Here is a 72,089-nt window from a genome sequence, read left to right on the forward strand (position 1 = left end):
AAGGGAGCGAAAAAGGGAAAAAGCCACAAGATTCATTATTCAATATGGATAAATACATTGTATTTCTGAGAGTGCGAGAATAAAGAATATCTCGATGTTCTCAAGGGCACTCGAGTAGTGGAAAAGCATACGATAGAAGATTGCATGAAGGTGTTCAACTAAAATGAGTGGCATTTTCATAGAAGAAGAGATGTTCAAAAGTTACCCAAGTTTTTCATTAAAGATAAGAGTTATTGTGACATCTTCTTATGTCTTCCAAAGAAGATCATCGAAAGTGCTATGACTCAAAATGATGTTCACCAAAATTGAGTAAAAGATGATTATGAACTTGTTATCTTGAACTTGAATGTTTTCATTATGTGTATCATGGAACTTGTTTTTGATTTGTAGGTAACATGGACTTGTTAAATATCCTCTAATTTATAGGTGTAATTTTTATCATGAACTTGTTAAATATCTTTTCTAGTTGTTATGGGAATGCTTTTGATTTTTAGGTCTTTTTGGCATGAATTTGTTAATAAGTATCCTTTTTGGCTTGTAATATACTCTATAATGCTATTGAGGAACTTGCAAATTTTTCCAAACTTTCAGATTCTTTTTCTAACATTAAATCAACATAGGCAATGGCTTTTTAACAAGACCCAATGATTTTTCATCCAAAAGACCTAAACAAACAATTTCATGATTTTCCACAAAACCTATGGTCTAGCTCATGCAGAAGCTACAATAATCATTCCACATTTGCATTGATATTTCATCTCTTTTTACAAGCACCCGCATTTTGCTCAAAGTTCATGGTGTCAACATCCTCCTCGCATGACTCATCTCCATTAGGGAACAATAGTTTCTTAGCTTCACGCTATCAAAATCCTCAACAAGATTTGTACCATTATGTATATTACTGATGAAGTTATGCAACATACAAGCAAAGATTCTACTATGTCAGTTTGAGAGTCGATTGGATGAAAGTTGCTACTTTCGGAAATCTCATCTTCAAAATGTCGATAATGAGTTCAACATGATTCCTTAATGAAGCATGTCGTAAATTAAACAGTTCTTTATAATTGCTCTGCCTAAATTGAGCTCAACCTTGCTCCCGCAAAAGTGGTAACGTGACACCTCCATATATGAAGCAATAAAATTTGGGGTATTACCATATCCTGCATCTACAAGATAATATTTACCCCTTCGGACTTCAAAACCTTGTTCAATCAAACATTGAGAATCCCAAAGATCGAAGGCGTAACCTTCCCAACCACTCAGTATATATACTGAAAACGAAGATCAAAATCACATGCGACCATAACATTATGCTATAGTGTTTGATTCCTGTTTCTGTAAGGATCTTGTTTATCCAAAGAAATCGTGATAGGAATATGTGTTCCATCAATAGCACCAACACAATTCTAAAAATAAATAAACATATAAACATTTTACAAAATCTACAAAAATCATAATATTTAGCTTTGCCTACCTTGAAAAATATGGGAAAAATTTTCTCTATTCGAATAACCAGTGATGTCATTGTCGATGGAGGTTCTATGTATTTACGAGCAAGTCGACAAATGCTTTTTAAGCTACTTTTACTAAAATAACGACTAACCGTTTCTGCAGAATGTTGAAAACACTCTTTCACATCATGGTTAATTACTAGCATTATGAGCAAGAGTGTACATAAACATTACTAGTTGTTCCTCGACTGTTGTCCGTTTTGAGTTGTAGAGAAGAGATTTTTCTCTTAAACAATCAACCGCGTTTGAAATATATATAAGGCTCCATACAAAAATTCTCTTTTTGCAATGTCTGCTCACGCACCTTCAAGAATTTCTCGTACATATGTAGACACTCGTAAAAATGGATGTGGATGTTCTACACTTCTAGAAGTCATCGGACATTCTTCTCGAATCAATAGCCGAGCATTAATATATCATCTTCATCTCCAAAGATTTAAGGAATCCATGGTGAAACAATGGTTAGAACTATGAAGTTTTTAACTTTAAAAGAGTATGTCTATAATGCAAATGAATCATGTTGTGTATAAATAGAGAGAAATGATAACATCTATATTTACAACGACTATATTCTAACAGCTATTTTTCAAATTTTAATTACCAACGGTTATAATCTAACGGCTATTTTTTTATGTAATAATTATTTATTATGCAAAACAAACACTTTCAGTAAGAAAAAATATGTAATAATTTATGTAATATTTTTTTATTTTGTTACCCAAACACCCATCCTGTAAGAATAAAATATGCTATAATTTTTGTAATAATCACTTGTCATTCCTCCATAATAAAATTATGCCATTTTTTTTTTATTTTGCACCCAAACGGGCCCTTAATCAGTTATTTATCATGAAGTTTGAGTTTATTAAAGCAAATATTTATTTATTCGTGTATATATATATATATATATTTGAAAATGTGGATAAACCACTTTAATTAAATAACAAGAGCTTACAGAAAACTCCCACTCCCCAGCAGAGAGAAAAACAAAAGAAACAATAGAAAACTACAAAAAGAAACCACAAGCAGTGGAACAACAACACTCAACCAGCAACAACACAAGGGACAACACAGAGAAACAAAAAGGTGAGAAAAATATAGGCTTCCTCAACTAGGGATGGTAATTTGTACTTTACCCGACGAGTATACCCGTACCCGTACCCGGTCAAAGAGGATAATACCCTCTTTGACCGGGTATGGGTACGGGTAGGGTATTACATGTTGTTATTTTTTGAGCGGGTATGGATCGGGTAAGGGTATGCCCCTACCCTACCCATACCCATACTCATACCCTTACCCTTACCGATTGAAGAGGGTACGGGTTCATACACATACCCTCATATACCCTCATATATATATATATATATAATTTTTTATTAAACTAAACATTTACCCACAATTTATCTAAAATATATTTTCATTTTATGGTGATTAATTTGAAAATAATACTTCAAATTTTTTCTTAATATATTATTTTAAATTTATTCAATTTTTATATTTATATTTGATAATTTATGAGAATTACTTATAATATTTTTTATATTTAAAATCTCACTAAACATTTATAAAATTTGAAGCTATATAAAATATAAATAGTAGATATATGAAAAAAATTTAAAACAAAAGCTAAAATAATTAAACGTAAATAAAAAAAAAGGTAGAGTTACCATTGAGTCTTAAATAGACGTCATTTTTATGTGATTATATAATTTAAGATAAACAAATATATATCAACTTGTAATTTTGAATTTATGGACATGTGTTTAAAGATTATATTGTAATGTATAATTAATTTATTATTATTATTATTTAAATTTATATTTAAATTTAATTCGATAATTTGAACAATAGATAAGGGTACGGGTATGGGGTAGGGTTTACGGATGCGGGTATGAGTTTTGGCATACCCTACCCATACCCTACACATTGCCATCCCCATCCTCAACCCTCCAGACCCACCATTGCCAAGTAGCCTGTGTTCAGCTCCTGAACCACCTCCGAAGGTGGAGCGCCACCAGAGTCCTCCACACGAGGGTCTAAAAACTCCAGACTACGCCGGATGGCAGAAATTGAGTTTTCCAGCTTCATTCTAGACTCCTCGGCAACTGTAGAGAACTAGGATAATAGCATGAGATCAATTTTCAACATAAGAGCATGTGTAGGTAAGATATTAGCATTAAACATGCAATCATTCATAGCAAGCCAAATATTCCATATAATCGATTTCACCACTAAGTCCCCCTATATCCCTACAGGCCGGTTTCACTGACGATCTCCAGTCACCCCAAACCGAATGCAAAGACATAAGCGGATTTGGTAAGTAGAGAAGTCTCACAAAGTAATCACACACCTGTCTCATAAAAGAACATTGTAAGAAAAGATTATCTACTGATTCAATCGCAGAATGGCACAAGACACAGGTAGCAGTTGGAAGCCGATTACATCTTCTACTTTTTTGGTTTTCAAGAGTAAGGATCTTATTTTTTCCAAGCGAGCCAGTTGAAAATATTTATTTTCTTTGGGCACAAGTTCCGCTAGAAGAACCTCGCAATTGGGCAACGCAACCCACCATCAATTAGGAAATTATAAAATGATTTAACAGAGAAAGTATCGTTCCCTGTAATCCTCCACCATTTCTTATCCTCTAATTTCCCAACAAGCGCCCGTAGTCACACTCTGTAAGTCGAGACATCCACATCTTCTGAGAATGGGGCCTGAGCTAACAGAAAACTCAGATCGCGAGTTGTGCCATTAGGTGATTGAGTCCTTCTAAATTCCTCAGGGCAAAGGAACATAGGTGCTCGTCCGTTTAGACAGCGGTTTTCCCAAAAGAGTGTCTCCATCCCCGAGTTAATCCCTTATTAAGACACAACCTCTTAGAGCCAGAAGACAACTCAGTACCCCTCTCCAGAAGAAAGAAATCCTACCCGCGTGCCTAGGAAACATGTTCCAACGAGACACCCCATAATTAAATTGTATAGCATCCGCGCCACACCAAGAAGGTTCCGTCATAAATTTCCACTACCACTTTCCCAATAATGCATGGTTGAAGTTATACAGTTCTAAAATTCACTAGCCCCTTGGTCCCGAGAATGACAGAGGTTCTTCCAACCGACCAATCTATTACTCGGATGGTTAATGTCCGGCCCTGACCACAAGAAGTCTCTTCTAATCCAGTTGATCTCCTTGATGACCCAACAAGGTAACCTAAACAAGGGCATCCAATATGTTGGAAGCGCAAAGAGGACAGAGTTCACCAGCGTGAGCAGACCACCTAATGATAAGTGTTGTTTACTTGGCCCCTCCCACTTTCCACGAGGACAACCTCCTTCTAATCTTTAAGATGAGCCCCTCCCACTTTCCATGAGGACAACCTCCTTCTAATCTTTAAGATGAGCCCCTCCCAGTCTTGTTTACTTGCCCTTCTCCCAGAGATCGGAATACCTAGATATGTGACTGGGAGTATGCCCCTCTCACAGCTTAACATTTTTGTAGCATCCAGATCGAGGAGCACACCCAATGTAGAAGAGTATAAGCACGTTTTTGAGAAGTTAGTTGCTAACCCAGTTATCCCTTCAAAACATATACAAAATAAGCTTTACGATCCTCAAATCTTTGAGTCCTCCCGTGGTTATAACCAGCAGATTATAAGCATAGTAAAGATTACATTTGCTTCCAAGCCCCCTCTAAAGACACACCAACCAAGACCTTAGACCGCAGCGCATGGGAGAATATTATACATAAAACATCCGTTACCAGCACAAACAATATAATGATAACAGATCCCCTTAACATAGCCCACTTTGATATTGCACGTAACCATTTGGCGAGCCATTTATCATAATGGAAGCCTTAGAAGAAAACAATATACACTTGATCCACCCAATCCAACGATCCCCGAAGCCCCTGGCTTTCAGCATGTCAAAGAGAAAGTCCCAATCTACACGATCAAAAGCCTTGGAGAAATCAACTTTCAAAATGTGCCATGGTAACCGGCATTTGTGGATAATGAAAATCAGTTCCTCAGCAGTTGTTATAATATCCAGTATGCAGCATCCTTTTAGGAAAGCAGATTGTTTATTGTCCATAAGAGAGTTCATCACCTTGCTCAGACGCCATGCCAACAGTTTAGAAATAATTTTTAAGAAAGAATTTATCAAACTGATGTGTCTATAATCCCCCGGGGACTCAGGCGTTTCCATTTTAGGAATAAGAGCAATGTTATCCCAGTTATTCTTCTCTAAGTTGGCTTTTTGCCAGAAGAAATTCTCATAGAGCCAAAGTAGGTCAGAATTAATCATATCCCAGAACTGTGTAAAGAATTGTATTGGAAATCCATCCGGTCCCGGGGCTTTTTCACCCCCAAGTCAAAAACTTCTCTTTTAAGTTTCTCTAATGAGAAAGGACATTCCAGAATAGTCAGATCAATTGGAGCCTTGTTTTGAAAGAGCTTCTGAAAGTCAACCCGGAGTCTGGTGGGGAGCTTATAACCAAACTGCCGATTAAAATGGGCGGTGAAAACTCTGCCAATTTCATGAGAATCCACAATCGTGGCATTCTCCTGATTAAGACATGGAATGAAATTGCGATTCTTACAGTCATTGGCAGCAGCATGAAAGAATTTTGTGTTTTCATCCCCATCTTTTAACCAATGTATCTTAGACCTTTGCTTCCAATAGACCTCTTCTTGCTTATGAATTTCCTTTAACTTTTCTAGTAAATCCTGCTCTCCCCGAGCCTCCACAAAGGTTGGACATCTAGACTCCTTAGCAATGTCTAGGGCCTTATCATCCTGCAGCAAGGCTAGTTTTTTAAGTTTAATAGACCCGAAGTTAAACTTAGCCCACTGACGCAGGTGTGCCCAAACCTTAACAATCTTTTTGGAGAAGATAAAGGTGCCACACCTAATAAGTGTTAGCTTGTCCACCACTAGTGCACAAGCTCCTAAAACCCCTCTACAGTGGACCACGCCAGTTCATAGCGGAAAGGTCTTGGTCCAGAAGAATGGTTACTAACTTCAAGATGAATCGGCACATGATCAGACCCGAGTCTAGGCAGACTCATCTGAATCACTCTATGAAAGTGGTCCAACCAATCATTCTATGAAAGTGGTCCAACCAATCATTATTAATCAGGAAACGGTTTAGTTTGACCCAAATCGGATTTTCTTGCCCATTAGTCCATGTAAATCTTCTACCCACCAAAGGTGGCTCCTGTAAACCCAAATCATGCATAAAGGCATTGGCAATTTGCACATTAGACCAATCAGAAATAAGCAGCAGTTTAGAACTCGTACCTTTAGCACAGTTACCCCCATCCATTTTCTTTTTGGTCTACTTGGGTGGCTCTACCAGGTACCCTGCCTCCTAATTGAACCGCGATGATTTTTTTTTCCGTTTACTTTTTTTTGGTTCCTAGTGCTTGCCCAGATGCCAAAGACTCATTTCCTCCATGAAGATCTGGCATAAGCTCTCTGAGATTCTTCTCCAATTATAACATCGACTCATCTAATTCAATGTCAATGTTAGGCGACAAAACATCTATCGATCTGGCATTGGTTCCTTCCCCCTCATTCATCACATCAACACCATTGTTACCACCTGCATCGGAAAGGACAATTCTCGAAACTAAGGCCTAAACCCCCGCCAAGAATTGCCACTTAAAACCATCTGGGGGTGCCAAGACAGGTATAGCAGACATATCTCTGAAATTCAACCCCTCAAATCTTGAGGATGCAGACCTCAAATCCCCCTCATGATGTCCCAAAGACAATTTAGAGCCCGAAGTCTCCATTACTGAATCCACAAATGGCTCATGACCAACATCCAGGGCAATTGGATCTTCAATGCACACTCCCCTCTTACAGGGCACCTTAACATGTGCTATCAGCTCCTCTTTCAAGACCCTAGGAGAAAACAAAGTTATTTCATAATCATGTTCCAGTAGGACAGTTGATCTCTCACTAATCCCCATAGCTGTAACCTTAACATGATCCCTTATCTCCTTAATGTGTGCCTCTCCAACCTCGGACAACACCCGCTTGCCATGTGTCCCATCCTTAACCTGGTCCAGTGCTTTTAGTGGATGAGCACGCCAATACTCGACATGTCGCTCCTTTGTACCCTGCGACATCAACCACCTTGCACGATCCGACAGTCTTCGCTCGGGTGACCGAGCCATCTCACGATCCTCAGTCCACCCCTGAGTACTGAATGGACCACCGGTCCAATGTACTAGTTCCCACTTGGTGAGGGAGTCACACATCAGCGCCACCGTAGGAGCTAGGCTAGACCACCGCCGATAGCTCCTTGAAAACCAAGTTAGTCGCTCCTCTCTTCAGCACCACCTCCAAGCTATCCTTCTCGGTGAGCCTCACCGGGGTACCTCTATCTCGCCTTGCACCGGGGTGGGAGCAAGGATCCATCACCATCTTAGCTTTAGAACTAGATGCTACCTCCGGAGCCTGCAAGTTCTCCTTCTCCAACAACACCTTCACCACAAACCCCTCTCCATCATCATCATCCTTCTTCTCCGCTAGAGCATATCGGCCCAGCTCACGATGATAAACCGGGAAAACCCCTTAATCCCTTGTAAATAGAATCTGGTACTTGCCCATCCCCAAGTTGAAGTCTAACTCCAATAGCAACGAAACTCCAACTCAATGTCTAACTAATGCTAAAATGAACTGCTTACAAGGTAGCTCCGCCTGTGACAACGTGACCAGCTCTCCCACCAAAAGGAGAACCTCCGAGATGATGGACTAACACCAGGCGTGCAAAAGGTAAGTTCCCATCTCCCCCAATTCCGCCAACCATGGAGAAAGTTTTTTTAGCACACAAGGACCATCCTTGGTCAACGTCTTGAAGGAGACCATCTTGTAAATTTCCTTAACCTCCTCCCTACTCGTCATCGGCAATAGATAGGTGCAATCATTCAGAGGTGTGATGGGCCCAACAAGATCTCTGTTGATGATTGAAGGAATGTCAACGAGTAAATCGGATTCGTTGGCAAACCTTTCTTCAAGAGATAACACAACCACCTTTGCTAGCTCTTCTCTCAATAACATGATTGTTTTCCTACGGAGAGTGCTGCCGCTTAGCACCTGACAGCTTAACTTGGTTTGAAGAGTTGCCGAAGAAGAAGAACTTGCCACCTGAGCATAAGATAAAACCATCTTTCTCTGCCATGAACCCCCTGTCGTTGAAGCACCAGACTGTTGAGATGAGGAAGCCTCATCGCCACCTCAACCATTGTTGCTGGAATCTCCCCAAAAAGGCTTCGCAGGAGACTCATCCCACCCTATTTAAATTAAATAATTATATATATATATATTTTTAATGTATCAGATTACCTTAAACCCAAAAAAATTAAAATAAACAATAAAAAACCATAAAAATGAGACAAGCCATAGCTCGGATCCGGGTGCACCCCAAACAGACCCGACCCGCTAAGAAAAAGACACGCGTCATCACTCCATTCGTTTTTCTTTACGCACCGTGTTTGGTAAGCACAGGCAATCCACTTCTATTTCGTTCCTCCGCCCAAAACTTTTCTTGCGAAAGGGGTCGCTTCTTCGATTCATAGATCATTTCAAAACCCTCGCTCTCGTTCTTCGACCACTCTCGCGCTCGATCCCTGCCGAGCGATCTCCTCTCGCAGAGCTGCATCAATGGGTGATAGCCAGTACTCCTTCTCCCTCACCACTTTCAGGTACTCTTCTCATCGGTCCTCCTTCTCTCTTCTCGCTTCTCAGCTTCAAAACCCTCGATCTTTCTGTCGTTGATGTCTCGATCCATTGTGCAGCCCTTCGGGGAAGCTTGTACAGATCGAGCACGCTCTAATGGCTGTTGGATCCGGCCAAACGTCACTCGGGATCAAAGGTAATCACTCTGCATATGGTGTTGGTGTTGTACCCTCTGAATTTTTTTGCAATTGATTGGCGTGCCTTTGTTTTTTATCCTGCGATTTTGAAGTAAGTTGTTGATATTCATTTTTGTTTACGTTGTGTGTTTTGATGATTCTTGGAGATAGATCATTATGTAATTACTTGAGAAATTTGCTGATGAGTTGAAAAAAATTCGGCATTAGTTCACCAAAAATGCGTTAAGTTTAGTATGGAATCATCATGGTTTGCTTTCCCAGGAAGAGCCATTTGTTTCTATGATACTGACATTTAGTAAGACATTAGTTGTTCTCTTGATGAATGTGTTGCATGAGAAAAGTAAAAAATCTGTTTGTAAGATGAAGGATAATGGCACAAAACTTTCTGCTGACCCCGCCTTGCCATTTTTAGTGAAAAATACCCACAGTTGCTCTGCTTCTGTGTGGGGAAAAATTCCATATTAAACTGCTTGAGTAAGTTCATGTTAATTTTTATGTTACTGTGTGAGTTATGTGCTGCTTTGTTGATGCCTTTTTATCAGATTTATCGTCCTTTTTCCTTGTCATAGCTGTTTTTATTCCATTTTCTAATGCACCATTATACATATTTATCTTGACTGCAGCTGCAAAATGGAGTTGTTATTGCAACTGAGAAGAAATTGCCCTCTCATCTTAGTGGATGAGACATCCAGTAGCCTATGTTTGATATTTTTACTATGTTTTAATGATGCCCTTTCTATTGTTGCTTTAACTTAATATGAATATCAAGCAGTAGAGCATGTACTTTCTCATACTCTGCAATACATGCATTCACTATGTGAACTTGATCAGTGGCTCATTGTCCTCACTGAGTTGTTTCTCTTATTATATTTGAGCAAACAATGGCTAGCCATTTCAAGTTAATTCTTGAGATTGAACATTGCCATTCTGAAACATCTATTTGCATTATAATTTGATTTTATGCATGCTGCCCTTGGGAAAATGGGCAAACTTCATGTTAATATTTTATCTAATTTCAGGTGCAAAAGATTCAGCTGATGACAACGAACATTGGTGTTGTTTACAGGTTTGCTTTTAATACTCAAGAGCCATTTAAATTTGGTATTTGGAGATTTCATAGCTGTCTACTTTTAATAATGCCTGCGTGAATATATTAATAATGTAATAAGCATGTAGCTTCTCTAACTGTTACAATCACTTATTTTTGGATTTTAAATCAGATAAGGTTTTATTGTTGTTTCTTTTTTATCTTGGCACAAACAAAAAAATTCTTGAAAAATTTCATAAAGTTAAAAATTTCAGTTATAAATTTTATAACTTTTCATTGTGCTTTCTAATTCGAGTGCTCTCTGTTGTTTTTGAGTTTTAACTATTATTTCACATGGTCAGTACATTTTTGTGTGATTTCATCACAGAAATACTTGGACGTAATGCATGTGAAAAGATATTAACCGAAAATGATCCCTTAAGAGAACCTGCAGGGTCCAATGATAAAAGGGATTTCTTGTGCAACATGAGAAATGGTTTCCACACATGCTAAATCTCATCAACTGTGTGAAGGCAAAAAATGTGAATTTGTACTGTATTAAATACGGATGATATGCCATGTTTGGTGTACATATCAACCTCAGCTTACAGCTTATTAATCAAATTATTCTTGAAATTTGGTAAAGTTGGTCAGTTTTACATTTCTGATTGTATATCAGGTATACATTTCCATGTCAATGTGAACATACTCTTAGCAAAGCCCACTTTAAAACACATGTCACTTATAAACTCTCTTGTAGTACCTTCACTTTCAATAAACATTGCAGAAACGTTTGAACATGCACTCTCTGCAGTTTGTTATTCGCAGCCCCTCTACATTAGCTTCTAATATTCACAAACCCGCTGCATTAGCTTCTACTGCAGTCTCTATCCAGTCATGCGGAGAATGATCATCTTATACTAATAAGCTTGGTTCTTCTTTTGGTTTTTTTCTTGGGTTCTTCTTTGTAGTGGAATGGGTCCAGATTCTCGAGTTCTCGTAAGGAAAAGCAGAAAACAAGCACAACAGTATTACCGTCTGTATAAGGTACAACTTTATGTAACAGTTACTAAATTGTTAGTCTGATTGTAGGATCTTATGATTTTTTATCCCATGTGCAGCAAATGGCTCACATCCTATGTGGAGTCTTTTTCTTATATACTTGAAGCAGTACATCAATCAAAATTGTAGAACTGCATGGATTTTTGATCTTTTACACCTCTACATGTTTCTACATATTCCTTATTCTATGTCTTGTTTCTATACTAAATAACTAGCCTCCACTTGGGTTGATGCGTATAGAGGAGAATAAAATAACAGAAAAATCATTAGGGAAGAAAGGAAAAATTTATATGCTGGATTCCATTCTAGTTCTGTTTTTTCATTAAGAACTAGTTTACATTGGTGTCTTACATAGTTATCTAGATATGCTACTACATTGGCGATTTGGGGTAGTAAAATTAATTTTATAAAAGCACCTCTGTAGAATATGATTTTGGAGATTTCTATATCTTATCATTTTGACTTCTGAGTAAATGTTAAAAGGCTCATGAACAACACTCCAGAATCTGAACATATTGTGTCCCCTGGCAACAACTCTAAATGCAAGTTATTTTCAGTATTATCACAAATTTTAATTTTATTTGAAGTTTTGTAAAAATCTTTCCTTTTTGATTTGATCCTAGGGTCGTCCCCAAATTTATTATTTTACAGATATCTGTCTTAGTTGGACTTGCTTTAGTAGCTTTAGAGCATCACTATATGACTTCTCTGAGAGATGAGGTTTCGATAGTATTTGCATATTGTGAATCTCAGCCAGCTACTTTTATTTGTGAAAGTATATGCGCTTTGTAAGCTATCTTCATGTATTAATGTGTCTGTACATTAGATCATCTACTGTGCATGCAAGACTACAGTGTTTCATGCAACCTTTATTTGGCTTCATATTGGTGCTTGTTTTGTGAAGTTCATATCTTTTGTACAAATTGATAAGGTGAAGTGCTATATTCTCTTTCATATTTTTTGGAGCTGATAGCCTTATTTTTAATGTTTTTTAAATCATCATTTCAGGAGACTATTCCTGTAACACAACTTGTAAGAGAAAACTGCAAACTGTTATGCAAGAGTTCACTCAATCTGGGTATTCTCATGCTCTTAAAATTTCTTTTTCTCTTTCAGCAATTGCCCAAAAAGAGTAAGCAACGAAGAAAAAGAAAGAAGCAAAAGAATTTTTTTCTTATTGCTTATGATTCCATTAAGAGAGCGACAGAAATAAACTTTTTTCCAGGTTGCTGAACTGTTATATTTGACACCTTATTCTTTTTTCCTTAGTGGTGTGAGGCCATTTGGAGTTTCCCTACTTGTTGCTGGCTATGATGATAATGGTCCACAACTTTATCAGGTATTCGACAAAGTTTAGTGCCAGATGTTTGTAAGCAAGTTTGGATTGGTTTTATTGCTATGAAAACCTAGATTTCATCTCATTCTTTTTCTTGGTATACCTATGTTGTATGGGTTTTTCTGCTGTAAATCATACTCTTTTTTGTTGCAGCCGTTAAGATTTGCAGGATATGATTTTTTTGGCACCTCTCACATACATTTTTGTCTCTTGAAAAATTTTCTTTTTAGGTTGACCCATCAGGTTCATACTTCTCATGGAAAAGCATCTGCTATGGGGAAGAATGTTTCTAATGCAAAAGACTTTCCTTGAGAAGAGGTACAAAATTAGTTACAAGGCTACTATCAAAATGATGTTTTTGTATAGAACAATCCTTAATAATTATTTGAATAGATTCCTTTTTATTTTCTGAAAGTTCTGTTGATGATTCAAAGTACCATTGATAAGTTTTGAATATATATGAATATTGTGTGGTTATTTTGCCCACTTACAACAATATCAGGCAGTAGGAAAAATGACTGATGTGTTTTTATAACTCTTACTTTATCTGCTCAGAATACCTCAAATTAGTCATCCGTTAGCATGAAATATATTATTCTTCTTTGTTAAGCATTGTTTGTAGATAAATTCTAGCAAGTATCTAGTTTTCTCCATAAACTATCTTGACAGTGTATTGCTCTTCCAGGCAGGGTGTTGACCGTAGTTCTTTTTCTTTTTCAGGTGTTATTTGTGTTACTTCATTACCTTTGGTTAACTCTTAATTATTTCTTTGTTTGTAGGTACACTGATGATATGGAACTTGATGATGCTGTTCACACTGCCATTTTGACTTTGAAAGAAGGGTATTAGACTGCTCAACTTACCTTGATTACATAAAGCTATATTGGTGACTTTTTAATAAGTATTGTTTTAAACAATAGGTTTGAGGGCCAAATTTCAGGCAAGAACATTGAGATTGGCATAATTGGTGCTGACAGAAAATTTAGGTATGCTTCTTAGTTCCGCAACATGCTTTGTCACATTATTTTTCATTATATTTGCTATATTTGTAGCGTGTTTGTCATGTATTTAGATCTTACTTCCATCACAAGCCACAACAGAGTAAATATATCACAGATAAATTAATTCAGGTTAAATCAGAAAATTTTTAAAATTATTTTACATACCTGGTGCCCAGTAATTCATAAATAATCAGAATTTGCTTCGTTAATGCGATAAAGTTAGTTGTTAAGTTCATGGTAAAATTTGAAGACACTCTGCATCTTGGTGCAATTTTAAAATACTTGGTTGCTTCTCATTTCCGCTAACATCGAAATTTCAGCACTTTCTCATATCATGCCACACCTTTTTCTTGTTCTGAACTTTCAAGTGTTCCTCAATTTTCAGTTTTGCCTCTGCACACTCTGTTTTCTTTTTGAGCAGGAATGTTGTGGCATCCTAGTTTGACTAGATGGAAAGAAATTATTATATCTTTAATAAAGTTTTTAGTTTTATTTTTGTTTTTTATTTTATTTTTTAGGTTCCAGATTAACTTTATAAATGATGCTGGAGGCAAATCTCAGGGTTTTTTTTTATGTTTATTTTTTATTTTTAAATCTAATGATCAATGTATACCAAATGCATTTGCATAAATTCTTGAAATGCGGACCCTGAGAATTAAGTACGGTTAAGGTTTTAGGATTTTGCTATTTGCAGGATGAAAATTTGCATTTGCACCAAAAGTTAACTGATGAATTCATCTTTCCTCAATTGTTGCAGGGTACTGACACCGGCTGAAATTGATGACTACCTAGCCGAAGTGGAGTGATGCCCTTAAAACATTTTATGATTTCATTCTTCTTTTGCTCCGCAAGTGATTTTGCAACTGTTTTCGGTTGGCATGATATCTAGTTATCTGGAAGTTCATTGCCTGTAATGGCTGGCTCTTCAATTCATCACAACTAGCATTTGAGCCTCACTGTTTAACTTTTAAGTACAATGAAACTAACAGTGCTATCATCTTTATTTCTTTATGTTTTATTCAAGAACATCCTGTCAGTACAATTATTAATCTGAATGTATGAATTTTATTTGGATTTACCAAAGAAAGGTTCTTAAGCTATAAATCATCACTTTGAATTTTTATTTTTTTATATTAAAAAGGAAATATATATATATATATAATCTTTAATAAATATCTTCTAAGCAGGCGCCAATCAATCATATTCATATGTTTGATCAAATAGTTAATCTTGAATAAATTTATCCCAAACTGATTAAGTATAAATAATAAAAATTAATTTGATTAATCGGAATCAAATTTCAAGTAGACGTCATGCATAATTAAATCACTCAAATCGATGTCGTATACAATTTTGAATTACTACTTTTTTTTAAGTAGACATTAATTGATTAAATATTTGATTGCTAAATAGGTAATCTGGAAAGTATAGCCAGCATGAAAATATATAGTGAATGATACTCATTTTACATGAAATAACCATAACTTATTTACTTCTTTAGGGTTGCATGATAAGATGATTTATCATTGTGGAATTATAGTCTTTGATATATCATCTTAGATATATGTGACAGGTTTTCACTGCACTATGTGTGTGTTTGGATGGGGGTAATGGTTCCCTCTTTGGGGGAACCATTACTTACACATTCCCATGCATGTGTTTGGGTGGCTTTTTTGGGAGGTCACCATTACCTTGGGGGGTCACCATTAACCCCCACAGGGTAATGAAGTATTCCCCTACAAAATTACTATTATGCCCTTTTGAAATATGAAAATTACTATTATGCCTTTGTGAAACACAAAATTACAATTATACCTTTGTGAAACGTAAAATTACTATTATGCCCTTGTTAAACATCAATTAATAATAATGAAATATATATTTATGATTTAATTATTTTATAAATAATAATTATTTAAAATAAAGATTATTAGAAGTTAATTAAAAAATTCTAAGTACGAAATGGAAAAATGTTATTTGAGATAATTACTGTTAATATTTATATTTTCATTATTTATAAATAATAATTATTTGAAATAAATATCATTTCTAACTAAACATTAAATATTAATAATATAAATATTTATGTTTCAATTATTTTATAATAATAAATATTTGAATATATATCATTTCAAATTCAATTAAAATATACAAGGTATGGAATTAAATTAATATTTATTTCAAATTAATTTCTAGTTAAACATCAATTAATAATAATAAAATAAATATTTATGTAGTAATTATTATATACATAATAATTGTGTAAAATAAATTTCATTTGAAATTCATTAATAAATTTTAATTGCAGAATAATATTAATATTTATTTAAAATTACTTTTGGATTAAACATTAATTAATAATAATAAAATAAATATTTATGTTGTACTTATTTATAAATAATAATTATTAGAAATAACTATCATTTCTTTATATAAGGGGTAAAAATGTAATCTTATCACAACCCCACTTTTTTTATTTTCCCATTCCCAAATGAATTACCCTTCCAACCAAACATCTTTTTCATTACCATCCCCTACCCATTTCTTCCCCAGGCTATCATTACTATATTCCCTATCATTCCATTACCGTCATCCAAACACACACTATGTGTTAACTTAAAAAGTCGTTAAGTCATTATAAGTTATAACTAGTGCATCTCAATATTTGCTTATTTCTTTTGAAGATGCCTACTCGCCTTTTTGTCGGGAGAAAAAATAAAATATGTATGATCAAGATATTTTTTTAATTCATTGTTCTTAGTATTTGAGTCTGCTTGTTTAATTTAACTATGTTGATGAAGTCTCTGCACTTTTGCTTTGAGGGTAGGGATGCAAGTGGGGGACGAATGGGATCCCCCACGAGGCGAGGATTCTCCTACCTCCAAATTTTTCAGTGAGGGAGAAATTCACTCCACTCACTCCCCAAGGGGATCCCCATCTGGTAGAAAAATCCCGCCCACCAATTTTTATTACATAAATTCTAAATAATTTAAATTTCATGATATAAAAACTTTAATTCCAAACTTGATAACATAACACTAATTAAATTATATTGTTTTTAAACTAGTTTTTTTATTATCTTATCTCATAATATATAATAAAATTAATTTTTTAAAAATAATTTATTTTAAAAGTTGAAAAAAGTTATATAATATTAATTTTATCTTATATTTTATCGAAAATAAAAAATTTTCATTAAAATTTTTAAAAAATATTTTCATATAATTATATTTGCACATTACACGGGAGTAACACTAGTTTTATTATGAAGAATACCCCCTATACCCACCCTCTCTTCATCTCACGGGGAGGGGATGGATTTTCTCCTGTTCCCTATCCTGCGGGAGGGTTGTCCCTGTCAGAGTGGGTCTTTGTGGGGATTAGAGATTTTCCGTCCCATTTACATCTCTATTTAAGGGGTCTAAATGAAAAGGAATGTAAAAGTGATATTTTTTTTAACTAGTTGGGAATAGTGGAATACTGTAAATTTTAATGGTTTTGGTATCCATTTGCAAGTTTTTTTTTTTATTTATTTTTTTTAAATAGGAAAACTACTTTGAGTTAGGAACCACACACCTTCACATGGGACTCGTCATCTGTACCCACAAAAACTTAACCATGCTTTTGAATTATATATATTTGAATGGGGAGAACTTACATGAAGTTCTTTATGTGCATTTTCATGTAGTGCCCAATTATATACCGATATATGTCCCATATGCTAGCCCATTTGTTTTTCTTTTTCTCCCGTTAACTCAAGCTAGCTTCCGTTAACTTTGAAGATAAAAAAATACTATATGATATTATGAAGTTGCTCAAAAAGCCTCAAAATGACATTGTGATAGATATTTGACTAAAAATTAGGCTAAAGCAGTAATAAATGACATTTAATTGTGACAAATATTTAACTAAAATTAGGCTAAACGAGAATAGTTTTTTTAAACAATTAACTAGAATTACAACCACAAAATCAACAAAGGTCTTCCATGATGTCCGTGAGTTCCAAAACAAGAAATAAAAAGATTTGTTCATTACAATCCTAACACTCCCAACCATTACATCATAACAATAAGCAAAATCATGAGATAACAAGCAAAACTCATTATATATTTCATGACAATATCATTCAGCTTTGTTTTTTCTTAACACATCTAATCTTTAGTTAAATCCATCTCATCTTCGATAAGTATTCCCTTTGAAGCAGAATTTCTTGATGTAGGGTGTGACAACTTCTATATTGGATATTTGAATATGTTGGCCAGTTGGTTTTATCAGCGAGAGGTCACTACATGAAGATGACACTCTACAACAAAACAAGAACAAAGTTTAGCACATCCTATTTGTTTGGAAAATTAGAAGCAATACCGGCCATAAACTTGTAGGTAATTTATTTTTGATATTATATACATTACTGCTTGAATTTAAGAAAATATTTCTGAATAAATGTGACCAACTCACAATCTCTGTCCTTTAGTTCTAATACCTCTACATTCTGCCTGGTGAAGATAATCAAAACTAACTACATCAAATAACCAAAGCAAATTATATATGAAAGCGAGGTTGACCTCGGTCAAGATCATTATAACCTACAGAAACAACAAAAATCCAGGACTACTGATGTTGTATCATTCCCTGATTATTCCCAATTTACCTTTTTATTGTTTCCACAACCAAAAAAATGCATCTAATGAGATTCTAAAACCATAATCTTTGTTAGAAGTTCCAGACTTATAAGAACAAACATTGGGGATTTATTCATCAAACTCAAGTTATAATTCATGCTTTATCGGAGGACCACCATGCAAAGAAAAAGTAAAGAAGGACAATTAAATTGTAATGCCTTGTGATCTTTATAAAGCACAAATTAAATTGTTTAGCAAAAATTAACACAAAAAGCTAAAAATGCCAAAAATTATTACCTCCAAAGGTGCTCACTTTGAAGCAATAATTGGAATGTTATCTCTAGATAATGGAATAGTTGGCGAAGCACTCCTTGCTATAGTTGCTTGGTTTTTTCTAGTTTTTCCTTTTTCAAGGAAACTTTTTTTTCTTCAACCTTTGACAGAAGCTACAACAAGATTTCTCTTGATACATTTTGCCTTACAAGCATCTAAAACACCTTTTGAGATCTCATTTTGCTCACTTGTAAAAGCATCATTATTGTCAACACTTTGAGAATAATTCATAGCCATAGAGTTGAAAATATCCATCATCTACATTTTTATCAGTTTTAGTGAAAAAATTTTCCAATTCAAGGCTTAACTAACCATCTTTCTTGCAAAAAAGATAGATGCATCCTCAGATTCAGCTGCTCTACTTGCTACTGTAACTGCGCTGCGACTTAAATCCTTGGATCGGTTTGAAACAACCTGTCTAGGATCTTCTTTCACAATTCTCCCTTTATAGTCCACCACACACCCTTCACGAGCATGTTTTGTCCATCTATTTAACATATATTGAGAAGGAACTACCTTTATATTCCAAATATCAAGAACTTTTAGAGCATGACTGCACAAATATCCAACAAACTCAAAAGACATGCAACAACAACCAATTCTTTTACTTTTTGAATCAAAAGTAACCTTATGTTCTCTTTGTATCTCATACACACAAACCTTGTATTCATACAAAGGTGGACTTTCAATCCATGTTTTAACTACTATCCCCAAGGACTTCTCATATTCTTGCTGAAATAAATCAAAGATTTTAGATGTATATATATCTCTAGCATTTCTCAAGATAGGAACATTCATCTTCAATGTTGGTTTAAGTTGACTCATCTCATAATTAGATTCCAACTCTTGGTATCTCACATCATCTAATAATTTTTCAACCTTGTAAAGAATTCCAATTGAGCCTAGGCTTCACATAACATTTCATGCGACTGTTGAAACTTTCATATAACTGAGTGCTTCTAATACCTGCTGAAAAAGTGTGCCTACTATAAACCATTGCCCATTTCCTTCTTTCTTGAAATGTATCCAAACACCATTTGTTATCTTGGAGCTTGTGTTTTTCAAGTAAAGAGTTCCACGAATGAATAAAATCTTCCTCGTACTCAAAATCATGCATGCAACTTTTGAACTCTACACCAAACTTATTTGACCCTTTAAAAGTATGCCCAAGATGTTTGAGAGCATTTTGGAATAAATGCCATGAACATATTTAATGATAAGTTTTAGGAAATACCTTTGCTATTGCCTTAGCCATGGCTGCATCTTGATCTGTAAATATGGTTATTGGTTTTTTTCCTTTCATAACCTCAAGAAAAGTTGTCAATAACCATTCAAAAGAAGCTGTTGTTTCATCATAAAGCAATGCCAAACCAAAAACAACAATTTCCTTGTGATGATTAACCCTAATTATTGGAGCACAAGGACGATTAACATTATTGATTCTATAAGTGGTGTCAAAACAGACTACATCACCAAACAATGCGTAGTCTATCACCATCTTTGGATCAGCCCAAAAAATATTAGCAATCTGGCCTTCAGTATCATATTGCAATAAGTAGCAAAATGATGGATTGTCTGATTTTTTCTTCGTGTGTATGCTTCTCCTTCTCGCATCTCTCTCATTCTCTTTGATTGCAAATGATTGCCAATATCCTTGAGTGTGAAACCTAGATTCTCCCTGCCTCCAACTCGCTCACTCATAAAATCAAAAATTAACTTTTGCCGAATCCCGAAATTCTTTGAAATTTCTGCTTTAGCTACATGGGCAATGCTTATCTTCCTTTGTGATGGTAATTTGTGTCTGCTGTGAGGGGTCACAACTTGGTGATTATGTTGTCCTTAAAAAAATGTAACATAATATTTTCCATTTTCTTGATGTCCAATAATCATCTGAGCATTGCAACCAACTCTCAAATCCTTTCGATTTTTTTCCTTCACATTCAACTTGCTTCTTAAAACCTTCCTTGAAACAACAAAACTTTCGAGATAGAAGTGTTGTTCCATCAACTTTACTTTTATTTGCCCAACTTTTTCGAATGCTAAATCCAATATAACCAGCATACATGTTATAGTACATGTATGCCGCTTCCTCTATTTCAAACTTCATACCCACATATGGAGTTAAATTTTTTTCCATCATGTTATAGCACTCTGCAATTTACAAGGATACCATTGGTCTAATCAATCAAGTTTTCAGAAACTGCAAAAAATTAATTTGAGGGCACAAAATAATTAACAGGAAAGGACTCCCAAGATGCATCATTTTCCATTTAGAAAAGTAAATAATTCAACAGAACACACAGGAACAAGAACTTGAATAGAAGAGATTATCAAATTTTGATGCAAATCAAGAATGAATTGTAATTATTGAAATCTCATAACACACTTGTGAAACAAGAAGTTGTAGCCAAAAAAATCAAGCAAAGAAGAATATGCAGTTATTACAACCAAAAACAATAATAGAAATAAAACCAAATAAGTATGAGAAGAATGAAGATGTCCATCACAAACAGATGAAAAACCAATAAAAAAATAAGACAATAAAACAAAAGAATGGGAGTTTCCAATACCTTGATATCAACAGCCAATGTCCACAAAATACAAGCTTACTTTTTCAATTGAAATGAAATCCCTTTCTTTATTCCTTACCCACCAACTGGAAAAAGCTTTGAATAGTCAGAAAGATGGCACCTTTCACAAAAATCTCTTTAGACAAAGAGGGGAAAAAAAAGTTGTGAAGGAGAAGACGATGAGCACCTGAAAACAAAGGTGGAACAATGGTTAGAGAGAGCACCTGAAAACAAAGGTGGTCCGATCAAAGTAGTTCAAGCTTGGAGAAGAAGCAGCTTCATAATATAATATAGTAAATGATTGGGCAAAAAGAAAAAGCTTGAGTTAACGGAGGCCAGCTTGAGTTAAAGGGAGAAAAAAGAAAAAGCAAATGAGCTGCGCATGGGACATGTGTCAGTATATAATTGGGCACTACATGAAATGCACATAAAGCACTTCATGTAAGTTCTCCCCTATTTGAATAGGCTTCTCTAGCATAGGAAAAACTATATATATATATATATTTATAAAGTTGATAAACAACAAAGTAAAAGATAAATGAGTATGGAGGTGCACTAATTACAGCATTTTGACTGACTTCCTAGAAATAACTCATGCTATGCAATCCTGGAGAAGAGAATGAGAGGTATTTCTCATACAGAACTCTCAGAGAAGACCCAGAGAAAATTAATCGTAATACAAGAGGCTCAATTTTAAGACCTCTCAATCACAACCACTGGTACTTATTAGTGGGTTAGTTGACGATTCTTGAAAGAATAGGTTCAAACACGAGACCTTTCAATCACAACCACTGGTAGTTACCAGTGGGCTAGTCCACGGTTCCTAAAAGAATAGGCTCGAATTCGAGACCTTTCAATCACAACCACTGGTAATTACCTATAGACTAGTCCACGGTTTCTAAAAAAAAGGCTCGAACTCGAGGCATTTCAATCACAACCACATGTAGTTATCAATGGGCTAGTCCAAGGTTCATGAAAGAGTATGTCTTAACAGTAGATTATACTAATGTCAATCAATTATTATTTTTCACCTCAATGAAAAATTTTAATATAAATTTATTTTAATTCAAAATTAGAAAAAAGTGCTGAAACGAATGAAATGCCACTTTCTTCACTCAATTATTATATCTCCACTGCTTCAACTTCAAGCAAATGAAAACATCAAAAGAGTCAATACTACTAGCTAGTGCATACTGGCATACTGCCATATATCGTCTTTATTTCATCACTTTATTATTAAAGAGCATCGTGCGAGTACAATAACAACAAAAAGCAGCAAACACATCTACATATACGTACACCCATAATACTCAAGCATATCATCCTGGTCGTGCCTTATTCTTTCTCATTCCATCCAAATCTCTACCTACATAAAAAATCACTGCAGAAGCTTCCGAGATTGACAACACCATCGTTCAAAGCTCCCCTGGAGGTTCGGCCAGTTACTATCCGACGCCGCAAAGTCCTCCAGCCAATTACCAAGTATGATCTCCTGGTCATCCAATGGTAAAGTTCCAATGAGCTCTTCTATAGCTCTTTCCAGCTCCCATCTCTCTAACCCCACTAGCACTGGCGCCGTCACCCCATTCCTCGCATAACATAACAACGGAAGCCATATCGCCACTATTCCAAATCTCACCTGTCTCCCCATCCTCTCCCATTCTCCTTTTGCCATTTCTCTCACCAACATCGCTGCAAAAACAAACACAAATTTTGGTATAAAATTATTATACAATAATAATAATAATAATAATAATAATAAAGCATCATAATATGAACTTTAATTTGTACCTACTTATTTTTTTGACGTTGTTTGTGGTTTTTTTGTAAAAAGTAAATAAATAAAACAATATTCACCTGTAACTTTGATGAGTGAACTCTGGACCCTTGGATGAGAAGTGAGAGATAATCCAGCCAATCCCGAGGCAAAGGCCCACCGTACGATGGCTTCCCCGATAGCATCGTTGGCTATCAACTTATTAGTAATCCAAACCAACTCATGCGCCAACTTCTCCGCCTCCAACCACTCACTCGTGCTCACCGTCGGCGCCGTCACCGCCACCCGTCTCTCAAACTTAGACCCCGACCTCCACGTGTCCATCGCTGGCACAATCCCTGCAAGACAAACACGTATCCCATCGTACATCTTCGCTAGCCTGGCTCCCCATCGGCAACATTCTAATCACACGTGTCGGCCACGTCACCGGACATAACTCCGACCTTCGGAGAGACCGTCGGAGAAGCTCACACGTGTGGGAAAACGCCGACGAGAGCACCGCTCTGTTCACGTCGATCAACGCTGGGTGCCCTTGTTGCATGTTCTCGTTCAACATCTTATCCGCCATCGCCAGCATGAACTCATACTTTCTTGAGCTCGCTGGAATTTCATTCAACATCCCCAACATCTGCACATTCACATATATATATATATATATATATAATAAATCCACCATTCACAATGATGAAGTAAGTCAAAATACAAATGAATATATATATATATATATATATATTCAAGAAACAAGAACATACATGAGAGAGTGATCTTCCAATCCCAAGAGTAGAAGCACACCAGCTCCTTCCATGCTTGTCATATGGGACCAAAGCCATGGATGATGATGATGATGAAGAAGAAGATGATCCATAACCAATGGTATAAAAAGAAGGTTTTTGTCTACCCGGAAACATATCCATGAAGAAACGAAGAGCCCAAACATGGAGCCAAACAACTAACATGATTAGATATCTGACGTGATCCATGACTCCCCATCTTTCTCCTTCTCTGTTAATCATGGCTGAAGAGGCAGTAGAGATTAGCATCTTTGAGGCAGTGCTTGCAGTGGAGATGAACATGGAATTGAAGATGTTTGAGGGTTTTTTTTTGCAAGGTAAGTTTGGTCCAAGGAGAGCTTGGAGGTCATAGCCATGTCCAAGTTTGAGGATTCTTTGTCCATGGTTTTTAAGATTTAGGGTTTTTGTGTTTTGATGGTTTAGTGGTTTAAGGGAGCGGTGGAGGTGTGTTTTATAGGAAGAGAGAAGGGAGAAATAGCTAGGTTTGTTTAGGGTTTGTTTGGTTATGGAGGTGCATGGACACGTTTGGAAGTGGACTCAGCTCTTGTCAGTTACTTTACCGACTTGTTTCTATGACGCTGTATCAATGGTAGCTTTTGGATGTCTCGGTGTTTGGGTTTTGGACAGGGTTTAACATTATTTGATTAGTTGGCAGCATTTGGTTGGTTGGCTGGCTGGGTATTGTCACCTTTGCTTGTTTTATTAGAGTTACCCCTTTTGGAGTTTGTGCTGCCAATCAAATCTTACAATCCGTGTTTACGGTCAAATTATTTGATTATTATATACATGCAAGATGGAATGACTTTATACTCCTTACAAAATAATAAGTTTTTAAATTGACTATTTGACTTTGTTGCATAATTCATCACTAATTTTTTTATTCTTTATAATTAAGTAATAGAAACATTTTCTTATCCTATTAATTTAAGCTTTAAGATTATATCAGATAATACATTTACCTTGCATAAAACATATCCATCAAATGCAAATCACAAACAGAAGTTTAAGATCTGCATTGTTTGCATAATTTGACACTACATGCAGTGACAAACGTTCGGAGAACATGTTCCATGTTGCACACTTGCACAACTTAGTGATTATTTTGTTAGAGTAAAGAAACAAAAGATTACACAAATTTACCGTCATGTTCCATGTTCCATGTTGGATGCCACCGATTCATCACCTTCAATCAACTTCAACATATTTACCGTCATGTGATCAGAAAGCAGCAATGGCTTCATCTCTACAGCACTGTTTCCCGGAACTTTCACCACTCTCCTCTCCTTCAACAAACTCGAACAATCTCCATGTCATCCCATCGTCTCGCAGCTGCATACAAATTTGACAGCAGAACATAACGTCCACCATGATGTGGCTCAAGCTCAATCAACCGTTTGCCAACCTCGACACCAAGCTCAACATTGTCATGAATCCTACAAGCTCCAGCCAATGCACCCCACAAGCCAGGATGTGGTTCAACCGGCATGTTAGCCACAAAATCCACTGCTTCTTGGAGCAGCCCTGCACGGCTAAGCAAATCGACCATACATCCATAGTGTTCTTCAATAGGCCTAATGCCGTAAACTCTAGTCATCATATCGAATAACATTTCGCCTTCATCAACAAGCCCTGCATGACTGCACGCACTTAAAACTCCAATGAAAGTTATTGCATTCGGTTGCAATCCTGCCAATTTCATCTTCCAGAAGAGTGTCAGCGCCTGCTTGCCGGAACCATTCAATGCCAATCCGGTAATCATCGAATTCCACGAGTAAACATTCCTCGCCGACATTTCTCTAAACACCTTATAAGCATCCTCTATGCTTCCACACTTGCCATACATATCGACAAGTGCCGTTCCTAATATCACACTCATCTTTCGAAGCTCACGATCTAATGCACAGCAATGCACTCGACGACCTCGGTCTAAGTCTCGCAGCTGAGCACAAGCAGATGCTGCACTGACGAGCGTTGCCTCATTTGGTGTAAACCCATTCAATATCATCTCATCAAACACTGCCAATGCTTCATTGCATAAACCACGCTGTGAAAACCCAGAGACCAATGAGCTCCAGGACATCACATCTCTTTCAGGCATTTCATCAAACAGGCAACGAGCATGGATCACGGAGCCACTGCGTGCATATCCAGCGATCATTGCATTCCATGAAATCAAGTTCCTGCTCGGCATTCGATCAAAGAACCACCGCGCACGGTCCATCTCGCCGCATTTTGAGTGTCCGGTGATCATTGTGGTCCAAGAAACTACATCAAGTGTACAAGGACTTTCATCAAACACCTTCTGTGCAGCGCCCATGTCCTTAAAACCTGAGTACAAGCTAAGCAAATTATTCACAACAAAGATATCAGAATCAAACCGGAGCTTCAGAACATGGCCATGGATACCGCGGCCGAGAAAGCTAGACGGCGAGGAGGAGCAAGAGCGAATGAGAAACGGGAAGGTGAAATTATCTGGGGAGATACCAGTGCGGAGCATGCGGGTGTAGAGGTGTATGGATTGGATGGGGTCGGAGCTCAGGGAGAAGCCTCGGATCATGGAGTTGAAGGTGAAGAGGGAGGGATTGGGAGTGGCGGAGAAAAGGCATTGGCCGTAGGAGAAGAGATCGCCGGAGTTGGAAACGGCGCAATAGGCGATGAGTCTGGGGATGGTGATGTGGTCGGTGGAGAGGCCGGAGGTGATGATGGCGGCGTGGATGGGTTTGAGGTCGGAGATGGTGAGGGTGGCGGCGGCGAGGGAGTGGGAGAGGCTTTGATGGAGGAGGAAGCCTAGTTTCCCGGCGAGAGATCCGCCGGCGGCCATTGGGCTTCATCGCCTTTGTTTCCAAAACGGTGAGTGAGCCTGCGCCATGAGCGAACTCTGCTGCTACTACTATTATTATTATTATTATTATTATTATTATTATTATTAGATATTTTTCATGATTTTATATTAGAGATTTTAAAATTTTTCCCGATTAAACAAAGTGGAAATTGCCAAAAAAAACCATTTAAGTTTGTAGAAATCGCTAAAACACCCGGTTAGTTTTTGCAATCCCTAAAACCCCTCCTTTTTAAAATCTATGTTTTTCAAACCCCAAACCCTTCAGAATCGGATGTGAGCGGAGTGAGTTTTCAAATTTTATGGGACGAAAATTGTAATACTACTGAACCTTTAGATATCCATTGGAAAATATATTCGAGGGTATTACTACGATTCTGAGTAAGAATTTTCTACGAGTGATCTTGTTGGAAACCCCAGTGGACGAGCAAAGCGACTTAAGTGTAAAAAGTTTTTAAAAGATTTTGGGTTAAAGAGTAATAGAAAAAGGGATTGATATAAAAATATTTCTGAAAACCAAGGACTGAAAGGTAAGGCGGTAGGGACCTTTTTGAAATATTGTGTTATACTTCAGGGACCATTGGATAATTTTAAAGGACCTTTTGAGAATACTATTTCATAATTCAGGGACTATTTGTGAGTTTTTCAGGGACTCTTTTGTAAGAAATTATATTTCTAGGGACTGAAATTGAATTTCAGCTGAATCATAAGTTGGAGAAAAAAATCTAGAGTTGATGGTCTTCTTCATCTCCTTCTCATTCATACCTTCACGATAACCCTGGGAGAGATTAAAAAAATGAAAAATGAAAATGAAAAGGAAAATGGGAGGGACTGAAGGAGTTTGGAGCTTGGAGAATCTGGGAGAAAGTCAGCGGAGTGTTTGCTTGCTTTGGTAAGAGTTTTATTTGGTTGAAATAATGCATGATATTTGGTTGAAATGAACTTGAGCAACCATGCTAAATCTTAGACTTGTTTTTATGAGTTTAGCTTGGTTTTGAATGAGTAAAAGCATGGTTTATTGTTGATTGATGATGAATACTTGAAGTTGTTTGGAAAAAAATCTTAGTATTTGAGTTGAATTTTTGTTTAAAATGGAGGATGAGATTTTTCGGTTTCTCTGTGAGCGTTCTTGTAGACCGAGATTAAAATTTAGTTTAGTTAATTAAATTGATGATTATGATGATTAGGAGGTTAATGATAATGGTTAGATTGAAATGGGTTGAGTTAGCCAAGTTGAATTGGTTGGATCAAACCAAGTTGCATGAATTGATTGAGTTGAATTAATTTGGTTGAGTTGGAGCCTGATCAAATCAGGTTGAGATGGTTTTGGGTTTTGGTTCAGTTGATTTGGGTTAAGGGTTTTGGACTGAACCAAGTTGGTTCAAAGGATTTTGAATAAAAATTGAGTTGGTTCAAGCTGGTTCAGTTTTGATTGAGTTTTTGGTTCAGTACAATTGAGACTTGGTTCAATGGAATTGAGATTGGTTCGATTGGTTTAACCGTGTTTAGTCTAAATTGAGTTGGTTTAAGTGCAATTGAAAGCCAGGTTTGATTATGCAATGTCGGATTTTAACCGATTGGAGTGAGTGGGCCCAATAGAGAATTGATTATTATTTTTGTATTTTCTTTTGAGTTTAAATATATTATTTATTTTTTTATTATATTATTCCGTTGGGTGTTGTTCGGTCTTGGGAGGGAGTTCCGAGGTCTAGCAAGGAACCCAAGGACACTGAGTGAGTTGGTAGTGGCTATTATTTTTAAATAATTGATTAATTATTATTATTTTGAAATAATTATTTAATGGCTAGTATTTTGAAAAATAATTGTTTAAGTATTTCTTTTTTTATCATGTTTAATTAGGGTGATAATGTTGAGGTATACGTGATATTTATTTGCCGTTGATGTTCCCCGACAATCGTATTGATACATCAATTTTCAGTATAATTATACGTATTTATAAATAGTATAAATACATGTATATGTGATTTAATTATTCTGGGTTCATGAATTTATTTTTGGATGGTTATATATGCTTTTGATTTGGAATGATTTGTGAAATCATGTCGTGTATTAAAAATATTTTACCGACAATATTTGTGGGATCGGTTTTTCATTCCCTGGCATAGGAATGGTATTTTTATATTTGGACTTTACTCGTATTATCGATGTATCGTATCGTGAATGTTTGTCCCGGATAAGGACCATATGTTATGATTTATACGGATTTAGTATTGTCCGTGCATCTACATGTTGGTTTGGATGGTGACGGCGCTAAAAGCCCCGACTCATCGCAGAGTGGGTTCCCACGGGCCACCTTAGAGGTGGCGTGGTGGACACAGGGTGTTGATTTGTCGGATCGGTGGGAGCGTAGAGCCCTGATTGGATGATACATCGGGATCCCGGAGTCACCACACGGGACTCGGTGGAGCCAACGCCAAGGTTACGAAGACTTGACTGGCTCCCAACCTAGTCGCGACGGCGGCCATGCCGGGAGAGTTTTCGAGCTATGGATTTGAGAAACGGTTTTATATTATTAGTTATTTTGACATTGATTTATGATTAATTTATGTTTCAAAAGTTCTTTAAAAAAATGTATTTTGCTAGAATTCTGGTATTTTGGAAAAGTTGGAAAATTATTTGAGAAATTGGTATTTATATACTTTATATACTACTCGTATTTAAGTATTTGGAATTATTAAGCCACTCACCACCAACCTGAATGCTTTGTCAGAGCCGCAGGAGTGGGAACCTAGATTACCCGATCGGGTTTAGAACGAGTCGTGGGTTCGATCCAGGACCTGCAGTGGGTCCCTCATTTCTTTTTTTCTTGTTATTGGTGTCATGACCTAGTAACGGTTGTACCCAGTAAATTGGAGTAATTATATTTATTGTATTTATGTATTTGAACATGTACTTGGTGAAAAATTGTAAATTGTGATTTGTAGGGTCCCGCTTTTGTTTAAAAAGCAGGTGTCGGGCTTTCAGCTAAAAGGGAATTTTAACCGATGGGTGCCACATTCTACCTCGGTAGAAGGGAATTGGGTGTGACATCTTTTGGTATCGAGCATGTAGGTTGAGATATCCACGGTTGGTAGAGATCACGGGTTGTGATCCGAGCTAAGTTTGAAGTCGTGTCTAGACTTAGAGGTTTAGTAGGGATTAGCATGCAAAGTTAAGGGCCCGGTAGAATTATTAAGAATCTCCAATCAGGTTAAAACCTAAGTTGCATATTTGGAATGAGAGCTGATCGTAGGTTTTGATATTTGAGGCAGAGTTTGAGCGAAAGATAATCGTGATCCCCGATCACGGGTTGAGATATTTATTGGAATTGGTTTTATCCAAAAATAAGTTAACTTAAAAAGTTGCCAAAGAAGGGTATTTGGCATTCTCTTTGATTGACCGCACACTGATGATTTGCGATTTGATTTGAAAGATACTTTGGACATACACGTGCTTAAGAATATGGAGATTAGCCCGTGAGTAACTCGATCTTCTTTATCACCTTTACGTTGATTCTTAAAAGGTGTGTTATGATGTGCCATTGATTCGAGTTTGATTTGTCGGACTTTGGATGAATTATGGCAGCTCCTCTAAAGTGTAGTTTAGTTGTGTTTAAATAGAGGAGAAGATCGGGACTTGCATTTTTCATCGCTGGAATTTTGAGTGTCTTAAGGATTTTTGAGTAATGGAACCAAGGCGTTTGAGGCGATCGAGGCGAGGACCTCCTCCAGGTATAATAGAGAAAGAGAAGAGAGATATTTCCGGAAGAGCGAAAGAAAGAGAGGAAGAAGAGCAGAGAAGAGAAATGGAGGAGCAGTAGAAGGAGAGAGGAGGAGCGAATGAGAGAAGAAGAGATGGAAACCCATATTCACTGCTCAAGTACCCTCTAGCTCTACTCTTGTTGCTCTCGAGCATCTTCTAGTTCTATTATGCAGACTGGTAACCAAGAACAAGCAATGACTGATGTTTATGTCCCACAAGCTCGTTATGTGGTAACCATGAATACCAGAGATTTTAGCTCTATAGTTGCTTCAGGAGTCGAGGAATATCTACATGGAACGCTTTTTCACCTGAGCGAGAGTCGTATGCGAATTGAGAAGGAGGGTATGGGTTTACGAGGAGTTTGCAGCGCATGATGATGACGCCATGCGATCCTTAACTATAGTGCGCAGCAGGTTGAGCAATGGAGCAGGAAAGGTTGAACCGCGTAAACCGTAGACAAGGATGAGGTTCGATGGGACGTATGAGGACTTGTGAATAGTAGAATAATCTGCTTTGTATTATCGTTTGTGTGCTTGAGATGTTTGAATTCTACTCAGTGTATTTCGAGTATGATGTATTCCTACTTGTGAATAAGAAGTTGCTTTTTCTTACGGATTGTGGAAAATACAAGATTATTTTTATTAGTATGAGTTTTGGAAGTGAGGAAGCCGGAGAAACACACAGTAGGAAGAGTCGTTTGTATCACCGTGTATAACATCGTATAAGAGGAATCAACTTCACTTTGATCATCAGCAGATACTTGGACATCCTAATACAGTATTGTTATTTCATGTGAACGATTTGGAACAAGAGACAGGTCTTGGAACAAGTAATGAAATTCGATGATATCGAGTTTATACATGCTAAGGAAATTTTCGAGGACGAAATTTTCTTAAGGGGGAAGGATTGTAATACCCTGAACCTTTAGATATCTGTTGGAAAATATATTCAGGGTATTACTACAGTTGCAGTAAGAATTTTCTACAGAGTAATCTTGTTGAGAAACCCCAAGTGGACAGAACAAGGACTTAAGTGTAAAAGTTTTTAAAAGATTTTGGGTTAAAGAGTAATAGAAAAAGGATTGATATAAAATATTTCTGGAAACCAAGGACTGAAAGGTAAGGCGGTAGGGACCTTTTTGAAATATTGTGTTATACTTCAGGGACCATTGGATAATTTTAAAGGACCTTTTGAGAATACTATTTCATAATTCAGGGACTATTTGTGAGTTTTTCAGGGACTCTTTTGTAAGAAATTATATTTCTAGGGACTGAAATTGAATTTCGGCTGAATCATAAGTTGGAGAAAAATCTAGAGTTGATGGTCTTCTTCATCTCCTTCTCATTCATACCGCTACAGTAACCCGGGAGAGATTAAAAAATGAAAAATGAAAATGAAAAGGAAAATGGGAGGCTTGAAGGAGTTTGGAGCTTGGAGAATGCCGGAGAAAGTTCGCCGGAGTGTTTGCTTGCTTGGTAAGAGTTTTATTTGGTTGAAATAATGCATGATATTTGGTTGAAATGAACTTGAGCAACCATGCTAAATCTTAGCTTGTTTTTATGAGTTTAGCTTGGTTTTGAATGGTAAAAGCATGGTTTATTGTTGATTGATGATGAATACTTGAAGTTGTTTGGAAAAATCTTGTATTTGAGTTGAATTTTGTTTAAAATGGAGGATGAGATTTTCGGTTTCTTGTAGCGTTCATCGTAGCACGAGATTAAAAATTTGGTTTAGTTAATTAAATTGATGATTATGATGATTAGGAGGTTAATGATAATGGTTAGATTGAAATGGGTTGAGTTAGCCAAGTTGAATTGGTTGGATCAAACCAAGTTGCGTTGAATTGATTGAGTTGAATTAATTTTGGTTGAGTTGAGCTTGATCAAATCGAGGTTGAGATGGTTTGGGTTTGGTTCAGTTGATTTGGGTTAAGGGTTTTGGACTGAACCAAGTTGGTTCAAAGGATTTTGAATAAAAATTGAGTTGGTTCAAGCTGGTTCAGTTTGATTGAGTTTGGTTCAGTACAATTGAGAACTTGGTTCGATGGAATTGAGATTGGTTCAGATTGGTTTAACTGTGTTTAGTCTAAATTGAGTTGGTTTAAGTGCGATTGAAAGCTCGGGTTTGATTATGCGATGTCGGATTTTAACCGATTGGAGTGAGTGGGCCCAATAGAGAATTGATTATTATTTTTTGTATTTTCTTTTGAGTTTAAATATATTATTTATTTTTTATTATATTATTACATTGAGGTGTTGTTCGGTCTTGGGAGGGAGTTCAGGGTCTAGCAGAGGAACCCAAGGACACCCAGTGAGTTGGTAGTGGCTATTATTTTAAATAATTGATTAATTATTATTATTTTTGAAATAATTATTTAATGGCTAGTATTTTGAAAATAATTGTTTAAGTATTTCTTTTTTTATCATGTTTAATTGGCGTATAATGTTGAGGTATCACGTATATTTATTTCAGATTGATGTTCCCGACAATCGTATTGATACATCAATTTCAGTATAATTATACGTATTTATAAATAGTATAAATACATGTATATGTGATTTAATTATTCGGTTCATGAATTTATTTTTGGATGGTTATATATGCTTTTGATTTGGAATGATTTGTGAAATCAGTATGCGTGTATTAAAATATTTTTACCCGACAATATTTGTGGGATGGTTTTCATTCTCGCATAGGAATGGTATTTTTATATTTGGACTTTCTTGGTATTATCGCATGTATCGATCTTGTGAATGTTTGTCCGGATAAGGACCATATGTTATGATTTATCACGGTTTGTATTGTTCTTTGCATCTACATGTTGGTTTGGATGGTGACGGCGGGCTAAAGCCCGACTACTGCAGTAGTGGGTTCCCACGGGCGGCCTTTTAGAGGTGGCGTGGTGGACACAGGGTGTTGATTTGTCCGGATCGGTGGGAGGCGTAGAGCCACGATTGGATGATACATCGGGATCCCGAGTCACCACACGGGACCGGTGGAGCCAGCGTCGAGGTTACTGAAGACCTTGGCGGCTCCCAACCTAGTCGCGTGACGGCTAAGCCGGGGAGAGTTTTAGAGCTATGGATTTGAGAATGGTTTTATATTATTAGTTATTTTGACATTGATTTATGATGAATTTATGTTTCAAAAGTTCTTTAAAAATGTATTTTACTAGAATTACGGTATTTTTGGAAAAGTTGGAAAAATTATTTGAGAAATTGGTATTTATATACTTTATATACATCTGTATTTAAGTATTTGGAATTATTAAGCCACTACTGACCAACTGAATGTCTTTGTGGTGCAGGGAGGCGAGGAACCTAGATTACTGATCGGGTTTTAGAGCAGTCGAGGTTCGATCCAGGGGCTGCAGTGGGTCCCTCATTTCTTTTTCTTGTTATTGGTGTCATGACCTTGTAGCGGTTGTACCCTGCATAAATTAGAAATAATTATATTTATTGTATTTATGTATTTGAACATGTACTTGGTGAAAAATTGTAAATTGTGATTTGTAGAGTGCGCTTTTTGTTTAAAAAGCGGGTGTCGGGTTTCGATTAAAAGGGAATTTTAAGCGTGGGTGCCACATTTACCTCGGTAGAAGGGTGGGTGTGACAAAAATGCCCTTTGCATGGGGGAGTCGTGGCTGCGACCATCTCAGGATTTGAGAGGAAGTGGGGTGGTTTTCCGTAGGGTAACCCGAGAGACGCAATTTATTGGAGCCGTTTACTTGCTTTTTTTCTCAACTCGCGTCTTCGACTCTTCCATTTCGAAGCTGTCTCCGAAGTTGTCTCTACAGTGAAGCCTCTGTATTCTTGACTTTTTCCTTTCCACGGTATCTCAAAGGAGAAGTCCCACTGCGACTAGTTGGCATTTCATCGGTTTGCAATCTAAGGTATTGAGTATGGTTTTATGTTAACTGTTCTGTTACAAAGAAAGATTTTTCGGTTTTGTTTTGTGTTCCTGTTTTTGTTGGAAGATATTGAAGTCTGCAGGGGGATTTCTCGGTTGGGGTTTTGTTAGTCTGCCGGGAGATTTCTCGGCTAGGGTTTTGTTTTGTTTTGCATTTTCGTCTGTATACACTATCGAAAAAGTTTTTTCGATTGTTATGATTTGTGTAATATTTATAATGTACATTTCCCCTTTCATTTGATATGGTTGCAGTTTTACAAATGAGGTTGACGTTTAAGAAATGAGATGTTACAGTTTAAGTTTTGTTGTCTTTGTTTAAGTATTCTCGTCTCTGTTTAATAAGATGGGTCTCTGTTTAACATTTGATATCTCTGTTTAATAACTGAGAGGTTATCGTTTAAAACCTTAAATTTGCGCTTAAACTTTTGTGAATACTGCATGTTGAATGTGTTGTTATTGTCGCAGGCTGGTGATTATGTCGGTCAACCTAGTTAATGGGCGATGTTATTTGACACCGGTAGTGGAGACTTTAGCTGAATTGAAAAATAACATGACCCCTCGACACTGGGAGATTATTCGACGGACACCGTTTATAGCGTTCACTGAGCTGGAAGCTATATACCAAGAGAGGGCCCTTCTTGATTCTCTTTTGCAAAGGTACGATGGTCGCACCAATAAATTCAGGATCGGGGAAAGCCTGCTGAGTTTCAGACCTCAAGATGTGGCCCTCGTTCTTGGTCTGCGTTGCGATGGCGACGCAGTGGTCTTTCAGAAGAAGAAAACCCGGTCAGCGTTCGAAGGGAGGTATCTATCAAAAACCTACGAGAGACACAGAGACTCCATCAAGAGCACTCTGGTGCAACTTGTTCGACAGAGGGGAGAAGAAGATAATTTTGTCAAATTCCTGATGGTGTACCTTATGGGTACAGTCCTCTTCCGAAATACGTCATGCTCGGTTCCGAACTGGATCGTTGATTATGTCGACGATCTACCGACCACATGGGGTGATCACGCATGAGGCGCAGGCGACGCACAAGTGGCTTATGGAGGATATTCCACAAGCAGCCGCTCGAGTGCAAGATAGATGCTGCCGGGAAGAGACCAACACGAGAGTACGTTAAGGGTTGCTCGGTCGCGCTTAACATCCGGTTTTCTGGTGATTGGAGCGAGGGAAGAAAGTCCGTTTCGGCGAGATCCCAAGGATCTTTGTGCTACGGTGAAAGTACTTACCGGAAGCGGCGACGGTAGAAACTAGCTTATCAGTCGCTCGATGGAAAAGAGGTAATAAATCATGGACAATGTTTAACATAAGTCTTTAATGTTTAAACATTTTATTTCACGTTTAACTTTAGTATTCACGTTTAACTGTTATTCATATTGGTTTAAATATTTTGTTCTCCGTTTAATTATATTCTATAACGTTTAAATATATAAACACTACATTTAAATATAGTTTTTATAGTTTAAAATGAATGATTTATTTGAAATTGTTTGGTTTTACATATGTTAGTTTCAGAGCTGGTTCGTGAATCTTTGAAGAAGAAATATTTGTTAGAATAGCCCGAGCGGACGGATGCTATTGCTCCGGAACCACTTGCTCAAGGCGGGGATGAGGAGGCGACCTACATCGTGCGTGCTGGACGTCGTTCTACTACTTCTTGCCCATCATGCGCACGCATTCCTCGACGCCGGAGAAGCCCTCCCCTACCTCGGCAGATTGCAACAACCCCCTACCACGACAGCGGCAGGTCCCCGACCATGGCAAATTCCCTCCGATCGTGGCAGGACCCACCGGCGACATTAGGCGAAGATGTCACCGCAACTCTTATGCGAGCGTGCCGAGATATTGATGACGAGTTTCCTCGGCTTGTCGCTCGTGTTGAGGCGTTGGAAGGGCGTTCGCAAAATCTGCGCCATCCTCTCAAAGCTGAAGCACCGGGACGAGCGAGGCGTGAATTTGACGACGGCGACGCATCATCGGGAAGGTCGTTCAAGGAGCCACATTCGAAGAGACTTGCGAAAAGAGGAGAACAATACTACCTCTGTCTCCACCTGCGGTGACGATGAAACAATAGCAACACCATCGGTGAGCGATCTTTTATTCGAGTACATGCGCCGTTGATGACATGGCCGTGACGGTGGAGGACATCGTAGATGACGTGTGGCGTTCGCGCAGGTTGAGAAGGTCGTTAGCCTCTTCTTGATGAATTGATGGACCCGGTGGAACAGACTGCCGAGATGCGGCATCAAAGATGGATATGATCACGAAGATCAAGAACAAGTTAAGGGTGTGTCTCCCAATGATGATGTTGTCAAGGCCACGGTTGAGAAGATCGTTGAACTGCTGTGGTGGCGTGGCGGTGGCACGATGACCCGCATCCAAGCGAGGACACAATCCCACCATGACAAGAACCATGTAAGGATGTATGCGTAGTTGATGTTGTCGCCAGTCGTCCCAGTATCGAGCCGGGACACAATCCCACAACAAGAACAACCATGTAAGGATATGTTCGCGAGTTGATCGCTGTCGCCATCGTCCCCGCGTCGAAGGAGAGATGATCTTGAAGACCCCGAGCCGAGCAACGAGAGAGATGATCGAGGCCAATCAAAAATGGGACGAGACGGCTCGGAAAACTTTTATTCGAAGAAGAAGAAATGGGTTGGCTGTCGGCGTCTCAACAAATCTGACGAGGAGTTGATGAGGATCTTCCTCATCTGCTCTATGGGACTGGGGTAAGTTTAAAGTTTTTTTATGATATTGTTTAAAGGTTTTGTTATAGTGTTTAACGATTTTCTAATAGTGTTTAATGCCTTTATGTTATCATTTACTTTTTACGCTTAACGTTTAATTATATATAATATCATGTAACAATTGATAATATCATTTTAAATATTTACAATATGGTCTTATTATATCCATTATCGTTTAATCTCACATAGATCGTGTGGAGGAATGACACTGAGCACCACACGCGACAAATTATACTACCTGCTGAGGGGAAGGAGATGGTCACTGATGATGTAATGGACGCTTTCGTATGCATAATACAAAAGTCGCTGAGCAAAGAGCCCATCAATACACAATGTTTCCCTGTCATCGTCGGCTTATTTATAATGCCTAGTCGGCGACAGTTTCATTGCTAAGATCGTCGAGTGTGACGGGATCCATGGCGGCGGACTGCAATGTAACTTCGCGGACATCAAACGCTTGTGACTCGATCCTCTTCGTCTAGGCCGCCCGCTGCCTTCTCGTCGCGGTGTGTAAGCGAAAGCTCACGATTTCCGCTCTGAAGGCCCTGTCATCGTCGGGTATGGGGAATATAGCTTCCCTTTGTACGCTCGATTTGTAATTGTCGGCGGTGAAGTACCCGCTAATAAATCGATGTATGTTGGTGTCGCATGCTGCATTGTTCTCGCATAGCGTGTTTGCAAGGGATAGCATAAAACTTGCCACCTTTGACATGAACAAGTTACGAAGGCGAGATCTACTGAGTCGTTTGCAGCTGGTCGATCACTTACGTAACGATCATCGACACAACGACCAACACGAAGATTTCGGTACATCCTCACCAATGATCTCTACCTTGAATGTATGTCTCAGGGCATAAGTAGGGTCTCCCATTTGTTCGCTTGCTCACGCCGGGATTTACATAACATCGCATCAACTTGAACCCTAGCAAATAAGGTTAAACAAAAGGCAGTTGATGGTTAAATAATTAGTAAACATGTTTGAACATTATTGTAAATATTTAAGCGTAAGGATTAATATTTAAAAAGTCGAGATAAAGTCTGCAATTAAACAAAGATTGAGAATGTTTAAAGGGTGACACTAAATGTTAAGTGTAAACCAACATTCGCAGACCTTATGGAGTCGACGATTTTCGTCACCGGTAAATGAAGTGCTTCCTTGATCCAAGCATTAAACAACTCCGCGACGTTTGAATACATCTCACCCCAACGATCACCTCGAGCGAGATAATTCGACCAATGTGCCATATCAGATTTATTAATCAACCGATGATGAGCTTGGGTGATGTGGCTGCCGATTCATTCACGGTATCATCGAAATCTTTAGCAGTGGATGCGCACGCAATGCGGAAGCATATGAGACCAGACTCCTCCCTCAATGACTTCCCAAGTCGACATTGGCTTTCATAAAATTGGCCTCCAAATGTCGAAGACAGTATGCATGTGGCGACGAAGGGAAGACTCTCGCAATTGCGCTCACAAGGCCCTTGGACCTGTCCGACATTTTCCCAGGAGGTGTGTACCATCCTCGTATAAGGCATCGCCTAACTTAGATATGAACCAAGTCCGATTGGCGTCGGTCTCGTTGTCTGACTATCTACCCGAAGCGGCGATGGAAAAAACCATTGTTTCCATCTTTCCCTGTGCGCGCTGATGATTGTACCCCGATATTTTTCCCGGGAGGTGTGTACCATCGAGAAGCGAGCAGCGCTCTGCAAGCCCTCTTAAATCCCACGATACCTTGTTGAAAGAAAAAGAATGCACGTTTAAAAGCGATCGCCAGTCTCTTTCCACGATCGTCATGACTGCCAGGGATTGTCTCGACCACCTTATCCACATACCAAAGCAAAGCGATCGTGGCTGGAGATGTCAGCTGAGTCGAGGACCACCCGGGCGTGCTCTTTTTCCCAACCAAGCTGCATTGCTATGGTATGTGGACACCATGTTCCCGCTAATATTTCCTTACGAATGTCGATGGCCTTGTACAAGGGACGGTCCTTGAGCTCACGATCACTCGCATGCTAACCCATTTTTAGCAATGTTGTTTTGACCCGGGACAGCCCGGCGATTTCAGCGGAAAAAACCGGGGAACCGGCCATGTGGCAGGCCCGGGTACTCCGATCGACCGGGGTATTAAAAACCCGGTGTTAACCCGATGACCAGGGCGGTTCAGCAGGGAACCCGGTTGACCCTCGGGTCGATCAGGTCATAATGTTTAATTTTTACAATATTTAATAATTTATTATTATTTTCTCATTAAAAACCACAAAAATCGTGTATATTTATTAATATTAATTTATAATTTATAATCGATAAATAGAATTACAATATATATATATATATATACCAACAAAAATTAATATTTAAAAAATAAAATATATTAATGTATTATGTAAATACTTTCTAAAAATTTAATTTATTAAGAAAAATAAAAACAATAAATGAGTGTAATTTTTATTATAAAAAAATATAAAAATTAAAAGTATTCTAATTAAATAAAAAAATATAAGAAAATTTAAAACAAAAATAAAAAAACTCAATTGAGATATAAGAATTAGTGAATTAGATTTCTTATTTATTTTAACAAAAATCAACCAATAAATAAATAAATAAATAAATAACACCGAGAGAAGTTTGATAATTATATATTAATATATTAATATATTAAATTTGTAAATATTTAAAAAATGTAAAAATAAATGACCAAATTAGAAAACTCTACTGTATATAAGGTCATTTATCAATTTAAATATCAAATTTGAGTAGGTTTTATAATATAATTATGGATTTAATATTATATTTGCTTATTATTAATTATTATAATATTTTTATATTTAATTATTGACCCCGGTTCAACCCGGTTCGACCGGTTGAACCCGTTGACCCCGACCCTGGGCTTAGCCGGGTCGTTGCGGGCCGGGTCGACAACCTTGTTTTTAGACGCTTTCGGATGCGGCGCCCGAACCCTCGCCACCACCGCGAGTGTGTGGCAGGGTTGATTGTCTTGATTACGAAAGTATTTTTTTGTTATACTCTTTTTGATGCGTGAAGGCTGATAGACAACCATCGGCTAGCATTCCACGATCACTTCGATGCTTTTGTTCTTTATGAATTTGAAGTCAAAATTCCTTTTGATTGCTCGATTTGAGTACATCCTCGAAATGTTCGACACGCGTCAAAAGCGTTGTCAATATCCAACGACGACGCGAGAATGATCGGCGAGGAAGGAAGACATCCCAGTCGTCGAGTCGCATGGGGATGAGCTGGAGCACTAGTAGAATCTGAATTCCTACCAACACTTGATCGAATGAAAAGATCAATATGTTAAGCGGAGAATATAATGTTTAAGTGATAATGACAATATTTAAACGTTAAATTAAATACTTAGCGGTTAACTAATAACATAAACGACTAGTACAATATGTTAACCAGTGATGGACATATTTAAACACTAATGGCCCCAAACAACTGCAACAATTAAAAGAGAAGGAACTTACTGACGAGTAAAAACTCGTTTTTCATTAGGATTCGAGCAATGGCACATTTTACGTCTCGACGACAAGATCAACTACATGCACATTTGAAGATGGAGTGCACGTGACACATCCATTGGAAGTCAACATCGTTTTTCTATTAGGCAGAACCGTTTTATATCCATCTAGGTGTGATGAACTTAACCCCGACAAGAGAAACTTGAGACCCTATCGCTCACATATCTCGGCTAACACCAACTCCCAAGAAGTGCGAGCCGTGAACATTAGCACTCTTCCCTCCCGTTGAATCTAGCAATACCACAAAAACTCTCCATAATATATTGGCGAAAACCAAATCGTACAAACCAAATGAAATGAAGAACAAAAAAATAAGCCAAGAAGAAGAAGAAGAAGATGTAAACAACAAAGCAGCGATCGGATAGGCAAACAAAAAAAGTGCATATATATATCACTGTCGCGATGAAGACCAAAAAGTGCATAGAGGTTAGACTAGACGTGATATGATTGGGCGGTATTTTTCCCTCCATCAGAAGGGCAAAAAGGAAAAATATATGCCACTGTCGCGTTGAAGACGTATTGTCATCGCTCGACATGAGTATCTGTTTATCCGTTAAGTTTTTTATGTTTAAACAGATACACATAGTGTTCAACATAACGATTACCGGTTTAAATAAAGTCTATATCATGTAAATAATACGTAAAACGTTTAAATATAGTGACTTAACTGTTTAAAATATATGTTATTGTTTAAATTGAATGCTTTCACTGACATCGCGTTGAAGATGGGTACCTCCTGCGTCACTGTTTAAACATCTTTACGTATTTTCTTAAACACCGTTGTCATTGTTTAAAGAGTAACTTGAGTATTGTTTAACTTTTTCTATTGTTTACAATGACGTTCTTTTGTTTCCCACATTGTTTTTACTAGGTCTCTGTTTAAATTTCAGAAGTTCATATTCAAATAAAACATTCGTTTACAACATTTACAAAACATTTACAAAACATTTACAAAACATTTACAACATTTACAACATTTACAACATTTACAACATTTACAAGGACTTTGGACACTCACGACTCGACCCTCAGTATAGCGAAACAAGTGTCCAGTACATTCGAATGCTCACGGCTTTGCATAACATGCGCATCAACTTGAACACCGCATAATGTACAACATTAAAAAGGTTAAACACACACATTCATGAAAACGACTATTAATCAATGTGTCATGGTCGGGACTTAAGCGAAGATCTTTGTTAGTTAAACACGAGCGACATAGTTGTACAGCGACGTAATGTTCTTAAAGCGGTAACAAAAAGTCTCGAGTGATAAATATCAACCCAGTCTTAAAGGATGTTTCCCGACCTCCCTCCTCTAGAGAATCCTCCCTGCAATCACGCAATACGTGAAAACTTTCTTTTCTTACCCAAGTCGAAAAGCTCGCTTAATTGCTTGCCCGTCATCCATCGCTGGAGAATCCTCTGCATTCAGGCAATTATGCGAGCATTTTCGACTAGGCAAGAAAAAGATAGTTTTAACTGTTGCGTGATTACAGCGATGATTCTCAAGATAAGGGAAGGAGGTTCACGAAACATCCTTTTCGGATAGAGTGGTTGTCCGTGGGAAGAGGAAGAGGAGGAGGAGGAGGAGGAGGAGGATGATGATGAGGGACGACGACGAGTGGTTGTCCATGGGAAGGGTTCTTCCCGGTTATTTATGGTGTGAAGTCCATGGCGGTGACTCTTCATATCCAGAAAAAAATCAAAACGCAGCGATGGGACCGAGCATTGGTGATTACAACGAGCGGGTGTTCGGATATTTATAGTTACCGTGCATAAGAATTAATGCGTCGTTAATTCTTATCGCACGGGATACTCTAACCTCTGCCACCGCCACGTGCCACCTGCCAACAATTCAGATCAAACGAAAAAGATCACCGTTTTACGCAGAGACTTTGAGAATTTAAACGTTAATATGAAAAGTTATACATGTAAAGATAATGTTAAACGGAGATGACAAGTATTAAACGGATATGACAATTATTAAACATATTAGTAATATATTTAAACGGATAATAGCAAATAGTTAAACATTATTTAAAAATATACAAAAAGATAACAATAAAGCGAGAAGAACTTTTACAACGAAATGAACTCGTTTTCAAACGGAGACGACAATGGCACATGCTCTGCCTCGACAATAAAATCGAATACTGACTCGTTTGAAGATGAAGTGCACTTGACCAATCCGATGAAATCAACTTCATTTTCGTTGGAGAAACCGATTTATATATTTCGGGTATGATAAACTTCACCCGGGGACTACCACAAATGAGATGCCATAATAAACTCCCGTACTGAATGGTCAAACCGATAGCAACGAAGAGATTCTCACCGTGATCACGTGATCGCGAAGCTGAAGTCGAACAACTCAAAATGAGGAGAAATGAGGGAGAACAACAAGATGTAATGCAACTCCCTATACATTGTCTATCGAAACCAAGCTGGAAAAGCCCTCGAAAAGGTTGAGCATGATGATTTAGGCTTTTCCTTTCCCACCATTTTCAGGCCAAAAATGGGATTTCACAACATGGACCCATTTGAGTGAGCAGTAGGGGGTAATAGGGAAGTTAAACACTAACTGGAGTACCGTCAAAGTGTGTAAAAAGTAGGAGGGGGTTTTTGGGAAGTTTTGAAAATTACGATGGGTGAACAGTAATTTTCCCTACTATTTTATAATTTAGATTTCAAAAATTTTATGAACATTTATTACATGAATAATTATGTGTAATTAATATTTTTTAATTATTAATATTATAAATAATATAAATTAAAACTTAAATATTATTTAAAAAATTAAAATTTTTCCGGAGTAGATTATACATCTATATAGATTATTATTATTATTATTATTATTATTTATTTTTTAATTAATTTATTAATAATAATTAATAATTGGTCACAAAATGTGGATTTATAATTAATATAAAATAAAACTTATTGTTAATCCCTAAATTATTTAAATAAATCCATTTCATCTTTAAAATTCACTTCAATCATTGTCAGTTTTGATCTTGCAATGGTTAAAAAATAAAAATTCCAAATAAACAAACTACACTACAATATGAAATAAAAAATTTAAAATAAAAAAAAATATTCAAACAGATTTGGATTTATTTGAATTTTTTTTTTTGTCTTTTTCGGTTTGGAAATTGAAATTTCAACTGCTCCTGAAAGCAAACACCACATGAAAAACACACGAGGTTATCTTGGTGATATAACACATCATTAATATATAAGAAACCAACTTAATAACACCACATCATTGACTTCAACAAATAAAAACTAAAATAGTTATTTATAATTAAAATAAATAATAAGAGACGTTTTCGTTGTCCCAGATTCCCAAATACAGAGGCATCTCTCGTATTAAATAGCATTGAAGATAAAATATGGGCTACATGCCAAAAAAACAGAAGAAGAAGAAGAAGAAGAAGAAGAAGAAGAAAGGGGAAAAACCTCATCTAAAGAAGTGAAAAACATTCACAATCACATTCACATTCAAGTAAAAGCTATATGGGGAATTATGAGGAGAATACATGCTAACTCCTCTGTGTTTCACAGTCAAACAAACATCTTAAATTGAAAGAAAATTGATAGTATAAAACTAAACAGTGGTTGTAGATTCCAACAAAGAGTCCAAGTATTCTTTCAGCTTAACTTTTGTCATTGCACCCTCCCTCCGACTTCCTGCAACCTCTTTTCCATCTTTGAACAAAATCAATGCAGGCAAACCATAGACCTTGTATTCTTCAATCAACTGGGAGTTAGCATCGTGATCAATCTTCACAACCTTTAATTTGTCTGTATACTCCTGAAATATTCCAAACCCCATTGATTCAACAAATTGCAAAGATCAGATCAAATCAGAAAAAAAGAAACAGAATAAATTAAACCAATCCAACCTTCATAAATAACCACAGTATATGCTAGCAAGTATTTTATTGATACCATCTATCATGTGAAAAGGTGGTACAAATGAATCATGAAATTTTAATATAGTTTCGTTCTGATATTTTTCTATATTAATGTGACCCTATAGTTAGTTCTTCAATGACACAGATAAGGCAAGTGTTCCTGGAAGAAACTTCATCCTTCAGACAACAATGAACACATGAGAGACATATAAACATACAGAAGCAGTTTGCGGACATCTCAATGGTTTATCACCTGTCAAAACAAGTGTTATAAACAAAACAGAGGCATTCAGTGTGATAGCAAAGAAAGAAACAAGGGCAAAAAAAGAGATCCTCGAAAGAAACACTGCACAAAACATAAATGTAAGTGTGTATTCATGTGCAGCTTTCTCTCCACACATCTTTGTTGCTTCCTTCTATTTTGTATCTTCCTGAGCTTTCCCTACTAGTGTTTGTCATTTCTTTGTAATAACAGGGGCTTCACTTCCTGTGGTTCTCATGCCTTTTTTTTAATATGGACAAACCAGTGGAAGGATAATACTAATCCATTCTCCTTCATTCCCATCTAACTATCTTTCCCTACTTGCTTCTCTTTCCAACCCAAATTCTCCAACTATGCCATTCTCAGATAAATCCTAATCCCAACAGTAATTGTGGCCATTCACATGCCAAAAACAGAGTATAAGACTATGAACAAAATGAATACCAATATAAGATGCAATCATGTAGGAAAAATCTCATAATTCTCATGGGAAAGATTTGCATACAATTCACTGAATTTTGTGGACTAATTTGAAAAGCATGTATCATGCTTCCTATGATTCATAGTAGTTAAAGGAATACAAGAATGAAGGTACTAAAGAGCTTAATGCTAGAAAAAAAGTACTGAGGATTAGGGTTCCGAACCTGAGAGACCCAATCAATGACGGGGACCATCACCCGGCACGGCCCGCACCAGTCGGCGACGAATTCCACCAGCACTGGCACATCTGATTCCAAGACCTCCGCCACAAAATCGCTCTGCCCGATGGTGCTCACGGCGGCGCAACGCAGCGTCGGACGCGAGGCACGACAGGGAGCTGCCCATCTCCGCGAGCACAGCGCAGACGATGGATGGCCGATTGAGCTGCCGAAGCGGACGGAGGAGCCATTCCGGGAAAGAGAGCGGCCACGGGCGACAGGCAAAGAGGAGGCGGAGAAAGGGAAAGGAGATGAACTGGGGTTGCAGAGGCTTGTCGCCATTGGAGATGGAGATCGAGCTTCAGAGATTGGGTTGCTCTTCGGGTCCTTTTCGTTTTTGGGAAAGAGTCCATCCGCTGAGGGGTTTGATTCGCGCAGACATATAGAAGTCAAGTAAATGATAAACACGTGTTCTTTTCTTATTGGATCGAGTGGGTTATTGGATGTAGAACTTGATCCGCATCTATTTAAAATCCGGGGTTATAGCATTAAAAATACTATTTAATGTTATACTTAATTTTTTTTTTTTGCAAGATTAAGTATAACATTAAATGTTTTAAAATTTAATATAAAAATGTACAAGTAAAAAAAAGGCAGAATGGGAGTATTTACTTTTTTATTTAAAAAAATTTATTAAATATTAAATATTATTTTTAAAATTTGTCTTTTTATATTTAATATATTTTTTTTATAATTTTCAATAAATTATATTCAACTACACATGTTATTAAATCATATTTTAAATAAGAATAATTTTGTAAAGTTAATAATTTTTTTCATAAATTTTTTATTATTATTTAACTTTAACCGATTTTTTATCTATATAAATTAGTTAAAATAGATAAATAAAAATGATTGAATGGAGTATAGCTTACGGAATCGAAGAAAAGTAGAATTTGAATAAATAAATAAATATTGCTTTGATATTGTAAAATGATAATTATTTTAAAATAATTTTTTTTATTTATCTAAAAAAACTGACATGATAGATAGTGGTGTCAAACGGGTCGGGCCCATACGGCCCACGCACTATGTGTGCTCGGGCCTGCACGACCCGTCTAGAAATTGTGCCTGGCCGGCAAGGCCCGCCAACCACAAAGGTCGGGCCAAAGACGCGGGTCTAGCCCGGTATATATTATATTTTTTTATTTTTATTTTAAACCCCAAAAAATATAAAAAAATACCCTAAAATTGCTAAAAACATATAAAAAAATATCCTAAAAATTCAAAAAAACATAGTAACTAAAAGCTCTTATTGACTAAAAAAATACAAAAAAATATACCAAAAAAATTAAAAAAACTTTAGCATTTGGGTTGCTGGGCCATGCTAGCCCTGCGGTCGCAAAACCCCTAGCCCAAAGACGGGCCTGGGGTTTGGGCCGTGCTGCCCGGCACTCAGATCATGAAGCACGTGCTTGGGCCAAGCATGGCCCAACTCGTGCGGGGCCGTGCCGGGTCGGGCCCAGGCCGGCACGGCCCGTTTGACACCACTAATGATGGGTGATGTGGTATGTGACTTGATGGGATAAGGATTTAAAGAGGTGACTGGCAGGTGATGTGGTGTGTGACGTGGTGGGATAGTGTTTCAAGAGTTGTTGTGGCAGGTGATGCGGAGGGTTAGGTTTGAGAGGGTTGACAAGGCTTGTCCAAGTCCGCAAATGACATGACCAACATATGATGACATGCAAATCTGGCTACTACATTAGCAAAATCTCCCTAGTATCCCTTTGATGCTCTCCCGATGAAAACAAATTAATATTAGATTAGTAAAATAATACAAATTGAAGTTTGATACTAGTAAAAAAAATGTCTATAGTACGGTACCCATTCAAAATATTTACCTCTATTATTTATATTATACTTGAACGGACAATTCAAAGTTGTTACCGGAGTTATTGCTGTCGTGACTAGAGAGAAAAAGGAATGAAATTGAACCGGATTTATCTGAAATGAAAGGCGGAAAAGACAGAGGAAACTACTTGTGAAGCAGCATCGCTGATGGGAATTAAGCAACAATCTCAATAGATTGTAAACAAATAAACAATCCCCAAGCTTGCTAGATGAAGGAGAGCAACCTAACAAGACCAAAATTGCAATCACACAAGACACCAAATTTTACGTGGAAAACCCTTAAATCAAGGGTGAAAAACCACGGGTCAATCTTGACCAATCCAAGCTCCACTATGATCAAATTCAGGGTACAAGAGAGTCTCAAGAATGAGCATAAATAAAAATACAACTTGACCAAAACAATAGCTAAAACAAGCTATATTGGAAACAAAAGCAATATTCTGTAGCTCTGCTCGACCCTCATATCTTGAGCTAGGAGAATCCAAATCACAAACCGTCTGGTGGAAATCAAGCTCGCAAGTCCCGAACGTGCCCACCAAATTTCAGCTCAATCGGACATCGTTTGACCCTCAAAACACCAAACTTGAATTTGTCGCTCTCGTCAAATCCGAACCCCGTGAAAATCTGCTGCTTTTTATCTTTGCGGCGGCTATATCCCCAGATTTTTTTCACTCTCTTAACCCTAATATGATGGAAAACACTTAATAAAGTGAACCCTAATGGGTTTGGACCATTTGGGCTTTTCTCCACATAGGACGGGAGCCCAATACCCAACAATCGCCATGCCTTAAGCCTATAGGTATGATGGGCTGGTGATATCCAAAGGCCAATATCTTTCTTTTTTCCTTCTCAAAAATTGCTTCATTTTGAGCAAAATGATGTTCTTGTACTCTAGTTTCAAATGATGATAATATGGGTTCATGGACTATTTATTCTTTGAGTGTATTTTTTTGCTCTAATTCTAGAGAAAATAAATGGACATGTGAGTCTTGTTGTTAACTTGTTATACTCTAAATTGTCATGGAAAACACTATAGATTATGAGATGAAATAAACGTTTGTAATCTAAACCTGGAATTCAAAGTTGTACAAATTTTACCGTTTTGCGCAGATTTAAATTGTTTATTTGTGCCCTAAATTCATTAAAAACTGTTATTCTTTGGGTCCATTTTTCATTCTAATTCTAAAGCAATAATAATTATTAAAACATTAATAATTATTATTAATTGGTCATCAATGCAGATTTTATAATTAACACAACATACACAACCCCTAAATTATTTAAATATATTTATTTTCATCTTTAAAATTCACTTTAATCATTGTTAATTTTAATCCTTCAATGGTTATAAACTAAAAAAAAATCTAAATAAATAAACTGTATTACAATATGAAATAGAAATTTTAAAATAAAAACAAATTATAAACAGATTTAGATTAATTTAGAATTTCCTTTTGGGAATTGAAATTTCAACATCCCGCTTCTGCAAGCAAACATGACATAAAAAATGCAGGAAGTTAATTTGATAATATAACCCTTGATTAACATCGATATGAGCAATTATGTTCATAATATCACATCATTCACTTCAACAAATAAAAACTAAAATACTATTCATAATTAAAATAAACAATAAAATAGCATTGAAGATAAAATATAGGCCACATGCTAAAGAATATTCAGAGGGAAAGCTCACATTAAGAACTGAAAAAAATTCACATTCACATGCACATTCAAGTAAAGCTATATAGGGTGATTACTAGGAGCTAGAATACATGCTAATTCCTCTTGTGTTTCAGGGTAAAAACAGACATCTTAAATTGAAAGAAAATTGGTAGTATAAAACAAAATAGTGGTTGTACATTCCAACAAAGAGTCCAAGAATTCTTTCAGATCATAACTTCTGTCATTGCACACCTACCTCGGACTTCCTGCAACCTCTTCACCATCTTTGAACAGAATCAATGCAGGGCATACACCTTGTGTTCTTCAGTCAATTGGGTGATCAAGCTTCACAACCTTTAATTTGTCTGTATCTCCTAAAATATTCCAAACCCTATTGATGAAACAAATTGCAAAGATCAAATCAGAAGAAAGAAAGCATAAATTGAACATACCCAATCTTCATAAATAGCCACGTTGCTAGCATGGTGATTTAAATTTTAATTTTTTTTAAACAAAAAGTGAATGAATCACATGCTTGCAATATGAGGAAAAAAGTACAACATGACAAAATATACAACATAAACTATGTAATATGTATGATGTGAAAGGCGGTACTTGAATCATGAAATTTTAATATGATTTATTTATGATATTTTTCTGTATTTTAATTTTTTTTTTTTTTGTGTTAGATTTTGGGTTTTCTGAAATCAAATTATTTTAATGGGTAGTATTGAAGGATATTTAACAGTGGACATATTTTGACCATTCGACCTGTTGCTTATGGACGGGATTAAAGAGATAATAACGTTGTAAAATAATCCTTTCACTGCTCAATAAGGTTTATTACTATTGCTCTTTTTAAATTTTTTTTTTTATAGGAATGGTGGGTTATTGGATTTGGAGTCATGGCTCCATGGTCAAACAGAAGTTGACCGATCATAAATAATACTCCATCTGATTTTTTTTATTTATCATATTTTAAAGATTTTATATGGTTTTTTAATTATCTATTTAAAAATTTATAAAATATTAAATGTTATTTTTTTAAATTTACTCATCATATTTAATATACTTCAACAACTTCTAATAAATCATATTGAGCTATACATTTTTATAAGAATATTTATGTAAGAGTAATTTTTTAAAATAAAAGTAATTTTTATAAATTTTATATTACCAATTAATTTTAACTACTTTTAAATTTGTGTAATTTAGTTGAAATAGACAAGTTAAAAGGACCGAAAAGAGTATATATATTTATAATGTTAATTGTACATAAATATATATAATGTATCATATGTTGCAAAAAATTTAAAAATCAACAGTAAAAATATAATAAAAAATAATTTTTGTTATAATTTATTAAGACCAATAAGTAATATAATAGTAATTTAATAGACCTGGTTACTTTTATATAACAAATAATTATGTTTGAGAAAAATCATTAACATGGACAAGGATAGAGTAAAAATAAATACATAGTTTTTAAATTTCTAAAAAAAATGTGTAAATCTAACTTTAAAGATAAATTCTTGAATTTGGTTAATCGGTACTCTAAACTCAATATTATTCTGATATTTTAATTAGATTATGATGCATGAGAATTTATGTTGAAGTGTGTGAAACCACACAATTTCCATTATAGATTAAAATATATATTAAAAATATAAAAAGTGTTTTGTCTGTATACCAAAAGTTGAACTCACGTGAACTCAGACAGACGTACGTTGTTGCAGAAGAGTGTGAAGCCACACAAATTTCATTATAAATTAAAATATATATTAAAAATATAAAAAGTCTTTTTTGTCTCTATACCAAAGTTGAAGTGACATGTTTTTTTCATTATAAATTAAAATATATATTAAAAATATAAAAAGTCTTTTTGTCTCTATACCAAAGTTGAAGTCACGTGTTTTTTTAATTATAAATTAAAATATATATTAAAAATATAAAAAGTCTTTTATGTCTCTACACCATAGTTGAAGTCACGTGTTTTTGCTTTGCTTTTTTTAAATGAAGATTGAAGTCTTGAAGGCTATTATCAAGTATCAATAAAAAATAAGCCCTGCCATCTTTACAGAAGTAAATAATTTCAGCAGATTGATGTTACTATTGCCTCGGTCCGTCTCAGTCTTGAGTTCGTGGGCACGAGAAGTCTGATTGACTTGGGTGACACTGCTGTCGAGGAGGCACCCGGCTCTACCACGGGGTAGCAGGCTCTTGTTTGTGTTTTTGGGGGATAGCTGGGCTATTCCACAGGGGTGGGTTTTTGGGGGTTTTTCGTATTCGCTTTGCTTTCACTTGTGGTGCAGTGTGTTGTGTTGTCGAGGGTCCGGTGTGGTTGTTTGTAGTAAAGTCTGCTTTTGTTATTTCTACTTTTATTAATTGAAGTGGTTTATCGCACTTTTCGATAATTTCAGCAGTGCTCCCCAAAGTGATAACATTTCACCTCCAATGAAACAATATCTACTATCAACCAAATAGAAGACATGCCATTTTTACGGATATAAATAAAGCATGAGTGCTCCCCAAAGTGATATCATTTCACCTCCAATGAAACAATCTCTACTATCAACCAAATAGAAGACACGCCATTTTTACGGATATAAATAAAGCATGAGTGCTCCCAAAGTGATATCAATCAAACAAAATCCCAAAGCGGTCGCACCCTGTTTTCTTGCTTCTCCCTGATTTTTGGTCCATCTCCGATGGCTTTGGCCGGCGATCCTCAATACTATCATTGTAAAGTTTGTCGGTGTGCCTTCAACTTCAACCCCACTCCACTCAATGTCTCTTGCCCCTTCTGCAGTTCAACGGGAGAGTATATACGTGCCTTTCATCGAAGCTCACAGTCATCATCATCATCATCCTCCTCCTCCTCCTCATCATCGCCGGCGCTGGCCATTGTTTTCAACCTTCGTTCTGTTGATGATTTAATTATGCTGCCTGATTTTTTTGTTTTATCTAGATCATTGAATGTCTTTGATTATGATACTATCGATTTTATATTTGATCACTCCCGAAGGAGTTTTTTCCGGTGTCACCTTGCTCGTGGTGGTAGGATAGACCTCTTCCTACCAAACCATTCTAACTTTGGCTCGCAGGAATTAGTGCTTTTATTTACCCAAGGAGCACAGGATAACCTTCGCCAATATGTTGTTGAACATGGTACCATTCCTCCTTCTAAGTCTGCAATTGAGGCACTCCCTGACATTCAAATCACCGAAGAGACTGATTGTGGCATCTGCAACGAAACCTTGGAAATGGCAACAGTGGTAAAACAAATGCGGTGCGGACATTTGTACTACAATGATTGTCTTTTTCATTGGTTTGAGATGTGCAATAGATGTCCTGTCTGCCGGTTTGAGTTATCCACGGATGATCTAGAATATGAATCTAAAAAAGAAAATTTGGAAACCTTTCTTGGGTCAACGGCGAGAAGGATTGGAGACTCTAATCTTGAGGAGTTCTCCGGGTTAATTTTGCTTGGAAATGATTCTCGACAGTCTCTTGCAATCCAAAAGAGTAGACTTATTGCTAGCATTCACCAGCCTGGCGCACACTGAGATGAGAGGAGGTAAAGATAAGATTTTGGCAAAGTTGTTTCCATATTTGATTTCTTCTCTATTTGATTTTAAATATAATTAAAAAATATATTAAATGTATAATAGTCAAATAGATATTTATATAATATCTGAAATAAAACATTGAATTTAATTAGTTAACTTGAACTATATATATATATATATATATATTATTTATTATTTTAATTTTTTCGATTTTGCTAACTTATATACTAACAGATTTAGCTAGTAACATTGTTGGATCAAAGCATGCAGATAATTCATATGATGTCCAAACATTGTTATGTTTGCTCAAGAATTTCTCTTACAATTGCAGCAGCTCAACTTTAGATGGTGGAAGGAAGGCCCGTTCTCAAGTATCTGAAGGACAAAATTCTAGGGCCATAACTCATCATATATCAGTATTTGATCTAATCCTCCTGCAGTTCACCCTTGGTGATTACCTTTGTATTTGTTTGCATCATCCCTATTTCTTGTTTTTACTGTTTGCTGTCGTCGTTTTTAGCTTGCTTTGTTGTCTCGGTGTATCTTGTACTGTGGTTTTTTTTTTTTTAATATTAGTAGTTTATTCCTTGTTTTTAAAATAATAGGGATAAGTCCAATCACCCAATCAAACTCAAACACTGAAGAATCATATATTTAAATAAATATTTTAATAATTATATTGAAAGCCATATTTGGTTAATTAAAAAAGAAAAGCAAAATTTTACTGACAGTTTGTTATTCAATTAGTGTCACCGTCATGTTCTAATTCTGCTATCCTGTAAAACAGGATTTATCACTAGCAAAAACAATTTTGATTCAATTAAAATTGCTGCTTTTCCAAAACAAAATGTTAAATCCAAATAATTTTTGCATTCAGAGGTTCCAATTTTATTACATTCAAGTGAAAAATCCTAACAGCCAGTTAAATAGAATCAATCTTCATTCTATTGTCTAAGGTACAGATTCTTGTCCATCTTTTCAACATGAAAGTGGCCATATGAAAAGTTTCAGTAAAAACATCAACCATTAATTATGTTTTCCTATTTGCTGGAGCAGCAGTATCAACCAATGGATAGTGAAGATTGGCCTTCAAGTGTTAAACAGTACTGTATTTCTGTAGTGTTCTTCTGGTACTTGCCTCAGGAAGTATATAAGCAATCGGGTTAAATCGGTTTAACATGTTGACCGAAGCTGCTGCCTTCGGGTTCTTTGATTGAGGTCTGATTAGAGCTTCTCTAACTTGAGGATTATTTTGTTAGATGTTTATGTATATGTATTCTTGTATGTATATATATATGTTAGATGTATATGTATTCTTGTATGTATATGGTATATATATATTTGTTCCTATATGTAAACACATAGATCATCAATGATACTTGTTCAAGGCTTAAGGACTTGTTCCACTCTCTCTCTCTCTCTCTTCTTTTAACATATTTGACTCAACAGAAAGCACATCCTCAAATGAACTCCTTGCCTGCTGCAGAAGCTTCATTTTCTCTTCTGCATCATGTGAAGGCAGATGAGAACAATGCAATGGCCCATCTAAATAAAGCTGCACATAATGCACAATATCTCAAGGAAAAATATAGTAATGATTATACTTGTCGAGAGAATTCACTTCTTGAAATCAAACCATGCCAATTATGCTAGATTTGATGAAAAAAGAATGACACAAGAATTTGGCTCAGGGTTTGTGCGTTTTCATTTCCAGGATTTCTATGAATTTGGAATTTTAACCAGTCAAGAATAAGCTTAAATGATGCACAATGTGTCTGATAAATTCAAATGAAGTTTCCTGTGAACATCACAATTGTCCTCATTTGGTTTGCACAAGAAACTTGGGAGATTAGAAAAATACAAACAAGTCATACCATCTGGTGCATAAGCATTGCTTCTGGAAACCATTGCATCAAATTTGGCAATCGCTTCCTTGTCAGCATCAAAGGCTGCTTCCTGAAAAAACAAGAAAACAGTATCCTTGTAATTTACAAAGAACACTAAAAACACAACCATCCATCCATCAGCAAAGCAGACAAGCTTAAAGATCGCTAATAAAAGATAACTCAGGTCAATCTATAGGCAACTTTTGCAGTATAAACCATTAAACCATGAAAGTTTGTGAGAAGTGGACCAGCCTTTCAGTTGTGCAAGCTAACATGGATCATTCTGCATGTTACAAAAATTCTACATCCTAGCAGCAGATAATTAAAAAATTATTTTTTCAGTCCATACATTCTCACTATGATAAGAAGTCTTTGAGATAATTTTATGTGTGCTTACTAGTCCAATGTCAGCGATCAACTGAGCATGTAAAGAAAGAGCAAGACCCAAATTATACAGAGCTCTGACATCATTTCCATCAATTGACAAGGCCGACCTATACTTCCTCCCGACTTCAATGAGAAGTTCTTCACACTCTTCAAGCACATCAATGACAACAGATGCAATATTCTCTCTACTCTGGGCAAGGAGCATCTAATTTCTTGAACCTCCACCTATGTCCATCGAAGTCATCACTTCCAGCCAACATAGTTCTAAACTCTCAACTATATTTCAGTTTGAGCTCTCCATGAAGAAGTGTCGTGTTCCCCAACAGATCTATACAAAATGGAATCCACTCTTTCATCATCAGCTTGACCCATGAAGCGCTGTCTTGCTTGTTTTACAAGGTCTGAAGCCTCCATTGCAAGTAGACTAAACTCTGGATTATTGCCTTCTTCTGTTTCACAAGCTTATAGGTGTTCAACTGGTATAGATTGGTTGCAGGGTTCAACAGCCTCTTCACTCAATCCATGATATGGCTTGCCCGATCTACCATGCACATGAGTCTCTTTGGATGACAACAATTCCTCAGAATCCGTACTATAGAAATCATAAGCACTCTCTGGTTTAGAGTATGATCGATGAAATCATGAATACTGCTATTCATTGTAAGTGACTCAGACCTTTGCCGAACATACTTGCTTAGACGAGAAGTTTGAATTCCTATTCAAATGATTCATCTCTTCAACAGTATGGAATCACTATCATTGTTATTTGAATTCTTTCAAGTCTTTTTCAATCTCCCACTGGCTCTCCAGATTCACCAACCATAGAACCACCAACCTCATTTTACTAGCAGTGTCTCCGTTGGCACTGTCATTGGCATTCATCGATTGCTTCACTGGATCCTCACTTTCTTGAAGAAAACCTCTGAGGAACTGGACGAATTGGGAACCGGTCTCCCCAATCTCCCCAAAATCACCCTTTTTTTTCATTAGACTTGCAATTTGATTTCCACCCAACTTCCAACATGCCCATAGAGTTCTCTAAATCCTTCTTTGAATTCACAATTAACGATCTCACATGATCCACAGCCTCCAAACAACCTTCCATCTTCCCTGTTTCCACCCCAGCTCTCAAATCAGCCATCTAACTATCCAAATCGCTGAAAAACGACCCCAAATCCCTAATCCTGTCTTCCCGAACCTTAATCACATCCAAAATCCTACAAATCCATCGAATTGAACCACCCTGAGCCACTCCAGCCGAAAACCCAGCAAGAAAAACGAGAACCGAGATTGGGAAGAGAACCAACAGAGACAACCTCTGCCTGGAAACCACCAGAGCAAAAGCTGTGTTATGTGAAGAATTAAAATAGATTATTTTCGGGTGAATGGGTTTTGTTTGTGGAGAATTACAGGAAGAATGATTCGCTGGAAGTTTCATGAGGTTCTGCAAGTGTTACTGCTCTGTGAAGAGGAAAGGTATTTGAAGCTGTTGAAGGGCTCAGTGGAGGGAGTTAGTTGGCTTTCAAATGTTAGTTGAAGGGTAAACGGTTGTCCATCCGATGAGTGCCAAGTGTTTAAGTTGGGCTTTCATCTTTTGACACGTGGATCGGTTATTAAGTGTATCGTGATTGGCTGGAGGGATCTTACAATCTAGACCGTTGGATATAGTGTTAAGTCATGGTCCCATTGTTGGGATTAAATCTTAGCCTTTCATTTCTGTTATATTAGCCTGGTAACAGAACAATGTGGATGCATGTAATTTTTGATTGAGATTTGAGAGTGAATTGAAGTTTCTCTTCTTGATTTCTTGGAGAGTTTATTCCATTTTTTCCTACAATTTCCATACCGTGTTCTCTTCGTTACAAGCGGGCCCAATGAAAAAGATTGAAGTGTGCTTCTGATTGAAACTATGAAATCTCGCATAGGATCGAACTGATCATCTTTCTCTTTCGGAAGTTCAAGGTCATCCTAGTCGCCATAATCTCAAGGAGTTGAGGATAAGGAGCAGAGGAAAGTGAAGAGCTTGCGTTCTTTGGATCTATTTGGAAAAGGAGCTGGGTAAGCCATCAAGAGAACATCAAGAGAGGGGCATCGTCCATTGGCAAAGGGAGACGATGATTCGAGTTTAGTGATTGATGAATAATTCTTTATTTTTTTGTTGTGAAAAATCAATAATTCTACTGGTAAATTAAAAATTATTTATTTATTTATTTATTTTATGATAGGCGATCAGCTGCTTAATTTAAGAGACGTCAGGATTAATCATTTCAGCCCAATTAAAAATACAGGGATTGAGGATCCGTTGTAATAATTATTTGCACCAAATTTTTTTTTGTTAAAAAGGTGGATAAACCATTTTAATTAAAAAAAAGAGAGAACATACAAACTGCGAATTACAACACAATAACCACTAGCTGTAGTTGAAAATACAAAAACAAGAACAAACCAAAAAGGAACACTAAACCAAAACACAGGCCACCGGCCCCTAACAAGGCAACAACACAAGGAGAAGCTAGCCCGTGAATCAAGATGTCGCCTCCTCGGCAATCATGTCCTCACCAAGCGAGAAGACCTCTGACCAACGAACTCCAAACTACGTCTGATGGTACCAATGTGCTCTTCCAACTTTCCTCTGGACTCTTCTGTCAATGCTTCCTCTGATCCTTCCAAAGAAGAAGGTGGCACCAAAATTTTTAAATTCAAAGATGTTTTAAATATCTTATATTTATTTTTTACAATTAGCTTTACCGTTGGACTATAAATCTTTGGGTGTTTTATAACTGTTTTCAGTTATTTATTTTATCAAAGTTTTATTAATATTACTATTAATGAAAAATTTAAGGAAAATATAAGGAGCAATGAGGTTTAACTCACGAGTTGTTTTTGCCTTTATAAATAACTTTTCAAGTTGTTTCAAGATATATATATATATATATATATAGTGGCGGAACTAGGGCTAAAACTAAGGGGTGCTAACTTTAATTTTAAAAAAATTATATTACTTCAAACTTAAAATTATAATAATTTATATTTCAAAAAATGTACCACGATTATATCACTATGAAATAAGAGTTGAATTATTTGGTCAAATCCAATCTAGCTTCAATTTAAATATGAAATTTTTTATATTAATTCAAACTAAATAATAATAATTAATATTTCAAAAAATATAAAATATATATATAGCTAACAACTATCACCACTAAAGTAAAAAGTTGAATCATTCGACCAAATACAATTTAGTTTTAACTAGTTCAATAGTAAGACTAGTAAGATTATGGCATTAAAAAAAAAATCAAAACTTATTATAAAGTTGTTTTTTAAAATTTGAAGATTTTATATAGAAAAATCATTAGAGTAAATTTTCAATAGGGTGAAGTTGCTGTTACGATAGAATCTAAAAAATAAATCCACATGATTTCCAAGATTATATTAAATATAAACATATAAATACATTCATATTAATTAGAAATATAAATAATATAAATATATATATGTGATATATGTGCATATACATACACAGACATATCTATATATAAGATGGAGCCAAGGGGTGCTCAAGCACCCCCTTGAACACCCACCTTCCTTTCCGCCCCTGTATGTATCTATATCTATGTCTCTATGTATACTGTTAGTTCCGGCGATGTGGTTTGTAGTTTAGTGAACACTCACAACACTCAAAGAAAAACTCACACAAACCAAGCAAGAAGGAGACACACAAGATTGGTAACCCAGTTCATCGTCCTCTCGCCTACGTCTGGGGGCCAAGCCCGGAGAAAAACAATCCACTAAAAGAGGTGAAAATACATGAGTACAAAACACTTGTCACTCACTCACTCAACAATAATGAACACTACCCTCTCTAGATTGTCTGGTGCTCACACACTCTCCTCCAAGAGTTCCCCAAGAGTCACACCTACAATCTAGGAGCAAGGTAGCTTATATAGACGCCTCAACGTCCCAAATATAGCACATACCTCTTTTAGAATCTCCGCGGCTACTAATTTAAAAACCTGCCGAAATTAGCTGTTGCAACTCCTGTTGTAACATAAGTTGCAACATGGCCCTGACTGCTGACTTGACTGAGTTCTGGTTACGTTGCGGATGACCTCAAGACCCATCAACCTCCCGGTCATGCTTAGTCCGAGTCGATGCAGCCAAATCTCCCGATCCCGACTGCCGGCAACTAGCCTACCTCCTCAGTTCCTCATCACGCAGTCCCCTCGCAAGGGGCGCACGTCCTTGTGCGTCTTCACGAAACTTGCCAAACTTAGTCTTCAATTCACCTAAATTTGGTCTTCAAAGATTCTCCAAACTTGATCTTCAATTCACCCAAGTTTGGTCCTCAAATCTTGCCGTTAATAGACTTCAATGATTCTCATCAAGGATTCTTCAAATCATATCTTCATTCACACCATGAATAGATCTTTCTTTAATTAAGCTCCACCATATTTAGTCTTCAATCAAATCACCTAAATATGGTCTTGATATGATCTTGTCTTCAAGTTGTAATGCATTGCCAAAAATAACTCCACCAAGATCTTTAAGATAGCTTCACCATGATCTTCAGGATATCTGGCTCCATGTTAGAGGCTTACTAAAAATAGCTCCACCAAGATCTTCAAGATGTTTGTCTTGCACTCCAAGTCTCCTTGCCATGTCACCATGCTTGCCACATCATCAATTATGCTTTGTCACCTTATTTGCCACGTCACTTGGTCTAGGTGTCAAATCATGCCAATAAATAGTGCGGTTGCACTAACATATACATTTGTGATATGACTGTATATTTTAAGAAGTGGGCAAAGCAAGCATTTTTTTTTTCGACGAAGTCGACAAGTGATAAAGCAAATGACAAATGGGTATGGAAATGCATAAATTATAATGGTTTGACTGACTTTCTGGAGATAAACCCCCCTCCGTTATGTAACTTTAGAGGGCAAACCGAAAGGTATTCCTCACACATACTTTTACAGGGGCTTAAAATATGAATTGTAATATGAGATATTTGAACTCGAGACCTCTTAATCACAAATACTAGTTACTCAATTTGAACTTTCTTAATATAAGCATAGATAATTACTACTCCCTCCGTTCCTAAATACATGTCGTTTAAGGATGTTGCACAAAAATTAAGCATAGCATTAAATTATCTAAATTTTAACATAAAATACAACCAAATTACTAAACTATCCCTCTCTTGAAACCATGCATTTTTCTTAGGACTATAATATTACTCTCTTCATTTATACAACATAGAAAATTGAAGATAAGTAAAATTGAAAAAAATAAATAAATATTATTTTGATATTGTAAAACGACAACTATTTTGAAATAATTTTTTTTTTCTTAAAATGATATGTATTTAGAAACAGAAGGAATATTATACTAGCCTATGGTTCCTGTAAAGCAAGCATCTAAACAAGCAAATGAGTTCCCAAAAATAATAATAATAAATCCGTACGAGGGTGGAGAAAAAGGACTCTTTCAAAGGAGTACAAAAATAGCTGGTGTAAAAACCTATGGCAGAAAATAGCTGGTGTAAAAACTATGGCAGAATCCACAAAAAAACAGCTCCCGGAGGAGATAGCAATCATGATAGTAAGTGGTGAAGTCACTAAGATAGCCGGTCACTTGGCCTTTATTGATTCATCTATTATAAAATTTTTTAATTAAATTCCTCTATTGTTTTAATTAGATAAATCAAATTCCTCAACTAATTAAATGACCATCAGCTTCCCCATCTATGATTTAAAATAATAACCGAAAATTATCAAAGTGTTATTCAAAATTTTATAAAATAAAAAACATTTAAATATTATTAAATTTTTAGAAGAAAATTAAAATATTATTAAAATATTAGTAAAATTCCAGAATATTTAAAAATTTTATTAAAATAATATAACAAACTCCAAATTAAATAAAAATATGAAAATATTATTAAAATTCCGAAACAAATAAAATAATTTTAAACACTATTAAAAAGTTTGTAAAAAACATTGCCAAAATATTATTAAAAATTCCTGAAAAAAAAGTTGTCATGCCATGTTCTCTGGTTCGATTTATCACAATAGATTACTATGAGCTTAATAATATAAATAAAATATTATATAAATATTAAAGCTAATTGAAATAAATACATTAGAATATAATTTTTTTGGGGTACATAACATAAAAGAAGGGCACGGGCTAGTTAATAGGGCCATGGTTAGCCCCCTGGCTTGACCAACCGTGCTAGTTTGCAGGGCTGGGGCAAAACCTGCCAATTCATGAGCCGACCAGTTGGATTTTATAAACATTTAAATATAATTTTAAATATAATTTAAAATATAATGAAAAATATCAAAAAATATCAAAAAATATCAAAATATTAGGCTTCCATAACTTTCCTGAATTGTGAAATGTCGGTCTTTGCCCTAACTATCATCATTATCATCGTCTATTTTCACTGATGTGGCATCCACTAACAGCTAGTTGGCCACGTTTAATATAAAAAACCAATAAATGATTTAAAATATTGGTAAAAGTTTCATAATAAAGAGACTAAAAGGATCAGCTAGAGGAGCTTATGAGCAGAGCTTATGCTCATAAGGGTGGTCGCAGGGGCATACAAAGAAGCTTACGGTCTATCGTTTATAGTCGTAAGATGGATCGTAACATAAGACAAAAGACCTTACATAAGGGACTTACAGCTATAAGTGATCTCGTAAGACTCGAGACCCACCATCTCCAGCTCCTTACCGAAATGTCCTTAAACCGTAATCAGCCTATAAGTGGCACAATATAAATATTCTTGACGAGGGTTTCTAGGCCTTCTTTTGTTCTATTTGGAGGTAAGGCTAAGGTGAAGAAAAGTGGATGAATCTCTAAGGCTTTGGAGGCGATTCTAGAGGAAGATTCAACTCATCAATCTTGGAGAAGGATTGTAGCCGTCAAGACTAGCTTGACGGCATCCGTGGAAGGTCCTTGGACGTTCTCCGGTAATCATCTTCCAGCATGATTGAGAAGATGATTTTTATGTCTACTTTTATTCTCTTCCTATCTTATTGTTTGGATGTTTGCCCTCCATTAATGAAGGGCTAGTTTTGTAGATGTTTGGGAATAGTTGAACTTTACGGTTTCATTCTATTTGACATTGGTTGTGGATTTTGTTGATTTATTTGTTTGTTAATTGCAATTCATGTTATTTGAATCTAATTGCGTGTTTTGTATGGTTTGATTGCTATTGAGGCGAAAGACCTAGTTCTCATGTTGATGTGCTTTGGGACGAGTAGAAATACCCCTCTACCAATTACTTCGTAAGAAGGGTTGTCTACTTATTGAAATTTTTTTGTTAATTCACATTGAGATTTCATAGAGTGCAATGTGAGTGTGGGGTGTCTGTATCAACACTGTACATAATCAGTTACTAATTGTCCTTGCAAGAGGGATTTAGTATATTTTAGTATTTCTCTTGGTTTGAATAGGATGCATGCTTATACAACGTTTGTCCCGAACTTAACAAACCCTAGAGGGACACTATGCCTGGGCATCCCTTCTCCCTTTGATTTCTCGACTTCTTTTATTTCTTTTCTCTTGCTAAATATTATTCATGCACATCACTACTCTCGTTTAGGGTAGCTTTTGGGATTAGAATTACTACTAGTATTCTTAATCCTCCATGTGGATCGACACCCTCCCTTTATACACCCTATTAATACTTGATCTGTGCGTACGCTTACGTCCCTATCAGCTACTCTCATGGTAGACCACCTTGAGGCATCTTGCTTCACTAATGATGTTATCAAGTTTCTAATGTATCATTGGGTATAAAGAAGTCTCTCATTGGCTGCATCCATCATGGTGATTGCAAATCATTGTCATTATCTTGAACCTAGCACAAATGTTAAGGGTAGGGTTAGTACATGTCCATGCCATGAATACGAAAGATGGAGCGTCACCAGGTTTTACAGGTCAACCAAATAGCCATAAGAAACTTACTTAATCATATTGACCATTTTTGACACATGGAGCATTCACGCTTCCTTAACGTAAGCATTGAATGATTCCACAACATTGGATTACATCTATCACGCCCCGAACTCGGCTCGCCAGACCAGTGTGCCAACAAACTGTCGCACAACTACAAGGCCTAGACCCAATAGGTGTACGTGTAAGGCCTCAAAACCTGATTCTCAAAGCGGTGAGTTATTAAACTCCTGATAAAAAAAAAAAATTTAAACAACAGATTATAAGCTTAGCAGGCCAGTATGTACCCACTAAACATATCAGGATCATAAAAGTTTCAAAATTTCAAAAGTCAAACAAAATATAATAAAATACAAGTTTATCAGAATCAAATTCAGAAATCAAGTTTTTTTCAATAAAACATAACCGATAAAAAAGTCAAGCATATATGTCCCACAAATAACTATTGCTAAAACAAAATGTCAGAGGTCATATGTTTACCCTTGGTGACCCGAGCCAGAATTATCAGAGGTCGCTATTCTTCACCGATGGAAAGCGGTGGGAAACTATAGTTTCTATTTCACAGGTACATATCGACACGGTCAATTTAACCCCCAATGACAGGGTTATTGTAAAGTTAGTTGGGGACTACAAGTTGCTATGTCAAAATATGTTATGTTCAAACCTTTATCAAAATAGAATACAAAAATTCAATGATCCCGTTTTCAGATAGAAAATAATCCCAATTCATTTTCAAATCTAAATACTTACATATGAATTGCAAATAATAAATAAATAAGTAATTCAAAATATAAATCAAAATAATCAATATTTTTCTCAAAAATTTCAAAAGTTTATAAAACTCGAATTTTCGAGTATATACATATAGTAGAATTTATATGTGGGATACTTATCTGATTAACGGTCAGATTTTGAATTATTTCACCAATCGAATTTTCTTAGAAAGTCCTATATTTGGGATAACCCATCATAATTATAAGTAAAACAAATTCTAAAATTCACACAAATGCAAAAACATATTCAAGACACTAACAAAACTACCAAGGTCGAGACTAATAACCAATTCCCCTATGAACCTTATGATTGAAATCAACATACCTTTGCAAATTCTAACCCAAATCAGAAATTTCAAACTTCTGAGAAAACTAGACATCTTCATCTATAACATATCCAAACCTCACAATGATTTGAGACCTATAGAATTTAAGCCATCACTTTTAAAAATCATAATTATGCAAACCAACAATTTCAGACATGCCTCTTCTAATAAAAATATCTCACAACATATAACTTTAAATAAGATAAAACTTTAAGAGCATATAATTAACTTAAAATGGAACAACTTACTTATTAATCATGAGTTCTGATTCAATACCTAAGATCATCAAATTCTCAAAGAAATCTTCATGCTTTCTGCAGAAATGTCATTGAGCACACCTATAGAAATCTGATCATATCTCACAATTTATAGCGGTAAAAATTTTAAAATTTGGCAGAGGCAAAGATAAAATCATCTTCTACAACTTTTTTATATAAGTTTAAACCTAAAACAGAACTTACAATTATGAAATTAATCAAAAACTGTTCTAGGGCTGCACAGAAATCCTGTCCGCGTCACCTGCGTCTAAAACTTATAATTTACAGAATACTTATGTAAAAATTCTGAAATTTTGCATATATTTATCCAACGTCGAACTCTACAAGTTTATTTTTCTACTCTCCTCCAAATTCACCCTCTAAGACCTCTAAAATCGAAGAGGAATTTATGCTATACTAACAGGAATATTTGAATCTTATCCTCAAATTAAATCAAATCAACATCCTCACCAAACCCTAACCCTAACTGGTATCATGTCACAAAAATCATAAGAAAGAGCATAAAAAATAAAAATAAAAATAAATCAGAATCTTGCTTCAACAATAACAGTGAAACAAAATCCTGATGATGACACCCTTCTACTGTCCTGGTCTCCGACACCACCTGCAAATAGGGAGAGAAAGGAATGATTCTAGTCTCTCTTTTTTTCCCTAAACGGCTATCTAAAACCAAAGGAGGTGAAGAGGCGATTAGGGTTTCAAAACTAAAAACAAAATCAACAGCTAGGATTAAAAGTAAAATCAACGTCTAGGATTTAATTAAGGGGTGTGGCTTACAACATCTCACCCCACCGGTTGCTGTAGAACAGAAAATTGTATTGGTGTTACTAGTTAGACTTCTCTACAAGCCACTCATAAGTAGGCTTTGAGTTATATAGCATAGTTCAGGCATACCAGCGTCATATTCTGATTGTGTGAGTACAAACATTATTCTTTTCAACACCCACAAACAAGTTTTTTTTTGAGAATTTGGATGTGCTTTGTAGGTCTTTGTGGAAAGTTAGCCTCCAAGTATTGGAGATTATATACATGAGGGAATCAGAGTGAATATTCGAGATGGTGTTGATGAGGCCTTTCAACAGTTTGATATGAGCGTGATGGTTATTTCATAACTAACATTGTCACTGTTTTAGCACGACCATCATCGTCTCCATAAACCATGTCCAACTATTGTTTTTCTCATTGTTGACTATGGAGAATGTGACATGGAAGAGCCCATCATTCTTGTCCTTCATAATTGTGGCTATAAGTGCTCTACTGTACTTACCAAGCAAGTACGTCCATCAACAAACAACATAGGTTGGTAATCGTGCTTGCAATCATATAATGATGCGCCAAACATGAAGAATGCTTTCTTGAAATGACCATTGCCGCTCTTAACCTATATGATGCTACTGTTAGGATTATGCCCTTGAATGCCGACGAGGATACTTGTATTAGGGCATTTCATTTGTATTATACATTCTTATTCTTATTAAATAGGCATTTATTTTGATGTTCATATAAATCTTGTGATGGCATTATAATTAGTTTTGAATATCATAGTCCATGTGTATTAAGTTAAATCTTCTACTCTTTGTGGGTGATAAGTGCTTTAGTAGACATATTTTTATATATGTTTTACATGCATTAAGCATCATTTTTACCATGGTTTATGTCTCATATTGTGTATTTGGTGTTCTTTTATGCATATAGGTTGCGAATGCCTTGAAGAGTAAAAAAGAAGTAAATATAGGCTATAAAGACACAATGTTGGGAGTTCTTGTTCAATTCAAGGACCAAGACACGAGAGAAGTTCATAAACGTGGAGATGTGTGCCAACTTCCAAGAAGATTCAAGTCAATTCACTAGTTGGAAGGGCACAAAGGCAGCCACATCTTCATATTCCTTCTCTTTGTGAAGATTGCAAGACCTCTCAAAGATACGTCGATGAAGAAAAATTTTATAGCCTACCACATGGACGTGTGCCAGGACATGTGGCCTCAAGAGAAGAGTGTTTGGACCGCGTTTTGTGAAAAGTACTGTAGAAAAGTAATGTAATAATTTTACGGTAGCAGTACTGTAGCAAAATTACTGTTCACACGCCCCGCGTGGAAATTCCTGCAGCCCACGCAGGCGCGTGGAAAATCCACATGGGCGCGTGGGGGCACGTGACAGACGCGGTCTAAGGCATATAAATAGCCATTTTGCCTTATTCTTTCTCATCTTTTGTGTGGCCCTTGAGGGGTGAGACGGCTAGCTTTTGGAGAGGAGGTCTTTGAGGCTTTGGAGGCACTTCGTCACCAACTTTGATCGATTCCTCCTCCGTCATAGCATCAAGGAAGCCACCGGTGAACCTAGCTTCGGAGTGGGTCCTTCAAGACGTCGAAGCTCTACATTAAGGCCATCGGTTCATATATAAAGGGGTTTATTTCTATGGTTTTAATGTACTTTCATTCATTGATGATGTGTTTTATATGTTGCTCCATGGAGAGCTAAAACCCTAGAGGGTATTTGGGCTTGTGAACCCTAGGATTCTCATCTTTTGTGGATTTGCTTAGTGTTTCTATTTAATCCGAGTTTGATTAAGTTTTAATCTTGATTGTCTAATGCTTGCTTGCCTTATTGATCTTTTGGTTGTTTGGTTTACATGATTTGTTACCTTGGTGAGAGAGAGAGGTCTCCATTAGGTTTAGAATCTCAAGATTGAAGAGGGTTGAGAGGGTGAGTCATGAGATAGTGAGCATCTCCTTTCCCCTCCGATTAGTGTATTCTATCTCCGTTCCCTAAGCTCTATGCAACTATATTTGGTGTGAGGCGTGAGATTGAGAGATTTCTCCGCCGGGACCTTGTAGGGGGTTAGGATCCTTCGTCGGGAATTAGGGTTGGATCAATCTTTAGGAATTGGATACACCTCTTGGAATCCCTAGAGTGCTTTGCGGTCATATGTGGTGTGAGGTGTTGAGATTGAGCGATTTCACCACCGGGACCTCGTAAGGGACTAGTATCGGTGATCTGGAGGCAGGATCCGATTATTTTTGGATTTTCACGACTTAACTTACTCATCATAGAAACACTTTGCTTATCCGGTACCTAATACCTGAATCCTAGGGGGAGCATTACCTGAATACCCCACTTTTACTGATTGAGATCTCCATCCATTTCACCCTTACATATTCGTCTCCGGTATTCATTTCTTCGCACATTAGATCACCACACCTTTCCATTTATCATTAGGCTAGAAAGCAGAGAAGAAGTTAGTACTAGTAGCCCTGTTCCCTGTGGATTCGACTACCTGACTCACCGGGTATATTATTACTTCGACACCCGTGCACATGCTACAGTACTGCTACAGTAAAATTATTATAGTACTTTGCTACAGTATTTTTCACAAAATGCGGTCCAAACACTCTTCTCTTGAGGCCACATGTCCGGGCACGCGTCCATGTGGTAGGCTATAAAACTTTTCTTCATCGACGTATCTTTGAGAGGTCTTGCAATCTTCACAAAGAGAAGGAACATGAAGATGTGGCTGCCTTTGTGCCCTTCCAACTAGTGAATTGACTTGAATCTTCTTGGAAGTTGGCACACATCTCCACGTTTATGAACTCCTCTCGTGTCTTAGTCCTTGAATTGAACAAGAACTCCCAACATTGTGTATTTATAGCCTATCTTTGCTTCCTTTTTACTCTTCAAGGCATTCACAACCTATATGCATAAAAGAACACCAAATACACAATATGAGACATAAACCATGGTAAAAATGATGCTCAATGCATGTAAAACATATATAAAAATATGTCTACTCAAGCACTTATCAGTGGGATAAAAAGGAGAGCACTAGAAGGGTTTGGTACTTATACACTTAAATAGTTCGTAAATCAGAGAATCTTTAATTGGGCGTTAAAGGTTCGTAAGGATTTGTATGACATATAATTTGACAAAGAGTGCTAGTTGAACACTATGGAATAGTGAGAGCATATGTCATAAATGCATCACTGGGATTGGTGTATTCGAACATGACTTGCAGCAATCCAATCACATGGGTTTTACTCTTTGATAGTCAATGATTGGGATTGTTGGTTATGATTATATGAGTGAACCTTAGACCTGAGGTATCATGATGACAATGTACTTGTGACGTCTAGTCTGTTACTAGAGTTGTTAGGCTTAGTTTACTTTTTGGTAGGGCCAACCTCGAAGTGCGACTATATCGGGCAAGTAATAGTTGTGAGTGATCACCAAAAAGGAATTCGTTCTCTCAGAAGTAAATGAGTCAGTATCCTATGCGATTATAAGTAAGTAAGATTAGAAGACCTTGGCGAAGACAGTTAAACTAATCGTGTGGGACACGAAGGGTAGTTTAGTAATCTCACCCCACTATAGTTATTTGCATATGATCGAGTTCAGTGAGTTTGACAATTACCATAGCTCTCACTCGGTTGGGATACAAGAACGAAAGGTTTATACACATATGGTAATCATAATTGGAAAAGTTCGTAATGATCTACTCATTCGTGTTCAATTGGGTTACGTCATGGGGCCACGGGGCTGGGTAGGTGTCACCCACATCCTTTGGTATCCTCCCATTACCAATCGGAATGAACCTAGGGAGTCACGCTTAAAGGGATAAAGAATCAATCTCGTTTTGAGTACAGGGGTAAAATTGTCAATTTATAATTTTACGTTATGGGATGAGTGAAATTGTAAATTGGTCTAAGGCTTTTGTCTTAAGTTTAAATTTTGATTTAAATTCGATGGAGTCGAATAGATAATCAAAATTATAAGGACTCAAAGACAAAAGTGGTTTTAGTTAGATCACTATGGTAATGTTTATCATATTATGAAGGTTCATATTTTGAATAGGACTTCATAATTAAATGATGTTTATCATATTATGAAGGTTCATATTTCGAATAGAACTCAAATTGAATAATGTTTATCATGTTTTATGAAGTCTCTATAAATGTGACTCCTCTCTAACCATAGAATTAACTCAATTAATTCTCTAGTGAGAAAATCCCCAAGCTCTCTCTTCCTCTTTAACCCTAGCCGCTATTTGGAGAAAAGAGGATATTGTCTCTTAATTCTGGCGTGCGATCTAGAGGCGTGGGACTTTTGTTCGGGCTAGGAGATCTACGATAATCCGAGAGATAAATTTGGTGCATCAAAGAAAGAAAAATCATTAAGAGGTAATTTTTCTAGGCCTTTTAATTAAATTACGGTGTTCATTAAAATAATTAGAATATATTGCAAATATATTATTGCTTTCGCATGCCTCTGATGATGTTATTTGATTTTTTGCGATATAACCTAACAACTACCACTATCATCTACAATATCTTCTTTACATGCCACAATAGCATGTCATAGCTTGCGACTGCTGAACCATAGATCAGGTCATTGGTGGTCTCCTTCCCTCTCCACACTTTCATATATGTCAGTGTGATACGAACATTCTAAAGAAGGACCCACCTCATGTCCAATGTTTTGTATGTTGATTGATCCTTTAGTTTATGTGGAATATGCCCCCTACCCATTTCTTTGAGGCTTTCAAATGTAATAATCTGGCAATACCACTCCAAACAATGATGCTTCTTTGTTATCTTTATCTTAAACTCATCTTGTCATCCATCCAACATGGAACAAATGTGCCATTTTCAAGCTTTCTCCGCACAACATACGGTCAACCTTTCCTTGCTATTCTTGATGTATGTGAATTTGAAATGCCCAGAATCTTTGAAAGCTAGACCAACATTGGGAACAATGGTGAACGAATAATCAAGACTGTAGTGCGCAGAGATCGGCTAACCTCTCCTCTCATGTTAACACTGGGTTGGGAATCAAGTTGCATGGTTTCTCCAATAGCCTTGCCAACGATAAACATGGATTAAACGCTTCGGCAAACGAACACGCAACAATCATCAATATAGCAAACATGTCTCCATCACACATATCGAGAACCCCCTGGATCAAGTCAATAATTATGATAGAATCCATATGGTGTCGGTAAGTGACCATTGTGATCAATGACCAAGTCTGAATGGCTGCTCACAACACTTACATGCTGCGCGGGTTTCACCAAAAACTTTAACAAAGTAAAAAAAAGGTGGCATCATCCAAGGATTAGCAGTGAGTGAATGCTTAGTCAATAACAATTTACGGATGATTGGTGGCAGCAATGACCACCTATGCAAACCTCGCCAAACCACTGGATAAACACAACAACAATGACAATATCAAGGGACTATCTTTGTTGGATGATGGATGCGCTGACTACTTGTGTGGACCTCACAAAACTATTGGATGAAAAAGAAAGGTATAATACTCAAGATAGTCACTCTATTATTTTGAAATGACCCTTTAGTCCCCCTATTATTTTTAGCCCGTAGGAAGTCCCTCTAGTATCCAGTTTGGGAAAAAAGAAGTCCTTCCCCCTAAATTTTTCGTCTGATTTTTTGTTGACATGGCATTTTTCATGATTAAAAAATTAAGGTATTTTTCCTAGTTTAGTCCCTCTATTATTTATAAATATCCTTTTAGTCCTATTATTTTTGCCCTTAGGAAGTCCCTCTTTTTTATTAAGTTTTTAGGTATACTACTCAGTTTAGTCCCTCTTTTATTTTAAAAATGACTCTTTAGTCCCTAAGGGCGAAAAATAATAAGGGGACTAAAGCGCCATTTCGCAATAATAGAGGGACTACACTGGATATTATAATAATTTTTTAAACATGAAAAATGCCACGTCAGCCTCATTGACTGAGAATTAGACCGCCATTACGGGGAGGGACTTTTTTTTTCCAAACTGGATAATAGAGGGACTTCCTGCGGGCGAAAAATAATAGGCTGGCTAAAGGGCCATTTTGAAATAATAGAGGCATTGTCCTTGGTATTATACCAAAAAAAAAACAACAATGCAAGCATGTAGGGACCAATGGTGCATGGATGTTGTGTGTAAAGATAAGTTTGAATAGTTACCAAATGCACTGAGTTCCTCTATAGATCTTACCAAACTCTTGGAGGGATCTTATAATGATGATATCATATGAATGGCTACACCAATCTCTTGCACATAACTCGATAGGACCAATGCAAGAAGCCAATAATGATGATAACAACCACATTCACTCAATTAAGACAATCTACTATATAAGGATGAAAAATAGACAGAAAGCAAAGCTTTAAAGTGGCACATTGAGATGTTTATTATGCCTTCTGGGAAGAGAAATTCTATTTTGAATGAATTACTCGTCCGAGATCCACCACCAGAGCTGCTTTCACTTGCGCCCGCTCTCGGTAGGTCATCTTCCTCTTTCACTATCATGATCTTTACTACTTGGCATCCATGAATCTTGAATTTGATAGAGGGATCTGGGCGTCGGCAGCCAGAACCATGTTCCTTTTCTTGCTCGTTTTGTGCTTATCTTCTCTTGTTTAGGTGGAGAGCGAAGATGGCTAAACCAAGTTCGGCAGCAGAGGTTATTTGGGATCTTTCTTTGTCCCATGCTCATCAATCTCATTCTAGGGCTTTTACTCACTGGAACTATCATTAGCTACTCTATCAGGTACACACTTCAACAAGTATGGAGCTTGAACAAGAGGCATAATCCATCTGCTATTGATCTTGTGGAAAAGATGCTCACTTTTAATCCTCTCCAAAGAATTACAAGTGATGATGATTTCCATACATGAGGTAGTAAGAATCAAATTTTTAACTTTTTTATAGAAATTTGTTTTACTGTTGCAGTTGAAGAAGTGCACATCCATACTTTACAAAATTACATGACATTGTTGATGAGCCAATTTGC

At 36.5% G+C, this 72,089-nt stretch overlaps 5 protein-coding genes and 1 pseudogene across 7 annotated transcripts; 2 read left to right on the forward strand and 4 right to left on the reverse strand.

The window, feature by feature from the left end:
- Positions 1-10,211: 10,211 nt before the first annotated feature.
- LOC120271807 lies at positions 10,212-14,896 on the forward strand (annotated as a pseudogene).
- A 7,825-nt stretch (positions 14,897-22,721) lies between these two features.
- On the reverse strand, positions 22,722-24,976 carry LOC120271712. The gene is made up of 5 exons (XM_039278390.1): positions 24,909-24,976; positions 23,873-24,284; positions 23,592-23,748; positions 23,201-23,458; positions 22,722-23,035 (listed from the first exon to the last, which is right to left on the reverse strand). Exons 1-5 carry the CDS (start codon positions 24,974-24,976, stop codon positions 22,722-22,724), a joined length of 1,209 nt encoding a protein of 402 aa, XP_039134324.1.
- LOC120271837 (pentatricopeptide repeat-containing protein At5g66520-like) lies at positions 24,904-26,792 on the reverse strand. The gene is given in 3 exon segments (XM_039278517.1): positions 24,904-25,205; positions 25,208-26,239; positions 26,318-26,792. Coding segments are annotated over 3 exon segments (1,599 nt in total). The 5' UTR covers positions 26,733-26,792; the 3' UTR covers positions 24,904-25,053.
- Positions 26,793-44,187: 17,395 nt separating this feature from the next.
- On the reverse strand, positions 44,188-45,932 carry LOC120271925 (thioredoxin X, chloroplastic-like). The gene is made up of 2 exons (XM_039278606.1): positions 45,546-45,932; positions 44,188-44,536 (listed from the first exon to the last, which is right to left on the reverse strand). The coding sequence occupies exons 1-2, from the start codon at positions 45,879-45,881 to the stop codon at positions 44,330-44,332; spliced, it is 543 nt and encodes a 180-aa protein (XP_039134540.1). The 5' UTR covers positions 45,882-45,932; the 3' UTR covers positions 44,188-44,329.
- Positions 45,933-51,632: 5,700 nt separating this feature from the next.
- Positions 51,633-53,265, forward strand: LOC120271968 (E3 ubiquitin-protein ligase RING1-like). Its single transcript, XM_039278661.1, has 2 exons — positions 51,633-52,692; positions 53,016-53,265. The coding sequence occupies exon 1, from the start codon at positions 51,824-51,826 to the stop codon at positions 52,679-52,681; it is 858 nt and encodes a 285-aa protein (XP_039134595.1). The 5' UTR covers positions 51,633-51,823; the 3' UTR covers positions 52,682-52,692; positions 53,016-53,265.
- Positions 53,266-53,398: 133 nt separating this feature from the next.
- Positions 53,399-56,387, reverse strand: LOC120272445. Of its 3 annotated transcripts, none has more exons than XM_039279270.1 (3): positions 54,968-56,387; positions 54,559-54,640; positions 53,399-54,187 (listed from the first exon to the last, which is right to left on the reverse strand). In XM_039279270.1, the coding sequence occupies exons 1-3, from the start codon at positions 55,160-55,162 to the stop codon at positions 54,075-54,077; spliced, it is 390 nt and encodes a 129-aa protein (XP_039135204.1). In that variant the 5' UTR covers positions 55,163-56,387; the 3' UTR covers positions 53,399-54,074. The 3 variants fall into 3 exon arrangements, with proteins under 3 accessions (XP_039135204.1, XP_039135205.1, XP_039135203.1); XM_039279271.1 differs by having other exon boundaries at positions 53,399-54,239; XM_039279269.1 differs by lacking the exon at positions 53,399-54,187 and having other exon boundaries at positions 54,258-54,640.
- Between the last annotated feature and the right edge of the window lie 15,702 nt (positions 56,388-72,089).

This window comes from Dioscorea cayenensis, chromosome 11 (assembly GCF_009730915.1).
Source record: "Dioscorea cayenensis subsp. rotundata cultivar TDr96_F1 chromosome 11, TDr96_F1_v2_PseudoChromosome.rev07_lg8_w22 25.fasta, whole genome shotgun sequence".
Classification (NCBI taxonomy): Eukaryota; Viridiplantae; Streptophyta; class Magnoliopsida; order Dioscoreales; family Dioscoreaceae; genus Dioscorea; species Dioscorea cayenensis.

Excerpts from the sequence above, each read along its gene's own strand:
- LOC120271712 (XM_039278390.1), bottom strand. The coding sequence starts at position 24,976 with ATGTTCTCCGAACGTTTGTCACTGCATGTAGTGTCAAATTATGCAAAC. Across the intron at positions 23,749-23,872 it reads TTGGAAGATCACTCTCTCAT|ATGTTGGGGATGTTGAATGA; the intron begins GTATGTTCTTGT and ends GTGAATGTGCAG. Across the intron at positions 23,459-23,591 it reads GTCGGCGTTTTCCCACACGT|GGATTGTGCCAGCGATGGAC; the intron begins GTGAGCTTCTCC and ends TTTGTCTTGCAG.
- LOC120271925 (XM_039278606.1), bottom strand. The coding sequence starts at position 45,881 with ATGGCGACAAGCCTCTGCAACCCCAGTTCATCTCCTTTCCCTTTCTCC. Across the intron at positions 44,537-45,545 it reads TCATTGATTGGGTCTCTCAG|GAGTATACAGACAAATTAAA; the intron begins GTTCGGAACCCT and ends GGAATATTTCAG.
- LOC120271968 (XM_039278661.1), top strand. The coding sequence starts at position 51,824 with ATGGCTTTGGCCGGCGATCCTCAATACTATCATTGTAAAGTTTGTCGG.
- LOC120272445 (XM_039279269.1), bottom strand. The coding sequence starts at position 55,162 with ATGCTCCTTGCCCAGAGTAGAGAGAATATTGCATCTGTTGTCATTGAT. Across the intron at positions 54,641-54,967 it reads TGATCGCTGACATTGGACTA|GAAGCAGCCTTTGATGCTGA; the intron begins GTAAGCACACAT and ends TTGTTTTTTCAG.